The sequence below is a fragment of the Hemiscyllium ocellatum genome, chromosome 2, assembly GCF_020745735.1.
Source record: "Hemiscyllium ocellatum isolate sHemOce1 chromosome 2, sHemOce1.pat.X.cur, whole genome shotgun sequence".
NCBI lineage: Eukaryota > Metazoa > Chordata > Chondrichthyes > Orectolobiformes > Hemiscylliidae > Hemiscyllium > Hemiscyllium ocellatum.
The window spans coordinates 31,400,909-31,472,997 of record NC_083402.1 but is presented as its reverse complement, the minus strand read 5'-3'; the positions used below and the strand labels follow the sequence as shown (position 1 = coordinate 31,472,997).

The 72,089-nt window shown below is 43.2% G+C and overlaps 1 protein-coding gene across 2 annotated transcripts; it reads right to left on the bottom strand.

Moving 5' to 3' along the window:
• Positions 1–21,833: 21,833 nt before the first annotated feature.
• Positions 21,834–58,227, bottom strand: tlr3 (toll-like receptor 3). 2 transcript variants are annotated; one of them, XM_060835432.1, is made up of 5 exons: positions 58,075–58,227; positions 49,678–50,146; positions 35,561–35,752; positions 30,582–32,422; positions 21,834–26,369 (listed from the first exon to the last, which is right to left on the bottom strand). In XM_060835432.1, the coding sequence occupies exons 2-5, from the start codon at positions 50,116–50,118 to the stop codon at positions 26,141–26,143; spliced, it is 2,703 nt and encodes a 900-aa protein (XP_060691415.1). In that variant the 5' UTR covers positions 50,119–50,146; positions 58,075–58,227; the 3' UTR covers positions 21,834–26,140. The 2 variants fall into 2 exon arrangements, with proteins under 2 accessions (XP_060691415.1, XP_060691426.1); XM_060835443.1 differs by lacking the exon at positions 58,075–58,227 and adding an exon at positions 58,000–58,030.
• Between the last annotated feature and the right edge of the window lie 13,862 nt (positions 58,228–72,089).

Genomic DNA, 72,089 nt, shown 5'->3' with positions numbered 1-72,089 from the left:
AGCTGGTCATGTCGTTTTGTGGCTAGTTAGTGTTCATGGATGCGGGTTGTTAGCTGTCTTCCTGTTTGTCCTATGTAGTGTTTTGTGCATTCCATGAATGGGATTTTGTACACTACATTGGTTTTGCTCATGCTGGGTATCGGGTCCTTCGTCCTGGTGAGTTGTTGTCTGAGATTGGCTGTTGGTTTGTGTGCTGTTATGAGTCCTAGTGGTCGCAGTGGTCTGGCTGTCAGTTCAGAAATGTTTTTGATGTATGGTAGTGTGGCTAGTCCTTCACTATAAATGCCAGAGGAAACATCACAGAAGCATTTCACAGGAGATTCCCAAGCACTGAGGATGTCACCTAGACAGTGGGCGAAACGTCTGCAACACAAATTCCCAGCTCGGCGAACAGAACCACAACAACGAGCACCCGTGCTACAAATCTTCTCCCAAACTATCTTTCTGTTCTGTCCCCATCCCCAACATCATGGCAGATGTTGAGATCCAAATTCAGTTTAAAAAATCTGGAATTAGAAGGTAGGCAAATTGTGACTGTGCATCCATTGTCATAAAACCCCATCTAGGTTCACTAATCTTGTTGTGTAGGGGAAACACAAAACAGATCTGACCGCATGTACAGAGCGAAACAGTTAATATTTCAAGCCCGGTGGTCTTCATCAGAACTGAAAATAACTGGGAAAAGGTATTACTTCCGATCACAAAGCAGGGGGAGTGAATATAGAATATAGAAAGGCTGCAGAGCGAGAGAAGAAAGGGATAGGCAAGTGAAAAGATTGCTGTTGGTATGCCAAGACAGCAATAAAAAAAGCTGCTGCTAATGCAAAGAATAAATGATTGAAAATTGGTTGGCTGTACTGGAAGTAACCCAATACAAAACAGGACCCTGGCATTGGGGGTGGAGGCGGAGTAACAAACATGAATAAGGTTGTGAAATCATGACATTCAATATTCAGCCTTGAAGGCTGTAAAGTACTCAAGTGAAAGGTAAAGTTTTTTCTGCTGCATGCTAACTTATGGAGTAGTGGCAACAGTTAATGTTGTAATCGAAAGTGTAGTTCCACCAGCGAGTGAGGACCTTCGTGGACCAAGGACTTGGCAGGGAGCTGCTACAAATCACTACCTTCCATTATTTTGAACAACCTTTACAGGCCAGTTGGGATGAAGCACTTAATTTGTTAATTGGCAGTGGGTGCAATTGTGAAGCTGGGACTCTCTGTTCAGAGCTTAATTTAGAAAAAGTTTAGAAGGTGGTAAAGTTCTGTTCTGCCAACATCCCATTTAATTAAATTCAATTCCTGCCTCTGGGCCCAGATAATTTGACCCTGCGGCTTTTTGAAATCTAACACCATCATCTCACAGTTCACAATACTTTAAAGTTTCATGTCATCTGCAAATATATGAAATGGATTCCTAACACAGACACCTGAGGAACGCACTCTAAGAGATTGAAAAAACAGCCATTCACTATTCCTCTCAGTTTCCTGTCACTCAGCCAATTTTGTATCCATGTCACCAACATGTATTTAGGTTGAGATTTATAAAATCATGAGGGGCATAGATGAGGTGTTGAGGGGTAGTTTTCCTAGTGTGGGGTAGTTCAAAACCAGGAGGCATATTTTTAAGGTGAGAGGAGAAAGATTCAAAAAGGACACGATGGATAACTTTTTTATGTAGCGATTGGATTGTGTGTGAATTGAACTACCAGATGAAGTGGTGGATGCTGGTACAGTTATAACATTTAAAAGACATTTGGATAAGTTCATGAATTAGGAAAGGTTTGGAGGAATATGGGTTATGCACAGACAGGTGAGACTAGTTTAGATTCTTTACAGTGTGGAAACAGGCTCTTCAGCCAAACAAGTCCACACCAACCCTCTGAAGAATAACCCACCCAGACCCATTTCCCTCTGACTCACGTACCCAACATTATGTGCAATTTAGCATAACCAACTCACCTGGTCTGAGGGAGGATACCAGAGCAAACCCATGCAGACATAGGGAAGATTATGCAAACTCCACACAGATAGTTGCCTGAGGCTGGAATTGAACCTGGAACCCTAGTGCTGTGAGGTAGCATTGCTAACCACTGAGCCACCCATTTAGTTTGGAATAAAGTTAGTGTGGGCTGCTATGTCAAATTGCTATATAGAGTACAGGGATGTGCAGGCTAGGTGGATTAACCATGGGAAATACAGGGTTATAGGGATAAGGTGGGTCTGGGTGGGATGCTGTTCAGAGGGTTGATGTGGATTCGAAGGGCTGAATAACCTGCTTCCTCACTGCAAGGACTCTATGATTCTGATCTGCAGACTGTCACATGCAAGGCAGGTGATGCTGAAAGGACTGGGGAAGAGGAGTTTTTTTGTACGCTCTCTTCAACACCTCAACATCATCTCCTCACATTCCCCCAAAACCTACCAAAGTGTTCAGTGTTTTCCTGAGTGAACCATTCCATTTCAATTAGTCACAAGCCAGGGACTCCCACAAGCTGGCAGAGATGTTTTAAATCTTCAGGGATTCTTTAAAGATTGGATTTGATGATTAGTGCTGAGTGTGGTAGTTTGGAAGAGGATGTTTCTGTTTGACCACCTTTCTTGTTACAGAATTTGGAGGATCTTGCGAAGATGCCACTGGTGATGTATTGAAATCTCCAATGTTTTGAGATGCCTGCTGTACGTGATTCAAATATTTGAAACATAAGTAGGAATGTGGGTATCACTGCCATTTGGTAACCGATGACCTTAGTGTTGGGTTTGAAACACGAGTGCTCAAATGCTCTCATCATCAAATCGTGAATTTGAGGTGGCATATTGAAGGCAAAGATGAATTTCATCATCGATACCTGCTTTCAATATGAAGCAGCTTCTAAATTTGGAGAACTCTGCATTTTCCAGGATCTCACCATAGATATTAACTGATGGGGAAGCTGGCTGTTTTTAGTGAAATGACCATTTTCTTATATACGTTTTGGGTAAATGCATATACAAGTGTTTCCTGCAAATGGAGCTCAATGATTGAAATTGCAGTAGTTTTGGTTTTATAATGAAGGTGGTGTAAGGTTGAGCAATTCTGAATGGAGTTAAAGTGTCATGGATGATTTTGAACATTTTATGAAGGGACTGTTAAACACATTTGTTTATTGGTGATGGATTTCCTGTAGCATTTATTGACACAGTTGAATATCTATTCACTTCAGAGTTGCATTCAAAGATTTAGGGTGGCATGGTGGCTCAGTGGTTAGCACAGCTGCCCTGTGCCAGGGACACGAGTTCGATTTCAACCTTAGGTGACTCTCTGTATGGTGTTTGCACATTCTCCCCGTGTCTGCATGGGATTCCTCTGGGTGCTCCGGTTTCCTCCCACAATCCAAAGATGTGCAGCTTAGGTGAATTGGCCATGCTAAATTCCCCATAGTGTTCAGCGATATGTAGGTTAGGTGCATTAGTCAGGGATAAATATCAGATAATAGAGTAGGGAAATGGGTCTGAGTGGATTATTCTTCGGATGGTTGGTGTGGACTTGTTGTGCCGAAGGGCCTGTTTCACACCGTAGGGATTCTACGATTTCCATTGTTTTTTTCAAAAAAAATTGGAAAGCTGTTGACAATTGGTATAGTAGCACAATGGTTAGCATTGCTATCTCAGCACCCAGGACTCAGGTTCGATTCTGCCCTTGGATGACTATCTGCATGGAGTTTATACCTACTTCCAGTGTCTGTGTGGGTTTCTGCCAGGTACTTCTGTTTCCTCCCACTGTCCAATGATGTGTGGGCTATGTGGATTGACCATGCTAAGTTGCCCTGCAGTGTCCAGGGATGTGCATACTGGATGCATTAGCCATGGTAAATGCAGGGTTACAAGGATAGGGTAGGATGCTCTTTGGAGAGTTGGTGCAGACTCAATGGGCCAATGGTTTTTATCTGCACTGTAAGGAGTGTTTGGTTCTATGTCCATTGTTAACATTCAAGTCATGATGTTTCAGCAGTAGTTTTTTTTCACCCCTTTTTTACTTGAAAAAAAAATGAGATTCAACAAATTTTCTCTGTGGGACATGAATAATTCCACTCCAGCTTCTTTCATCTCTTCAAACTCATTTTCTTTTTTTGAGGTGATGATCTCCCACTGATGCACGACAATGCAACTTTGCCCCATGAATCAGCAATAGTTTAGGTACATTGAGAGTAATACGGTACAACTATATTTTCTAATTATTGGTTTTCTCTAACCATCTGTTTCCTTGATAAGTTGTGAATTCTTTGGCAATATTAAACTGTCAACTTCATTGTTGCCCTGATCCATGAGGTACATAAACAAATTTGTGTTATATATTAGAAAGGGGAAGTGATAGCTTAGTGGCCTTATTGCTGGACTATTAACCCAGAGACCCTGTAGACTAAGGTTCAAATCCCACAATGGTATATTTTGGAATTTGAATTCAATGAAAATCTGGAATTAAGAGTTTAATGATAACCTGAAACCGTTGTCAATTGTTTGAAAAAAATCCATCTCATTAATTAATGTCTTTTAGGAAAGGGAACCTTACCTAGTCTGTTAAGCAACATGATTGACTCTTAACTGTCCTCTGAGATTGGCAATAAATGCTGGCCTAATCAGTGGAGGATTTGGGCTATAGGGAGAGGCTGACCAGGCTAGGGCTGTTTTCCCTGGAGCGTCGGAGGTTGAGGGGTGATCTTATAGAGGTTTACAAAATCATGAGGGACGTGGATAGGATAAATAGACAAAGTCTTTTCCTTGGGGTAGGGGAGTCCAGAACTATAGGGCATAGGTTTAGGGTGAGAGGGGAAAGATATAAAAGAGACCTAAGGGGCAACTTTTTCACGCAGAGGATGGTATGTGCATGGAATGAGCTGCCAGAGGAAGTGGTGGAGGCTGGTACAATTGCAACATTTAAAAGGCATTTGGATGGGTATACGAATAGGAAGGGTTTGGAGGGATATGGGCTGGGTGCTGGCAGGTGGGACTAGATTGGGTTGGGATATCTGGTCGGCATGGACAGGTTGGACTGAAGGATCTGTTTCCATGCTGTACATTTCTATGATTCTATGATATCCTCATCCTGTGAGTTAATTAAAACAAACTCTTTGATCTAATGAATAATTAAAGTCATTAATAACCACTGCTGAACATGGTAATAGGTACAATACCAGGGCTTTTGACTTTGCAGTCAATGATGAAGGGACAATTCCTGCCATTGTCTGGGAGAAAAACTTTGAATCACTTGCACTTCGTCTGATTACAATTTCATTCAGAATCAAGCCAGCTGAGCAGCCAATCAGAAGGGGATATCATAGAGTTTTACAACATGGAAAATCAGTCCCTTCAGCCCATCATGCCTGCACCAGTCATCAAGCACTAATCTATTCTCGTCCCGTTTTCCAGTACTTGACAAGAACCTTGCATGCCATGTGTTTCAAGTGATCATCTAGATACTTGTCAAATGTTGTGATGGTTCCCACCTCTACCACACTTTCAGGAGGTGAATTTCAGATTCTCATCACTCCGTGGATGAACAAAGTTTTTCTTAAATCCCTGAAACCATGTGCCCCTTATTTTAAAACGGTTCCCCCTGATTATTGACACTTGTACTAAGTGGAAAATGTTATTCCTATCTACTAATGCACCTCATAGTTTTTAAAAAGTTCAGTCAGGTCTTCCCTCAGCCTTTTCTGCTGAAAGAAAAACAACCCCACCATACCTATGGCTTTAGTCCAGGTAATATCCTGTGAATCTCCTTTGTACCCTCAACAGAGAAATCACATCATTCCTATAGTGCCATAACCAGACCTGCAAACCATACTCGAGCTGTGGCCTGATGTTATATACAGCTCCATCATAACACCTCTGGTCTTATATTCATTGCCTGTATGGTGGGAAATTGAGGAGATAGAAAGATGTTCAATTAGTCATGGGTTTAAGGGTTATAGAGAGCAGAAAACAAAGTGGAGTTGAGCCCAGGATGAGATCAGTCATTGATTATAGAACATATAACAGTACAGCACAGGATTAAGCTCTTCTGCCCACCCTGTCTGTGCCAACTATGATGCCATTCTAAACCAATCCCATCTACCTTCATTTGGTCCATATTGCTGTATTCCCTGCCTGTACATATGTCTAAATGCCTCTTAAACATTGCTATTGTATCTGCTTTTACCACCTCCCGTGTCAGCGCATTCCAGTCACCTTTCATCTGTGTGTGAATAACCTTGACTCGCACTTCTCTTTAAATATTCCCCCTCTCACCTTCAACCTATACCCCCATGTATTTGACATTTCCACCCTGGGAAAAAAAGATTCTGACTATACATTCTATCCATGCCTTTCATAATTTTATATAATTCTATCAGATCACCCCTTAGCCTCTGACAATCTAGTGAAAATTTGTCCAATCTCTCCTAATAGCTAAGATATTCCAATCGACTTTAATCCTGGTAAACCTCCTTTGCACCCTCTCCAAGGCTTAAACATCCTTCCTATAATGTGGTGAGTGGAACTGCACTCAGTATGCAAAATGTGGTCTTGCTAAAGTCTTGTATTGTTGCAACATGACACCTAACGTTTGTACTCAGGGTCCCAACTGTTGAAGGCAAGGATCGTTATCTCTCCTTTATCACTTTGTCCACTTGTATTGCCACTTTCTGGGAGCTATGCATCCCAAGATCTCTAGGTACATCAGTGCTCCTAAGGCTCCTCCCATTTACTGGATACTTTCCACTTGCATTTGTCCTTCTAAAATGCATCACCTCACTCATGATCATATTAAATGGGGGATCAGGCTCAGGGGCTGAATTGTCTACTCCTGCTCAGAGTTCTTATGTTCTTGATTAATAAACCAAAAATCCCATATGCTATATTAATCACTTTATCCATCTGTCCTGCTGCCTTCAAGGATCTGTGGATAGCCATGTCCCTCTGATCCTCTGTACTTCCTACCATTCACCATGAACTCCTTGTTAGGTCCCCCAAAATGCAACACATCACAACTTTTCTGACTAAATTCTGTTTGCTACTATTCAGCCTATCTGACCAGCCTATCTATGTTGTTCTGCAGTCTAAGGTTTTCCTCCCCGCTATTTACTACACCACCAATTTTCATGTCCTCTGTAAACTTGGTAATCATACCTTCATTCATGTCTAAGTTATTAATATACACAACAAACAGCATCCTGTGCAATGCCATTGGTCACAGGCTTCCAGTCAACAAAATACCTTTCATTTCCGCTCCTGTCAACTAAGCCAATTTGACCAATTTTTCAAATTGCCCTGGATACCTTGGGCTCTTAGCTTCTTAACCAGTCTGGCATGTGAAACTTTGTCAAAACATTTATTGAAATCTGTGTAGGTTATATCAACTGGACTAGCCTCATCTACATTAACCCCGCCCCCACGCTTAATCACACGTAACCCCACCTCCACGCTTAACCCCGCCCCCACACAGAGCTTCGTCACCACGTCTAACCCCGCCCCTACGTCGATCTCTGTCCCGCCCCCGCCCCAACCCTGCCCCCACTCCCAGCTCCAGTCCCACACCAGGTCCTAGCTCCCAGCCTTGCTGGATCTTCACCATCCCTCCAGACCTCCCCCTCTCTGAGGATGAAAGATCAGTCCTCAGCAGAGGCCTCACCTTCATTCCCCTACGCCCTCGGATTAATGAGTTCAACACGCGGCGAGATATTGAACAATTCTTCCGCCGCCTTCGCCTCCGTGCCTACTTTTACAACCAAGACTCCCGCCCACCCTCTGACGACCCCTTCTCCCACCTCCAACACACCCCATCCACCTGGACACCCCGTGCTGGCCTCTTACCCGCCCTCGATCTATTTATAGCCAACTGCCGCCGCGACATTAACCGACTCAACCTGTCCACCCCTCTCACCCACTCCAACCTCTCACCCTCAGAATGTGCAGCCCTCCACTCCCTCCGCTCCAACCCCAACCTCACCATCAAACTGGCAGACAAGGGAGGCGCGGTAGTAGTTTGGCGCACCGACCTTTATACCGCTGAGGCCAAACCCAGCTTGCAGACGCCTCCTCCTATTGCCCCCTTGACCATGACCCCACCTCCCACCACCAAACCATCATCTCCGAGACCATCCATAACCTCATCACCTCAGGGGATCTCCCATCCACCGCCTCCAACCTCATCGTCTCACAAACCCGCACCACCCGTTTCTACCTCCTGCCCAAAATTCACAAACCTGACTGCCCCGGCCGACCCATTGTCTCGGCCTGCTCCTGCCCCACCGAACTCATCTCCGCGTACCTCGACACGGTTCTGTCCCCCTGAGTCCAAGAACTCCCCACCTACGTTCGGGACACCACCCACGCCCTCCACCTCCTCCATGATTTTTGCTTCCCCGGTCCCCAACGCCTTATCTTCACGATGGATATCTAGTCCCTGTACACCTCCATCCCCCATCACGAAGGACTCAAAGCCCTCCGCTTCTTCCTTTCCCGCCGCACCAACCAGTACTCTTCCACTGACACCCTCCTTCGACTGACTGAACTGGTCCTCACCCTGAATAACTTCTCTTTCCAATCCTCCCACTTCCTCCAAACTAAAGGAGTTGCCATGGGCACCCGCATGGGCCCCAGCTATGCCTGTCTCTTTGTAGGATATGTGGAACAGTCCATCTTCCACAACTACACTGGCACCACCCCCCACCTTTTCCTCCGCTACATTGATGACGGTATTGGCGCTGCCTCGTGCTCCCACGAGGAGGTTGAACAGTTCATCAACTTTACCAACACCCTCCATCCCGACCTCAAATTCACCTGGACTGTCTCAGACTCCTCCCTCCCCTTCCTAGACCTTTCCATTTCTATCTCGGGCGACCGAATCAACACAGACATCTACTATAAACTGACTGACTCCCACAGCTACCTGGACTACACCTCCTCCCACCCTGCCCCCTGTAAAAACGCCATCCCATATTCACAATTCCTTCGTCTCCGCCGCATCTGCTCCCAGGAGGACCAGTTCCAATACCGTACAGCCCAGATGGCCTCCTTCTTCAAGGACCGCAGATTCCCCCCAGACGTGATCGACGATGCCCTCCACCGCATCTCCTCTACTTCCCGCTCCTCTGCCCTTGAGTCCCGCTCCTCCAACCGCCACCAGGACAGAACCCCACTGGTTCTCACCTACCACCCCACCAACCTCCGTATACAGCGTATCATCCGCCATCATTTCCACCACCTCCAAACGGACTCCACCACCAGGGATATATTTCCCTCCCTTCCCCTATCAGCGTTCCGCAAAGACCACTCCCTTCGTGACTCCCTCGTCAGGTCCACACCCCCCACCAACCCAACCTCCACTCCCGGCACCTTCCCCTGCAACCGCAGGAAATGCAAAACTTGTGCCCACACCTCCTCCCTTACTTCTCTCCAAGGCCCCAAGGGATCCTTCCATATCCGCCACAAATTCACCTGCACCTCCACACACATCATCTATTGCATCCGCTGCACCCGATGTGGCCTCCTCTATATTGGGGAGACGGGCCGCCTACTTGCGGAACGCTTCAGGGAACACCTCTGGGACGCCCGGACCAACCAACCCAACCACCCCGTGGCTCAACACTTTAACTCTCCCTCCCACTCCACTGAGGACATGCAGGTCCTTGGACTCCTCCACCGGCAGAACATAACAACACGACGGTTGGAGGAAGAGCGCCTCATCTTCCGCCTGTGAACCCTCCAACCACAAGGGATGAACTCAGATTTCTCCAGTTTCCTCATTTCCCCTCCCCCCACCTTGTCTCAGTCGATTCCCTCAAACTGAGCACCGCCCTCCTAACCTGCAGTTTTCTTCCTGACCTCTCCGCCCCCACCCCACTCCGGCCTATCACCCTCACCTTGACCTCCTTCCACCTATCACATCTCCATCGCCCCTCCCCCAAGTCCCTCCTCCCTACCTTTTATCTTAGCCTGCTGGACACACTTTTCTCATTCCTGATGAAGGGCTCTGGCCCGAAACGTCGAATTTCCTGTTCCTTGGATGCTGCCTGACTTGCTGTGCTTCAACCAGCAACACATTTTCAGCTCTAACCTCATCTACATACCTAGTCAAGCCCTCAGAAAATTCATCAGATTTGTTTGATATAATTTACTCTTTTTAAAATCATGCTGACCCTCCATTAATCCTTGACTTTCCATGTGGAGATTAATTCTATCCCTTAGAATTTTTAATAAGTTCCCTATTACAAATATTAGCCTACTGATCTGTGGTTTCCTGGTTTATCCCTACCCTTCTTGATTAACAGTTCCACATTAGTTATCCTTCAGTTCTCTGGCACCTCTTGTGTGGCCAGAGAGGATTTGAAAATTAATGTCAGAGTGCCTGCAGTATCCTCCTTTGCCTCCCACAGCAGTCTAGGAACATCTTGTCTGGGCTTGAGGATTTATCCATTTTCAAGCCTGCTAAAACTACTCATACCCTCTCAAAGCTAATTTGTTCAAGTATATTTGGTTGGACTTTCTATATGCTGGCTTACAAAGCTCTCCCAGATACATAAGAATTCTATTCTCTCCAAACCTTTCACCCACTGTCTATCCCAGTTAATATTGGGGAAGTTGAAATGCCCTACTAATATTGTCCTATTATTTTTACACTTTGCTGAAATTTGCCTACATATCTGCCCACCTATGCCTATGTGACTTCTATCGCTCCCTTCACTTTTAATCACTTTGGAGAAGGAACAATCAGGATTTTAATATGCGTATAAGATTAAGATAGGAGCTGAATGATCATAATTTGCACTATTTTAACAATCTGTGGATTATTCATGACATGAAGTGAAAGGCCCTCAAATCATAGATTCCCTACAGTACAGAAGGCGGCCATTCAGCCCATTGAGTCTGCAATGACTCTTCGAAGAGCACACCCTCTCCAGTCTCACCCATCTCTACCCTTACTCCACATGGGGTTTTTAACGATGGCTGACTAGTTAACCTGCACATCTCTGGGCATTAGTGGACAATTTTTAGCATGATCATTCCACCTAAACTGCATATCTTTGGACTGTGGGAGGAAAATGGAGCACCTGGAGGAAACCCACCCAGATGTGGAGAGATTGTGCAAACTCCACACAGTCATCCAAGACTGGAATGGAACCTAGTATCTTGATGCTGTGAGGCAACAGTGCTGCCAAAATATTAAACATTTGTTTATCAGAGCTGTTCAATAGCAATTATGAATAATGGCCCACTCATGGATCAGTTGTTAGCGCTATCATCTCTGAGTCTGCAGGTTTCAGATTCAATTTTCACATCAGAATTGGTGCCCAAAAATTAATGTGGATATTCCGGTGCAGCACTGAGGGCTGCAGAATATGAGGTTACAACTTTCTGATGAAATGTTAATCTAAGGCCCAATGCCACTTTGGCAGAAAAGAGTAGTGGAATTATCGTTGGTGTCCGAGCCAATATGATCCCACAGTCAACACTACAAAGACTTTTCAAGACAAATTAGATACAAAATAGATCATCTGGTCACTCTTGCAGTGTTTGTGTGGAAGCTGGCTATGTAAATTGACTGCAATGCTTCTGTCCTTAAAGCAGTAACTACACTATGAAAGAATACCTCACAGGCTGAAAAGCTCTTTGAGATGTCCTATGTTTTTGAAAGATGTCATGGAAATGCAAATCTTTCCTTTGGTGTACAGTTAGAATCTTAGTAACAATTCACTCAACAAGGTTGAACATTTTCCTGAAGAAGAGCTCATGCCTAAAACATCGATTCTCCTGCTCCTTGGATGCTGCCTGACCTGCTGCGCTTTTCCAGCAACACATTTTCAGCTCTGAACATTTTCAAAGATTTTCATGCTGAGAACAGTAATTCACTGATTCTACATTGTTTCTATCTGTGGAGACTGCACTATTGCATCCTGCAGAGGGACCAAGGCCATTTGGCCTATTGAGTTCACTCTGCCATTTAATCATGGCTGATGGATGGTTCAATTCCACTTACCCGCACTCTCTCCGAGAGGTAGGCTATCACTGTCTACAGAATCTCCATTTCACTGTGGGTCTGTAGAGCCAAATGTTGCAGCTTTACAATGTCACTGACTCTACAGCAGTCACACAACCACAAATTCCAGGCTAATTCTATACTGGAGTTTCCCAAATATTTTCCCACAGTGTATCCATTTAGAGGTTTGTAAATTCTGTGAGACTGGGAAGTGGGGAGACAGCTGTCAGTGGTCAGGGTTTGTGGGATGGGATAGGTGGTGGTGGTTGGACCGCTGTGAGACCAGGACATCTTTGGCTAGACAAGCATTTAATATCCACCCCTTACTCTCCAGAGTTAACCACATTATAGAATCATTACATAGAGAAGAGGCACTTTGGATCATTGAATCTAAAACTCCAAAAATACACAACCACCTACACTAGTCCCACTTTCCCACTCTCAGCCTATAGCCTTGAATGTTATGACATTTATAGTGCTCAACCAAGTATGTTTTAAACACTGGGAACTTTCCAACCTCAACTACTTTCCCAGGCAGTGCATTCTGGAACTCCACCGCCATCTAGGTGTAAAGGATTTTCCTTAAATCCCTTCCAAACTTCCTGCCTTTCACTTGACAATTTTGCCCCCTTGTAATTGACCTTCCAGCTAAGAGAAGCAGCTGCTTTTTACTCACCCTGTCCATCCCCCTCTATACACCTTACGCCCTCTTTTACACCTCTATCAGATTCCCCTCTCAACCTTCCCTGCTCTCTTTATGGCTAAAATGCTCCATCTGAGGCATCACCATGGTGAATCTCCTCTGAACACCCTCTACTACAATCATATTCTTCAGATTGTGTAGTGACCAGAACTGCACGCAGTATTCCAGCTGTTAAAGTTTTGTACATTTCTGAACAGCTCCAATATACGCTCCCTGCCATTATCACCTGTGCCATGACTGATAACAATATTCCTGTATGGCTTCTTTGCCATCCTGTTAACCTGTACTGCCACCTACAGGAATCTATGGAAAAGCACCCCAAGATTCTTCTGTTCCTCTGAGCTTCCTCGTGTCAAGCCATTCAATGAGTACTCCCTATTCTTGTTCCTTCTTCAAAAATTGCATCACTTCACATTTATCAGGGTTAAATTTCATCTGCCATTGAACTGCACATCTGACAAAACTGTTTATCTCCTCCTGATGAAGGGCTTATGCTCGAAACGTCGAATTCCCTATTCCTGAGATGCTGCCTGACCTGCTGTGCTTTAACCAGCAACACATTTTCAGTTATCTCCTCCTGTAAGCTAACTCCTCACTATCAAGCACCTGGCCAATCTTTGTATCATCTCCAAACTTACTTACTATCATCTACATCATTTATGAAGACCACAAACAGTAAGGGACTCAGCACTGATCCCTGTGGTACTTTATTGCACACTGAATTCCAGTCACATAAATAATCTTCTACCAGTACCCTCTATCTTCTCCCAGTAAGTTTACTTTACATCCAACTTGCCAAGTTACCCTGGATCCCATGAGCTTTTACACCTTATTTATTACTTTCCCATGTGGGTCCTTTTCAAAGATCTTGCTTAAATCCATCACCTGCCCTACTCTAATTGAAATACTCAGTCACCTCCTTGAAACATTCCATCAGATTTGTTAGGCATTACCTCCCTCTCACAAAGCCATCCCAATCAAACCTTGCCTCTCTAAATGGAGATTAATTTTTTCCTTTACTATTTTAACCAATAGCTTTCCTAGCACTGATGTTAAACTCACTGGTATGTAGTTCCCTGGTCTATATCTACCACCCTTTTTGTTGTGAACCTGACCAGGCAAGGACGGCAGCTGTTGTTTTTGAAAGAACATTAGTGAACCATACAGTCATCGAGTCATAGAGATGTACAGCATGGAAACAGACCCTTCGGTCCAACTTGTCCATGCCGACCAGATATCCCAACCCAATCTGGCCCCACTTGCCAGCACCCGACCAATATCCCTCTAAACACTTCCTATTCATATACCCATTCAGATGCCTTTTAAATATTGCAATTGTACCAGCCTCCACCACTTCCTCTGGCAGCTCATTCCATACACATACCATTGTCTGCATGAAAACGTTGAGATGCTGCCTGGCCTGCTGTGCTTTGACCAGCAACACATTTGCAGCTGTGATCTCCAGCATCTGCAGACCTCATTTTTTACATGAAAACGTTGCCCCCTAGGTCTCTTTGATATCTTTCCCTTCTCACCCTAAACCTATGCCCTCTAGTTCTGGACTCACCCACTCCAGGGAAAAGACTTTGTCTGTTTATCCCATCCACGTCCCACATGATTTTGTAAACCTCTACAAGTCACCCCTCAGCCTCTAATGCTCCAGAGAAAACAGCCCCAGTGTATTAAATCTCTCCCTATAGCTCAAATCCTCCATTCATGGCAACATCTTTGTAAATCTTTTCTGAACCCTTTCAAGTTTCACAACATCCTTCCAATAGGAAAGAGACCAGAATTGCACACAATATTTCAACAGTGGCCTAACCAATGTCCTGTACAGCTGCAACAACTCCTGTACTCAATACCCTGACCAATAAAGGAAGGCATAGCAAACGCCTTCTTCACTATCCTATCTACCTGCGACTCCACTTTCAAGGAGCTATGAACTTTCACTCCATGGTCTCTTTGTTCAGCAACACTCCCTAGGGCCTTACTATTAAGAGAATAAGTCCTGCTCTGATTTGCTTTCCCAAAATGCAGCATCTCGCATTTATCTAAATTAAACTCCATCTGCCACTCCTCAGTCCATTGGCCCATCTGATCAAGATCCTGTTGTGAATGGAGGTAACCTTCTTCACTGTCCACTTTACCTCTTATGCTCATTTCCAATTCATTTATATAAATGACAAAAGTAGTGGACCCAGCACCGATCCTTGTGGCAAACCAATGGTCACAAGCCTCCAGTCTGAAAAACAACCCTCCACCACCACCCTCTGTCTTCTACCTTTGAACCAGTTCTTTATCCAAATGGCTAATTCTCCATGAATTCCGAGATCTAACCTTTCTAAACAGTCTCCCATGGGGAACCTTGTCGAATGCCTCACTGAAATCCATATAGATCACACCTACCATCCTGCCCTCATCAATTCCCTTTGTTACTTTTTCAAAAAGCTCAGTTTTGTGAAACATGATTTCCCACGCACAAAGCCATGCTGACTATCCCTAATCAGTCCTTGCCTTTCCAAATACATGTACATCCTGTCCCTCAGGATTCCCTCCAATAACATGCCCACCATCAATGTCAGGCTCATCGGTCTGTAGTTCCCTGGCTTGTCCTTACCACCTTTCGTAAATAGTGGCACCACGTTAGCCAATCTCCAGTCTTCTGGACCTTCACCTGTGACTTTCCAGTACATAAATATCTCAGCAAGAGGCCCAACAATGATTTCCCTAGCTTCCCACAGAATTCTCAGGTACACCTGATCAGGTCCTGAGGATTTATCCACTCTTCTGTGTTTCAAGACATCCAGTACTTTCTCCTCTGTAACATGGACGTTTTGCAAGATGTCAGCATCTATTTCTCTGCATTCTACATCTTCCATGTTCTTCTCCACAGTAAACACTGATGCAAAATAGTCATTTAGTATCTCCCCCATCTCCTGCAGCTCCACACAAAGGCCGCCTTGCTGATCTTTGCGGTGCCCTATTCTCTCCCTAGTCACCCTTTTGAACTTAATGTATTTGTGAAAGCCGTTTGGATTCTCCTTAACTCTATTTGCCAAAGCTAACTCACGTCCCCTTTTTGTTCTCCTGATTTCCTTCTTAAGTATACTCCTACTGCCTTTATATTCTTCTAAGGATTCAATTGATCAATCCCGTCTATACTTGGCATGTACTTCCTTCTTTTTCTTAACCAAACCAACAATTTCTCTAGTCATCCAGCATTCCCTATACCTACCAGCCTTCCCTTTCACCCAACAGGAATATACTGTCTCTGGATTCGGTTATTTCATTTCTGAAGGCTTCCCATTTTTCAGCCGTCCTTTTACCTGCGAACATCTGCCTCCCAATCAGCTTTTGAAAGTTCTTAACTAATACCGTCAAAATTGGCCTTTCTCCAATTTAGAATTTCAACTTTTAGATCTGGTCTATCCTTTTCCATTACTACTTTAAAACTAATAGAATTATGGTCGCTGGCCCCCAAAGTGCTCCCCCACTGACACCTCAGTCACCTGCCCTGCCTTATTTCCCAAGAGTAGGTCAAGTTTTGCACCTTCTCTAGTAGGTACATCCACATACTGAATCAGAAAATTGTCTTGTACATGCTTAACAAATTCCTCTCCATCTAAACCCTTAACACTATGGCAGTCCCAGTCTACGTTTGGAAAGTTAAAATCCCCTACCATAACTACCCTATTATTCTTACAGGTAACTGAGATCTCCTTTCTAATTTGTTTCTCAATTTTCCTTTGATTATTAGGGGGTGTATAATACAATCCCATTAAGGTGATCGTCCCTTTCTTATTTCTCAGTTCCACCCAAATAACTTCCCTGCGTGTATTTCAGGGAATATCCTTCCTTAGTACAAATGTAATGTTATCCCTTATCAAAAACGCCACTCTCCCTCCTGTCTTGCCTCCCTGTAGTATTTGTATCCTGGAACATTAAGCTGCCAGTCCTGTCCATCCCTGAGCCACGTTTGTGTAATTGCTATGATATCCCAGTCCCATGTTCCTAATCATGCCCTGAGTTCATCTGCCTTCCCTGTTATGCCTCTTGCATTGAAATAAATGCAGATTAATTTATCAGTCCTACCTTATTCTCTGCTTTGACCCTGCCTGTCCTGACTGGTTGACTCACTTCTTTTCTCAACTGTACCAGTCTCAGATTGATCTCTTTCCTCACTGTCTCTCTGAGGTCCACCCCCCCACACACCCCCCATCCCCTTCCCCCCACCTAACTCAACCTTACTAGTTTACATCCTCCTGAGCAGCTCTAGCAAATCTCCCTGCCAGTATATTAGTCCCCTACCAATTCAGGTGCGATCCATCCTTCTTGTACAGGTCACTTCTACCCCAAAACAGCTTCCAATGATCCAAAAATGTGAATCCTTCTCCATACACTAGCTCTTCAGACATGCATTCACCTGCTCTATCCTCCTATTCCTGCCCTCACTTGCTCGTAGCACTGGGAATAATCCAGATATTACTACGCTCATGGACGTCCTTTTTAAATTCCTGCCTAACTCTCTCTATTCTCCCTTCAGAATCTCATTCTTTTCCCTTCCTATGTTGTTGGTTACAATGTGTACAATGACCTCCTGCTGGTCCCTCTCCCCTTTAAGAACATTCTGCACCCTCTCTGAGACATCCTTGATCCTGGCACCAGGGAGGCAACACACCATTCTGATTTTTGGCTGCTGGCCACAGAAACGTCTGTCTGTGCCTCGGACTAGAGAGTCCCCAAACACAATAGATTTCTTGGAACTCGACATATCCCCCATTGCATTAGAGCCAGTCTCGATACCAGAAACCTGGCTGTTCATGTTACATTACTCTGAGAATCCATCACATCCTACATTTTCCAAAACAGCATACTTGTTTGAAATGGGGATAGTCACTTAAGACTCCTGCACGAAGGGCTCTGGCCCGAAACGTCGAATTTCCTGTTCCTTGGATGCTGCCTGACCTGCTGTGCTTTAACCAGCAACACATTTTCAGCTCTGATCTCCAGCATCTGCAGACCTCACTTTTTACTCCTGCACTACCTGCCTACCTCTCTTATCTTTACTGGAGTTAACCTATCTACCTGACTATATCTTCAGCATTTCTCCCTTCCTATAACTCCCATCCATCACAGCCCCTTTGTTCTCATCCATTTGATCTGATAGGATTTGCATCCAATGGCAATTATTGCAGATATAATCCTCAGTAACACGTAGGTTCTCCCTAAACTCCTACGTCCGACAAGAAGAGCATATCACTTTATTATGGGCCAATTTGCTTCTTCCGATCTACAGACCCAGAAAATAGGACTCTTATTCCTTTACAAAACACTGCTTAGAATAACTTAATATTTATGGCTTATATTTTTAAGTTTAATCAGGAGACATATCTCAATAAAACAAATAATCAAGAAAGGACCACTCTACTCACTAATGTAGATATACAGCAAGGCTATACTTAAAACTATTCACTTATCTATTTCTGTACTACGACCTCTCCCAAACGGGTTTCTCCAAGATCAGTTGTGAATTTCACTGTTTGTTCATTTTCCTAGACGCATACCAATGTCCAGCGATATAGAATTCAACAGCAAAGGCAGTAACTGCGTAGGTTCACTGCTGTGTTAGTTAGCAGTGTAAGTTTCCTTCTCTTTCTCTCTCTCCTGCATTGACCTGACCATATGCTGCCTTTGTTTGTCCCTCTCCCTTTTAAAAGTGCTGTTGTTTTGACTTTTTCTCTCTCCAAACTTCCAGAACATTGCAACAGCATATAAAATAGTAATTGCTGCTCCTGGAATTCATGGAAATGACCTCCCACACCTAAAATACCTCAAAAAATGAGCAGCCTGTTAAAGCCGGAAAGTTTTCCTGTCCTCCATCTTGGATTACCCGAATCTGGCAACCTAGGTTTTTACAACATTTGGTAGTGGTTACATTTTTGCCATTGGGCCTGTTTATTTTTATTTCTAGCTTTTTCTTCCCCTTGGTAAATTCAAATTTCACCATCTGCCAGGAGCAGCTGCTTTCTATTCACCCTGTGTTTTGCATTACTAATCCAATGACCTTGCCACTATGCTACTAACTCCCCTTGAACTGCACTTCCTTAGTATGCAGCTGTGCTCTTAGACACCTTTGTTGGGGCTTTGTCCAATAGGAGGTCACTTACCAGTGCTGAAACTTCTTGCATGCCCACTTCTGGCATCATATTTATTGCCCAGCTGCACATCACTTCAGATGTGACAAGCCCGGAATTGGTCCTTACACTGAGCTAATTGACCATTAGCATAATAGAGCAGAGCAAAAGAAAGCTTAGGTGGGTAGGGGCGGACTGCCTTAGAGTGGTCGAAAGGTGGGAGGGGTGGGGGCTTGCTGGGTCTGTATTGTCTGCACTTCTGTATGTAACCGTATTGTTTAATGTACAAATGTCATTGTCACTGTCTTGTTAAATGTGGAACTGGGATTTGAGGTTTGTCCTCATCTCCCTGTAAAATGGTCAAACGGTAGGGTTTGGGGCCTAGCTTTGCTGCTCCTCTCCCTTGTAAAATTGCTGTCTCTTGTACAGCTGTAAATGTTTATTGTAAACTGTTTTGCAATTTGTTTAATAAAATAAAAAAAAAGAAAGCTTACTCCCTGCGCTTTCACATATAGGGATCCAGAGGTGTTAGAGGATGGGCGATAGAGGAGAGAGCGGTTTGTTTTACAGGACTGCTACAGGAAGACATGCCAGCAGAGGGGTACAGATTGCAGCCTGCTCACTGCAGAGTCTTGGGTGAAATGGGATGGCCATCAGTGCAGGAAGAGCCAATATTCTTCTGCACTCCGCAAGACTGACTTCCACCATTCCCTTTCCATTACCTCATGCTCACAAGACCACTGCTCACTCTAACTCTGCTACTGTACTCGCCCCTCATCAAAACTCACGGACTATAACACTTAAGGCTTCATGTCCAGTAAATGGTTCTCACTCACGTCATTCACACAAACTATCTACCCTCCCTGCCCGTTATGCTTCCTGCAGACTGACTGCAGGAAAATTCATCAGCTTTCCTGATCTTGCATCACCACTAATTATAATCTGTGATTGGTTCTACATGACCTGCAGGACAGGCCCAATTACCAACTGCAAAGACATGGATCCCCAAACACTATAGGACCAAAAACCTGACTGACCATGGGAACCTCCTGGACTGGAATTGGACGAATCACTTGACTGAATGATAGTACTCCATGAAGGACTCTCGACACTTTTATCTCATTAAGGAGTGTTCTGTTTTGACTTTCGTAGCCATTTGCTTGAGCGTTTCAAGCTTGCAACATTGTTGCTATGTGGACTTATGGCACATGCTGCAGATGTGATGTTGACATGGCAGAGTGTCATACAGCAGCAGTTGGTACCCCCTGCACTAAAAGCAATACTATCTACAGAACCTGGCAACCTATCAATAAATAGGAAGGACCATGTGGTTAAAATAGCAAACCACATTCTGTGTAGATGCATGAGATAGGTGCATAGTCACCTGTCAGAAGCTTGCAAATCATCGCTCCAAGTAGCTCCAAACTAAAGTGTTGAAGGGCTTCCATCGTGTTCGCATTGGTTGGACAGCAGCCATCATCAGATGGTGGGACTGATGTTTTGCACAAAGGGTAGACGAAGGGTCAAGGAAGATGATGATCATGCAGTGTGATGAGATATTGTTTTGAGGAAGCAGTTCTGGGACAAGCATTCTGTTAACTACAGTCGCTAGTTACCCATTCTAACACATATATCAAGAATTTGGGCCATTTAGTTTCCCAGGGAAGGAGACACAAATTGGAAGAGGTGTATAAATCAGGTGAGAAAGGAATAAGGTAGTCACCACTCAATAAAGTTGCCATTTAAGACTTAAGTGGAAAATTGCAAAAAATTCTCTCAACATAAAGATTCTGATTTTTTTTTCATTCTTGGTAATGTCCCACCTTCCTCACTACTCCTGATGCCACTATGGAGATGGGAAATTTCCACTCAATGTCTATTTTTGGTTGCATATGTGCGCTCGCCAGAAGCATAAATTAGGGCTTTGTGGACATTAGCTTCAGGCGATATTTGCAATTTTCCTTTCATAAAAGGGAGCATTCAAATCAGACGGAATAATTTCACTTCTAAGTTGAGTAACTGTACAATGTGGAGTATTGTTATTGTAATTAGAAATGACTGCCCCATCATAATATATATTTCTGAAGAAAAAGATTTTCAGATGAAATTGGTTGTTAAGCTTGCAAAATTGATTGGATTTTTTTTGCCTTCTGTTTACATTTATATTAATTGACTAAGAAAATCAACACAGCTATAAATTTACAAATTCAATTGTCTTTTGCTGGAGCTTTACAGAAAAGTCTTTAAAAGTTTCTTTGCTCTAAGATGATGGACTGCATGATTAGTTTTGGAGCTTTGTATACAGAGCCACGTATACAAGCATTTTCTTTCAATGACTTTCTGCATATTCACCAGACATAATTCTCTCCATCTCTCTGTAAGCTGTACTGACATGTTTCTGACCTGCTAAAATCAAATGTTACCTTTGAAGAACTAAAACCAAAAATCCTTTTAATACTACTTTGGAACTCAAGTTCTCAATCAATAATAAAACTCAAATTTAGAAGCAAGTCAAATTTATTACATCAAAAGCTTTTGGGAGGGTCAGCGTGATTCTGACCATAATCACAGGACTTGACCACACCGTCTCTCCTTGAACAACATATACAGCAGTGTTTATATCTGGGTGACATGTGCAACAAAAGCCCGTGAAAGATGGTTTCTTGTGTTCTGCACAATCGCGCAGAGATTACTAGTTGTGTTCTGTGCATGCAGAGATCACTGTTTCTGGGAACGGCATACCATGACATTGTGTTCTGAAAGTATTTCTTCTTTCGTTAGTTTCTGTTTTCACCATACAATAAACTAAATTGCACCATCCCCTCACCTTTCCTCCAAGGCTTTAATAGTCAAATCTAATTTTTAAAAAACCTTAACTATCAAAAATGTATTTTTCCTTTGTTGCAAAAAAAGGATAGCTTTGTTCAAAAGGTTTATTTAACAATAAATTATTTGCATATTTTCTCCATTGAACAAATCCAACAAATAAGCAAAAGGCACAGATGGAACGTTTCAAATGTGTTTTAATTTTAGTAATGTGGATACATTTTTTCAAATTCAAAGTTTGTGACAAAAACTTAAAAGTACAGTTTTAACATGTTTCCACTTATGTTTAAATGGCCAAAACTCTTCTTTACTTTTACACCCGGATACTTATAGAAACTAGGGGGACAGTTTATTTTTCACTCACATACCATGAAAAAATAAATAGACCAAAGAATACATTTTTAAAAACCTGCCTTATTCCCATTTTACAATAATTTTCTTTTATCCATCTAAACTGAAATAAAGGACAGCACTTTCCCTCGAAGTGGTGGGGAAAATGGCAGATGCAGGTGAAGAGAGAGATACCTGGCTTCTCAGCAATTGTGTGGGTGGAAAGGTCCTTCCCAACCTGCCTCCACATAGCGGCCATTGAGCTCATCAATGACCACATAAGATTCTTCGCTGACCATCGGCCCAATCACCTGTCTTCCCAACAATAGGAAGAAGGGGCTACTTTCCTGACAAGATGGTCTGCCTTTCAGTGGTGGGATAGGGAAGACAAGAAAATGGCCGAAGACAGCCACACTCTTTCCCTGAACTCCGAATATCCTCTTCTTCTACTCCAAGGAAGTTACGCAATCCTCAAAATAGAAACCTTCTTACTCCTCCTGGTTTTCATAGGTAAGCAGCCTGCACCCTCTGACATTCCTCTGCAGTGGTCTCTGATTGACAGGGCTGTGTGTGGGCAGCGAAAGCCTGCCAATCAGCTGGTGCTTGATCTGGCAAGCTTTCTTGCTGGAAAAGGGAGTTAATCATGCTTAAAGACCCCTGCCTCCCCTGTGAAAGCAAAAGGAAATAATTTGTGGCCATTCATGTAGTTTTTGTTTTATTTATTCATGTGAAGTGGGTGTCACTGGCTGGCCTCATCACTAATATCCCTTGTGAATGCAGTACTGAGATAACTCCTCAAACAGCCACAGTTCATGTGGATAGAGTCACAGTTCTGATTGGAAGGATTTTGACCTAGTGACAGTGAAAGAATGGCAGTAAATTCCAAGTTAAGATGACACAGGTCGGGAAGGACCTTTTGACCCACACAATGGCTTGGAGGGGAATATACATATAATGGTGCTCCCATGCATCTGTTATTCAAGTGTGCGTAGGTAGTAGAGATTGTAGGTTTAGAAGATGCAGTTGGAGGAGCCTTGGTGAATTTCTGTAGTGCATCTTGAAGAAGCTACACACCATTGTGACTATGCATTGGTAATGGAGGGAATGTGTGTTTGAAATGGTGGATGAGATGCCTGTCAAATAAGCTATTTTATCCAAAATGATATCAAGATTCTTGAGTCCACATATCTACCCTGTACTGTGAAATTTTAAATATTTGTACCTGATCAGTTTATAAGTATGCTGTTTTAACAGAAAATGGGCATTTTTATATCCTTCTTCATATCTTTTGATTGACATGTAGTAACTAACATTATCTACTAGTTTGCCAACAAATAGATTTTAAGAAGTCAGAAATCTTAAGATATTCCCCTTAGGACTCTGGCTTAAATGTATATGTTCACTTGACCCGAAACATTAACTCTGATTTTTCTCACAGATGCTGCCAGACCTGCTCAGCTTTTCCAGCAATTTCTGTTTTTGTTTCTGATCTGCAATTCTTTCGGTTTTTATTTTACCTGTTGGTTTGTTTTAACTGATGCTTGGCTGAGTAGCCAGTAGGACAATATTTCTTTTACATTTTCTTGGTCTGATCTGATTTTGTGTAAATGTCTATTGTTCCCATTTTTGAATTTTCCTGGCTAAAAATACTGCTGAGTTTAGCACATAGTATTGGATTTTGATGCTTGACGAAGAGCATGTTAAACTGAAGCTAAATCATTACAACTACTTGATTAATTACTATTTCTTCAATTACAACTTAATTAAGGCATGCTGTTTGGTCAATCATCTGTTTCTGACTGGTTGCTTAATTAGGTAATAACCCCCAATGCATATGTGATTATACAATGCAGAGTATGAAATGGCTTCTTCATATAAGTATTATTTCAAATTAACTTGGCCTTGTTAGTTTTCAACAGTGGACACAAAAGAAACTCATCTGAAAATGATCACACTACTCTAAAGCCTACTGTGCTACTTACACACTTATGTCCTTCATCTTCAAGAAATACTACACCATTCTTTCTACGACATTACCAGTGCTGAGCCTTCCACCAATCAATTTCCTGTTGTATTGTTTAAAAGCATTAAAGTCAAAAATACTGCAACCGGGTACCTTATAAATTTGCTCAAACTTATAAAATATTGTACTGGAGATATATTAGATAGATCAAAGAATATCGCATAAGTTTATACATCTGGAGAATAAAAGGACCATTTTAGATACAAGAAACAATCATAAAGTTAAAAATAAAATCATTCATGAGCTATGGGCATTGATGGCCTAGCCAGACTTTATTGCCCATCCCCACTTGCACTTGAAAAGGCGGTGGTGAGCTACCTTCTTGAACAGCGGTATTTCGATTGCTGCAGGTAGACCCACAATATCCTAAGGGAGGGAATTCCAGGATTTTCACTCAGTGACACCGAAGGAATGACAAGAAGCGTGACACCATCCAGGACAAAGCAGTCCACTTAAATGACGCCACCTTGACAATGTAGCCGCAGTGTGTATCATCTAATGAAACTGCAGTAACTTACCACAGCTTCTCAGACAGCACCTTCCAAACTCACAATTTCTACCAACTAGAAAGAAAAACGTGAAGATTCATGGGAACACCACCACTTACAAGTTCCCCTCCAAACCATTCACATCCTGACATGGAAAAAAAAAATCACTATTCCTTTCGTGTTGCCAGATCAAAATCCTGGAATTGCCTTCCTCAGGGCATTGTGGGGTCTCCTGGCAGCACATGAACTATAGCAGTTCGAGAAGGCAGCTCACCACCATCTTTTCTAGGTTTCACTATCAGTTTCATTGCTGCCTTGTCAAATACAAGACAACAGTAATTCAAGTTTGAATAGAGAATTTGTTAAGGCTTTGTATCTTACCTTTGTCCAATTGAGTTCTCAGCTACCAACAATTCTAATTCCACTTTTTAAGCTCTTGGTCTGCAGGCTACAATACTTCAAGTGCACATCTCGTAACATATTGTAATGCTGAGTGGTTCCCATCTCCATCATTTTTTCAGCAGTTGTGTTTCAGTCCCAACCAACCTCAACATGAAAAAAGAATCCCCCTCAATCCCCTCTAAAGCTCTTAGTCTAAATTATTACTGCTCTGTTGTTTTTGCAGAGATCTGCCTGACGTAAGATTGTTTTGGAGTCTATAGCACACTCCGAGCATCGCTGTAAAACATTTTTTCCTCAGTCTTTGGTTTAACTCATATAGCCGCAATTGATAATCATTCCACATTTCTTTCCCCTCAGTTTCTCAAAAATAATTCCCTAATGTTTTTGGCATTTGATGTGAAGGCATGAGAGAGAGTGCCAAAAAGATTCACAAGAGTTGTTCCAGCAGGGCTGAGGAACTTCAGTTGTAAATTAGATTCCATTCCCTACAATGTGGAATCAGGCCCTTCGGCCAAACAAGTCCACGCTGACCCTCTGAAGAGTAACCCACTCAGATCCATTTCCCTCTGCCTAACACTATGGGCAATTTAGCATGGCCAATTCACCTGACCTGCACATCTTTGTGACTGTGGGAGGAAGCCACAATACCCAGGGAAACCCCACACAGACACGGGGAGAATGTGCAAACTCCACACAGACAGTCGCCCAATGCTGGAATCGAACCCAGGTCCCTGGTACTATGAGGTAGCGTACTAACCACTGAGCCACCATGCCGTCCAATTATGTGGATTTATTGGAGAACCTGAGGCTTTTGTCCTTGAAGAAAGGTAACACGTAATTTCGCAAACATGCTCAAGGTCGCGAGAGGGATTGAGACAACGGAGGTCAGAAGAAACTGTTTCCAGTGGTGAAAGGACCAAGAATTAGAAGGCACCGATTTAAGGTGACTGGCAAAAGAGACAACAGTAACACGAGGGAAAATGTTTCTCCGCTACAGAGAGTTAGGCTGCTGAAAGCCTGAAAGTCTGGTGGACATAGTTTCAATTGTGGCTTTCAAAGGAGAACAAGATCATTATCTGAAGAGAAAAGATTTGCAGGGTTTCAGGGAAAATGTGAAGGAGTGACACGAGGTATGGGTAGAGCACAATTTGTTGCTGATTTTTGCCTCAAAATTTCCCTTTTTATATTTTAACCTTGTATTAGACTGAGGAGTACTAAGTGCAGACAGTGAGTAGATGTAAGCCTATTGGACTCGATTAGTTGAACCAAGTGCGACCTTAAGTTTCTGGTGAAAGGCAGGAATTCGCTCACTCTGAGCAGGCCAGGTTAGAATACAGTGCGATTTGAACATTCCCCTTCGGAGGCAGAGCATTTGGTGTAATTTATAATCAGGGATATCCTGTAAAAATATCAAAATGATGGAATCTCGGCTTTGCTGAATGACTTGCTGCATTGCCTGATGTACCTTGAATCTGAAATCAGAAAAGTGGTTGAATTAGGCAGAAGGCGATATAGGACATAGGGCATAAATATTTTTCCTGTTAACTCTTGTCCCCAAATCATGAAAATGACATTTAATGCAGCCAATGTTAGTGAGTGGGAGGCAGTACAAATGGACCACAAGATACCAGCAAGAACGTGTTGGGTTAAATAGCCTTGCGCCATTATATAGACTTTATTCAACATGGAAACAGACTCTTCAGTCCATTGTAGAATCACAAAGTTCAGAGGACGCCCTTTGGTCCATCGAGTTTAAACTTACAAAAGTGACTTTAAATCTGCACTAATTTCATTTTCCACTATTTAAACTTCAACTTAATCCTACTTGCTAACTTTTCTAATTACTTAACCCTAAAGATACACACTTTACCCTAATTTTAGTCTCTTATTCTGACTTTTATTTATCTCTGGTGCTTAGAGTCATAGAGTCCTAGAGCACGGAGACAGGCAGTTTCGTCCAAACTGGTTCATGCTAACTAGAATCTCCATCCATGCTAACCTTACATTTCCCTGCATTTGGCCCATATCCTTCTAATCCTTTCCTATTCATGTGTTTGTCCAAATGCCTTTTGTCCAAATGTTGTTAATGTGCCTGCTTTAACCATTCCAACTGGCAGCTTATTCCAAATGCGTACCACTTTCTGTGTAAAAACGTTGCCCCTTTTATTCATTCCCCCCTAACCTTAAACTGATGCTCTCTTGTCCTTGATCGCCCAACCCTGGGAAATAGACTGAGGTGCTTTCACCTTATCCATGTCTCTCATGATCTTATACACCTCTATCAGATTCCCCCTCAGTCTTCTACACTCTAAAGACAAATGTCCTCGCTTGTCCAACCTCTCTCCATAACTCAGACTGTTGAGTCCAGGCAACATCCTTGTAAATTTCTTCTGCACTCTTTCCAGTTTAATGACATCCTTCCTATAACAACGTGACCAAAACTGAATACAATACTCCAAGTGTGGCCTCACCAATGTCCTGTACAACTGCAACATAACTTCCTGATTTCTATACTCAATATCTAAACTAATGAAGGCCATTGTGCCAAAAGCCTGTCCTGTCTACCTGTGACTCCACTTTCAGAGAACTGTGAACCTGAACTCCAAGATCCCCCTCTTCCATTACACTCCTTAAGCCTCTACATTCACCATGAAACTGCTACCTTGATTTGACTTTCCAAAATGTAAGACCTCACACCAATCTATATTAAACTCCATTTGCCATTTCTCGGCCCACTTCCCCAGCTGATCGAGGTCCTGCTGCAATTTCTGACAACCTTCCACACTGTCCATGATGCCGTCTATTTTAGTGACATCAGCAAATTTACTCATCATGCCTTGTACATTCTCATCCAAATTATTAATCCAACAAACTGTAATGGGCCCAGCACTGATCACCGAGGCACTCCACTAGTCTCAGACCTCTGGTCTGACAAGTATCCTTCCATTATTAGCCTCTGCTTCCTACTATCAAGCAAATTTTGCATCCAACTTGCCAGCTCACCCTGGATTCCAAGCGATCTTACTTTCCAAAGCAGCTTACCATGTGGAGCTTTATCAAAGACATTACTGAAGTCCATACATCTATGAATACATCTACCATCCTGCCTTTCTCAAACTTTCTGGTCACTTCATCAAAGAATTCTAACAAACTTGAGAGATATGATCTCCTACTCAAAATGCCAAGCTGATGACTCCTAATCAAACCCTGTCTTTCCAAATGCATGTAAATCTTGTTTCTCAAGTAACTTAGCCACCACAAATGTTAAACTTACTAGTTTATAGTTCCCAGGCTTTTCTTTGCAGCCCTTCTTGAATAATGGCACAACATTCGGTACCCTCCAGTCTTCGAGACCTCACCTGTGTCTAACGCTGATCCCAAGGCCCCACAATTTCTTTTCTGGCCTCTTGCAGTGTTCTTAGATATATCTGGTCAGGACCAGGAGGTTTATCCACCTTCATACATTCTAATACATCCAACACCTGCTCTACTGTGAAATGGACTGTCCCTAAGATATCACCACTAATTTCTGCAAGTTCCCAAGCCTTCATGTCTTTCTCCATGGTTAAACATAGAGAAGAAATATTCATTGAGTACCTCGCCCATCTCCTGCAGTTCTCCACATATATGTCCACTTTGGTCCTTGAGGGGCCCTATTCTCTTTTGTTTCAGTGAATCTCTTAATGCCTCCCAGCACTTGGGCCTTTATCTGCTCCTGCCCTCGCTGATCTGTGAATGTAGTTTGTTAAATAAGACTGCAGTAAAAAAGAAAAACCTCCATCCCCTACTTCACCTAACTCATAGACACCTCTTATTTTATATTCTACCTCAGCTGTTTCAGGAACTGGTTCAAACCAGATTAATTGATAACTCCAGATGACCTTCCAAACTACAGCAGCATCACTCAGTAGGATTGCTTTCGCTCTCTACAGTTCCAAAAGAGACTTAACTGTCTCCCTTTTAGAATTAAAGCTTACTAATCAGTTGATGTTATCAAAGAACTAGGAGTTAGATTCTAAAGCAAGAGATTAATTCTGAAATTCCCAAACTTATCAAACTGCTACACTCTGCAGGTTACACTCTTAGTAACCATCATGTCCATGTTGATCATTAAACATCTGCATATTCTAATCACATTTTACAGAACCTGGCCCACAACCTTGAATGATATGATGTTTCAAGTGATCACCCAAATTGTTCTTAAATGTCTTAGAGGTCCTGGCTGTATTACCATTTTATATAGTGAGTTCCACCTCTCGGTGAAAAATTGTTTCTTCAAATCTTCTCTAAACCTCTTGCTCTTTATCTTAAAACCCCTCTACTAAGTGAAAACATTTTCCCCTGCCTACCCTGTCAATGCCCCTCAGAACTTAAACACTTCAATCAGATACCCCCCCATCAGCATTCTGTACACGAAGGAAAACAAACCTAGCCTATCAGTCTCTTTTAATTACTGAATTTTTCTGGCCCAAGTAACATCCTGATGAATCTCTTCTGCTCCCATTCTAACGCACATTCTGTCTGTAGTGTGGTAACCAAAACTGCATACAGTCCTCCAGCTCTACACTAACTCATGTTACCTACAGCTCCATCATAGCCTCCTTGTTCTTCTATTCAATGCTTTGACTAATAACAGTAAGTATCCATATGCATTCTTAAACACCCTTTCTCCCTTATCTGAGTTGCTGTTTTCAAGGATCTATGGACATGTACACCAAGGTCCCTTTAAACTTCTGTACTTCCTAGGGTCTGACCATTCTTTTGTCTTGTTAATCCTCCTAAAATGAAACACCACACATTTTTCAGTATTAAATTCCTTTTGCCACTGTTTAGCCCAGCAGATCAGTCAGTCCATATCATCCAATATTCTAATGCTTTCCTCTTTGCTATTTACCATATCATCAAGTTTTGTGTCATCTACAAGCTCACTGATCATGCCTCCTACATTCTTGTCTAGACTTCCTATACTATTGTACACAACAAACAGCAAAAGAGCCAGCACTGAACCCTGTGGTGTTCCAGCGAATAGAGCACCCTTCAACCATCACCCTCGGCACCCTGCAGCCGAGCCAATTTTAGATCCAATTTGCCAATTGCCCTGGATCCAATGGGCTTCTAGCCTCTTAACCAGCCTGCCATGCAAGGTGTTGTCAAAAGTCTTACTGGTATCCACGTAGATTTCAACAACTGCACTACCTTCACACTAGTCAGCCCCTCGGAAAATTCCATCAAATCTACTGGAGATGATCTCCCCTTTACGAAGCCAACTGACAACAGCTGATTAATCCTTGCCTCTCCAAATGTCCGTCAGAAGTTTTTCCAATAGAGTCTCTACCACCGATGCTGAACTCACTGTCCTGCAGTTTCCTGGCTTATTCTTTTCACTATTCTTGAATAATGGTATCATATTAACTGTCTTCCAGAGAGAAGTTTAAAATGAATGTCAGAGGCTCTGCAAACTCCCCCCTTGCCTCCCATTGGATACATCTCCTCCTGGCCTGGAGATTTATATATTATTAAGTCTGCTAAAACTTCCTTTCGGTCAATGCTCATTCATTCAAGCATATCAAAGTCATCCTCCTTGATTTCAATGCCTACATGGTCCTTTTCTAAAGTGAACATAGTTTTGACTTCATTTTTAGTTTCGAAAATAGTTTGTGAGTATGTAATTAAAGTGAGCGTACCTTCTGCACCAGGGATCCTTTAAAAGCTCTTGGGTCATAACAAAGATGATTTTTCTGCTCTGGCTTATATTGTTCACAATGGATTCCAGCTCAGAAATTCCAACTTCAGAGTCCCTTTCTTCCAAGCAAAACTGGAACATAGTTTTTTGATCCTGTTGCTCCAAAGGCAACAAATATTTGTTGACCCAGTTAATGTCATTTTTGGCATGAATGATATAAGCATCATACTGAAACTGAGCTTCCTGATGGTCTATTTCCTTAAATCCAAATATTCGGTTGACAGAAATGTTCCAATAGAATTCTAGCCACCATCCGTGAAAGTGAATCAGAAACACAGCAAAAATGAAAAGAAGTATAATGCTGCTACTAATGACAAATGCATCCTCAAAAGGAGCAACATCTTTGCAGGGAGATATGTCAAAAGCTACAACAGAATGGTTGTGGTAACTTGGTGGAGTGTTGCAGATGTATTGAGTGTTCAAGCCAGGGATGCTGCTATTGGTCTTATTCAACCAGATAACAAACCAGAAAATACTTTCACAAGTACAATCAAAAGGATTAAATCCCATATAGAGGACTGTTAGGTTACTAAATAACTGGCTAAAAACATCTTTTTCAACCGATGTAATCAGATTTTTCTGTATATGAAGCGATTTGAGAGATTTCAAGTCATTAAATACAACATCGGGAAGAAAGTTTAAATTGTTCATGCTTAAATCCAAATTACTTAGTTTATACAATCCTTGAAAAGCTTTCTCTGGGAGCTCATCTAACCCATTGGATTGCAAATCCAGAATCTGAAGCTCTTTCAAACCACTGAGGTAAAGAACTGGACCTCCAGGATTGACACTCTTCCAGAGCCGTGCCAAGTTATTGTGTTGTAACTTTAAAACTTGAAGCTGCCGAAGCTCACGGAAAACATCCTTATCCAAATTGGCTAAATTATTGTTGCTGAGGTCAAGGACAGTGAGATTCTTAATGCAATCAAATGGCGAAGGTTGAATATTCAACGAGGCAATTGCTGATTTGCTGAGCATCAAGATTTTCAGAGAAGGGACATGCATAAAGGAAGATGAAGACAAAATCAACTTCATGTTATATGACAGGTATATCACCTCTATCTCACTTAGACCTCGAAACTCCTCTCCTGTTAGCATCTGAGAGATGGAATTGAGACCTATATCCAGCTTTTTCAGCTTCTTGAACCAGGAAAAAGCTCCAGGCTGCAGTTTTGAAATTTTTGTTTTTGTAAGATTTAAATTGACAAGGGGAGACTCTGCAAGTGACACGAAAGTTTTGTTACTGATAGTTTTTAGATCAACGATAGATGACTTATACAGGCTAAGATATTTCAGACTTCTCAAGCCTGAGAAAGTATGTGCCCTTATACTTGCAATATTGTTGTCTTCTAGATTGAGTACCTCTAGATTTCCCAACTCCTGAAATGAGTAATCATCAATGAGAGATCCTACTTGGCTGAGGCCTTTCTTCAAGTTCAAATACTTCAAATTTTCCAGCCCAGCAAATGTTTTTGGGGTGACATGTTGAATGCTGTTGTTTTCAAGTTGAAGATATTCCAATCTGTGCAGCCACTGAAATGAATTAGTTTGCACTGTAGTCAACTTGTTGTTTGACAGATCAAGAGCTGTCAAGTTTGTTTCGCTTAATTCAGCGAAAGTAGAGTTTTGTATTTTCAGGTGGGTGTTCCTCAGAAAGAGCTCAGCAATGTCAGTCTGTGACAATGCTGCACAGAGCTGCTTGGCAAGAGTGGAATGGAGGACTACGTTGTCCAAAAGCAGCCTGTGTAAACTTTCAATTTTGTGGAAACAACCAAGTTCAAACTGGAAAAGAGCAAAAGAGAAACACATCGTTCATTTCTATTTGCATGTTTTTGAGCCACACAAATGCAAATATCAAGGGGCGCGGGGGGAGATGCTGGCTTAGTAATGGCTAATAATTCAAAGGCTCAGTGAGCTGATAGATTTACTAGGATCATTACAGGGAAAAGGTGGTGGAGTGACAGTGTCTAATGGATTTTGGGGGAATCCTAAGCTAGCCTGGATTTATGGGTTCAAACGCCACCACAAAAATTTGCAGTGTTTAAACTGAATAATACTGGACTGTAAAGCTAGTCTCAAAACAGTTGAGGGTGGCACAGCACCAGGGACCCAAGGTTCAATTCCAGCTTCGCGCAACTGTCTGTGTAGAGTTTGCACCTTGTCTGCGTGGGTTTCCTCCGGGTCTCCGGTTTCCTCCCACATGCCAAAGATGTACAGGTCAAGTGAATTGGCCATGCTAAATTGCCCATAGTGTTAAGTGCATTAGTCAGAGGGGGGTGGGTTGTTCTTCGGAGGGTCGGTATGGACCTCTTGGGCTGAAGGGCCTGTTTCCACGCTGTAGGGAATCTAAACTAATCATATCATTACTAAAAAAATTACAAATTTTAATAAAATGGGTGGAAACGGTGGCACAGTGGTTAGCACTGCTGCCTCACAGCGCCAGAGACCCGGGTTTAATTCCTGCCTCAGGCAACTGTCTGTGTGGAGTTTGCACATTCTCCCTGTGTCTGTGTGGTTTTTCTCTGGGTGCTCCGGTTTCCTCCCACAGTCCAAAAATGTGCAGGTTAGGTGAATTGGCCATGTTAAATTGCCCGTAGTGTTAGGTGAAAGGGTAAATGTAGAGGAATGGGTCTGGGTGGGTTGCTCTTCGGAGGGTCGGTGGGGACTTGTTGAGCCGAAGGGCCTGTTTCCACACTGTAAGTAATCTAATCTAATCTTAATAAATGGAACATGAATTATCCCTTACTAACAACACTCTGTGTGCCCCTACACCCCAAAGCAGTGCTTCAAGACGGTACAAAAACAGAAATTGCTGGAAAAGCTCAGCAGGTCTGGCAGCATATATGGTGAGAGATCAAAGTTAACGTTTTGGGTCCAGTGACCCTTGCTCAGACCTGCCGAGCTTCTCCAGCAACTTCTGTTTTTGTTTTTGATTTCCAGCACACGCAGTTCTTTCAGCTTCAAGAAGGTAGCTCTCTAACACCTACTCAAAAGCAATTAGGGACGGTTAATAATTGCTGGCCTAGCCTGTGAGACCCACAGATCATGAATGAATTTTTAAAAATTCAATTCATATAAATAAATATTTAAGTCACTACTTGGATTTAAAACTTCATATTATGAAGAGAAACACAGATTAAGAATGAACAGAGGGGGAAGACAATACATATTAAACTTTTAAGACAATTGGTGACAATGAGTTAACTATCGTCTTTTTTCCTGGAGCTAACTTTTCTGTTCTATCAGACTTAAGATGGCGGCTTCCAAAGGTAGCTTGTAAACACAGCATCTGGAGTGTGAACCAGCTAAAGCAATACTTTGAGCCAGGAAATGTGGGGAAGAGGAAAAAAATAATACCTTGAGAGGAGGTGAAAATATGCTGAAACTGTGTCCTGTAATATATATTTACAGGTCATCAGCAATATGTTATTTTAACGAAAAAAAAACAAAGTTTCATTGTCACTGGTAATGAGATTTTTTTTGTTTCCTTTCAGACATTACTTACTGTGTAAATTGCCATTAGTTTTTCCCAAAACCCTGCTATGGTTTATTGTTTCAACATGCTTCTTGGACTGCCCAAATTATGCATCCTAATTCACAGCTATCAGCTTGTAAAGACCAGGCAATCCATTCCTACTGACACGTACATTCTCACTTCCTTTATATCTCATTTATGTTTTATGACTATCAGACTTTGAGAAAGGCTGTTAGTGTTTCACTGGCAAATTCAAAATGAGAAGTCCAAGATTTGATGATACTGTATAAATGGCAGTATGAATTTAAATTTAAATTTTCCATGTGATTCTATGATATGAACAATTGAGGGTCACAAGCCAAAAAAATGGATTAGTTCACAAATGTTATGTCTTCTCTGGTGTTTGAGAATTTATCTCTTCCCATCCCTCATATACCACAGACCAGAGTCATTCTTGACTTAACAAGTTCTTAATAAACAAAAGTCTTGTTTAAAAAAAAAGCTTTTCATAGATTGCTACCATGCATTCTTTTTAAGAAGCAAAACTCAGAGTATCCTTGTATTCAGAGATACCCACAATCTATAACACAGGAACAAGCCATTCAGCCCAATCTGTCTGTGCTATTTGTCAGTCTTTCCTCCCCACTTTGTTATTAACCTATCGTTGTTTTTAAAGCCGCTGGACTGCACTCTATTTTGGCAGCTTCCATGGGGTCTGTGTGAATGGATTCTTCCATGGAGTCTTTAAGGTCATTGGTTCAGCCAGAATGTATTGCCCATCCATTATAGCTGTTGAGAAGAGGTGATCAGACATCTGTTTTCAGTTCAGTTTTGCCTCATCCTTGCCTCTGCTATTCATTGCATTTCCTGCCTCTTGAACTACCTTGTCTTTCTTTTCTATCAAGATTCTAGGTCATTTTCTTTTATTCCCTCCATCACCTCTTTGCTATGATACAAATGCTTGGTTGGTCAGATGAGTTTAAGTAGTCCAAACATATTTAGCTATTTGCTCCCCTAGCCTTTTAACCTCCTTCCCTTCAGCTGCCTATCTAATCCATTCTTGTGCTTTCTGCTTCAACTACTAATCCGACAAGTGAATTCCCCAGCCTGTCTATACAAAGGAGGCCCTTCTGCTTTCTACTCTACATCTCTCATATTTACCCCAGTATCTTAATTCTCATTCCTGATCCCTCAATTATTAGTGACAGCTCACACCCATCCATTTTCAGAATGCTGAATAATTCTTTCGCACTGAACCATGAGAAGACCCAGTTTTTGCAAATCTTTGTTTCTGTTTTGCCTTACAGTAGCCAGCATCCGCTGGCACTGAAATATGGCGATTTTAATTGGTCTTGCTTCACAGTTTACTCATGACTTGCCTTATTCCTCAAAGCAATCTGGTGTGAAACAACCATACACCAACTGCCAGCACAAAACACAATTACCTCAGTGATGCTGTTGGACGACAAGTCCAGCTGGTACAGCATGCTGCTGTTGAGGAAATCAAAATCGTCATTCTTTAACTGTATGATTTTGTTTGCAGACAGCACCAATCTTTGCAGCTTTTGCAATTGCAGCGCAGTTCCCAGTTTGGCGGAAACCAATTTATTGTGAGACACATCCAGGACCGTCAATTCCTGAAGAAGAGAAACATACGATCATTCAGTTAGAGCAGGATCAATTCTAAACATCGCTTATTCCTTTCACAGTTCGATTAGCAATCAAATCTGCTTCATGAGAACATGACCTTTACCTAAAGAGAATGCAAAGCTCAGGAGAAAAGTCAGAATTATGAAAGCCTTGGGTTGTTTGAGCCTGGCTCAGACATGTCCAGCTTTCCTGCTGATTAGACCGCACTTGGAAGGGGTATTTGTAGCCTGCCATCTCATTTCTTTATATCATATCTAGCTAAGTACCTCCAACTGCATTCCTTGGGAAAGATATCTTAGACTCCACTTTCCTTTCCATTTTTCTATCTGTCATTATCCGCCTATTTGTTTTTACATTTTCTGAAGTGTTGGATGGCACTCCACTTTGGCAAGATTCCCCTGTTCTTGTTCCAGTTTTACCCCTCCTTGTCTCTACTGCACATCCTTTTTCATTCCTCTTCTCTGTTTCAAGATTTTCGAAGCAACTTAAACCGGTTTGTCTTCATCACAAATGCTGACCCATCTGCAAAGAATTTTCAACAGTTTTCTCTTTATTTCAGACATTCAATCTTCTTTTAATACCCATTGCTGCTTTATATTTCCTATCAAATTAATATCAAAACCCAAGGGAATTGGTTTTCCTGAATATAAAACACCTTTAATTAATTATATTAGATCTGGAATGAATAAGGAATTATATAGCTCCATCAAGTGGCTACAATTGGAAACTGTGACACCTCAGTGTTGCAGTTCCCACTTTCTGCCAGTAGATGGGAATATAATACATACTGCCTACTATAATTAAGTCCCATGGATTTGTACACACTTACGATCTCTTGAAGGAGTGAGACCTAACAATGAATCCTGCTCAGAATTTCTTTTTCTTTATTCATTCACGGGATGAGGGTGTCACTGGAGAGGCCAGCATTTATTGCCCATCCCTAGTTGCCCAGAGGGCAGTTAAGAGCCAATCACATTGCTGTGGGTCTGGAGCCGTATGTCAGGCCAGGCCAGGTAAGGATGACAGTTTCCTTCCCGAAAGGGCATTAGTGAACCAGATAGGTTTTTCCTGACAATCAGCAATGGATTCATGGTTGTCATTAGACTTTTAATTCCAGATTTTTTTTAAAACTCAAATTCCACCATCTGCCATGGTGGGATTTGAATCTGTGCCCCAGAATATTATCGGGGTATTTGGATCAAAAGTCCAGCGATACCACCACTAGGCCATCACCTCCCCTTAATGATATCTGTTCTATCAGTGTAAGCTGTAATTGGCTGCTAACATGCAATAAATTTTATTGTTATCTGTAAGACACTCTTCTGTAAGACCAGGAAGCAGTTTTCCACAGCCACACTAGACCAAGCAGGCTCTGTTGTTTCCAACACTGAAACAGTATGGTGATGCAAACCTTCACCATGAGCATCAACTCTCACAATGTTATGAGGTAGCACGCTCATACAACACATTCTTTTCCCAACATGATCCCAATTTGAGACTTGAATATTGTCATGACACCTCTGTGTGAATTGCAGTGGTCAAAGAAGTGGTGGTGGTGGGGGTGGGGAATAGCCCAGAAGAATGGATGGGAATGGGGCACTCTCTGTTAGACCCAGATCACAGCTCCATCAAAGCCCCCTGTGGTCAGTGATGCACTGGAGCTTGCCACAACACTTGGTGCTCCAAGTACCTCCATTTTGAAATGTTCCGCTCTACATAACAATTACAGCTACATTTTAAGTTAATTCAAAGTGTGAAAAATATTTTGGGGTGTTGATGAGAAATGTGATGGGGTGCTAGAAGTCTTTCTTTCTTCTTGGACAAAGACATCAACAACCAGCATACCGATGGATCATCAAATGATGTGCATGAATTGTAATGGGCGCAGCAGCGATTTACAACAATGGCTCCAGGGATGAGAAACGAAGGTTATGAGGATAGACTGAAGGAGTTGGGACTGTTCTTCTCAGAGAGATGAAGGCTGAGAGGAGATTTGAGAAGAGATTTTCAAAATCGTGAAGCGAGCTGGATAGAGTAAATAGGGAAGAAACTCTTCTGTCTTGTCCAAGAAAAAATGACAAGAGGGATAAATTTAAAGGGATGTGCAAATGAAGCTAGGGTGTTCTGAGAAAGAACGCTTTCACACAGTGAATAATGAGAGTCTGGAATGCATTGCTTGGAAATATGCTGGAGACAGGTTTAATTGAGCCATTCAAGAGGGTATTGGATGATTATTTGAATCGAAATGATGCACAGTCATATGGAGAAAAGATGGGGGATTGGCACGAGGTAATAGAACAGTGCAGGCATGATGGACTAAACTGTCACAGCAGGGAACTGGAGAAGACAAAAAAATGCTCTTACTTAACAATTAGGTTATTTAAGAGCCTGCATGTGAGTATGTTAAAAATTGCACAACACCAGGCGATAGTCCAACAGGTTTTTTTTGGAAGTACTATCTTTCACAGCACTTTATCAGGCAGTTGTGGAGCAGGATCATAAGACACAGAATTCATAGCCAAAGGTCACAGTGTTATGCAACTGAAACGATACATTGAACAACCCTAGAATAATGAACCCGAAAAGATGAAAGACTTAACAGTAATTTAGGTTTGTTCAATATATCATATCAGTTACATGACACTGTGATCTTTTGCTATAAATGCTGTCTTTTGATCTGCTCCACAGCTACCTAATGAAGGAGTAGCGATCCAAAAGTAATACTTCCAAACAAACCTGTAGGACTAGAACCTGGTGTTATGTGATTTTTAACTTTGTCCACCACAGTCCAACACTGGCACCTCCACAGTGTGAGTATGTTGTACATTTAACCAGTAGCATTTGCTTTGTACAGGGTGATCCAACTTTGGATCATCTTCACAGAGGCCAAAGCTAAGATGCCGTATTAAAAAGGATAGACCTGGGTTTGATGGGCTTATGTATAATGTAGGTAAAAACAAGGACTGCAGATGCTGGAAACCAGAGTCTGGATTAGAGTGGTGCTGGAAAAGCACAGCAGGTCAGGCAGTATCCGAGGAGCAGGAAAATCGACATTTCGGGCGAAAGCCCTTCATCAGGAATAGAGGCAGGGTGCCTGCAGAGTGGAGAGATAAATGAGGGGGGTGGGGGTGGGGAGAAAGTGGCATAGAGTACAATAGGTGAATGGGAGTGGGGATGGAGGTGATAGGTCAGCGAGGAGGGTGGGGGAAGGTAGCAAAGAGTACAATGGGTGAATGGGGGTGGGGATGGAGGTGATAGGTCAGAGAGGAGGGTGGAGTGGATAGGTGGAAAGGAAGATAGGTAGGTAGGACAGGTCATGAGGGTGGTGCTGAGCTGGAAGGTTGGATCTGGGGTGAGGTGGGGGAAGGGGAAATGAGGAAACTGGTGAAATCCACATTGATACCATAGGGTTGAAGTGTTCTGAGGCGGAAGATGAGGCGTTCTTCTTCCAGGCATCGGGTGGTGAGGGAGCGGCGATGGAGGAGGCCCAGGACCTGCATGTCCTCGGCAGAGTGGGAGGGGGAGTTAAAATGTTGGGCCACAGGGCGGTGGGGTTGATTGGTACGGGTGTTCCGGAGATGTTTCCTAAAGTGCTCTGCTAGGAGGCGTCTAGTATCCCCAACGTAGTGGAGACTGCCTCGGGAGCAACGGATACAATAAATGATATTAGTGGATGTGCAGGTAAAACTCTGATGGATGTGGAAGGCTCCTTTGGGGCCTTGGATGGAGGTGAGGGAGGAGGTGTGGGCACAGGTTTTACAGTTCCTGCGGTGGTAGGGGAGGGTGCCAGGAAGGGAGGGTGGGTTGTTGGGGGGCGTGGACCTGACCAGGTAGTCACGGAGGGAACGGTCTTTGTAGAAAGCGGAAATGGATGGGGAGGGAAATATATCCCGGGTAGTGAGGTCCGTTTGGAGGTGGCGGAAATGTCATCAGATGATGTGGTTTATGCGAAGGTTGGTAGGGTGGAAGGTGAGCACCAAGGGGGTTCTGTCCTTGTTACGGTTGGAGGGGTAGGGTTTGAGGGCAGAGGGGTGGAATGTGGACAAGATGCATTGGAGGGTATCTTTAACCACTTGGGAAGGGAAATTGCAGATCTGAAGAAGGAGGCCATCTGGTGTGTTCTCTGCTGGAACTGGTCCTCCTGGGAGCAGATATGTTGGAGGCAGAGGAATTGGGAATACGGGATAGCATTTTTGCAAGAGGTACGGTGGGAGTCGGTGGGTTCGTAAAAAATGTTGGTGTCAAGTCGGTCATCATTAATGGAGGTGGAGTGGTCCAGGAAGGGGAGGGTGAATTTAAGGTCGGGGTGGAATGTGTTGGTGAAGTTGATGAATTGCTCAACCTCCTCGCGGGAGCACGAGGTGGCGCCAATGCAGTCATCAATGTAGCGGAGGAAGAAATGGGGAGTGGTGCCAGTGTAACTAGGGAAGATGGACTGTTCTACGTAGCCAACAAAGAGACAGGCATAGCTGGGGCCCATATGGGTGCCCATGGCTACCCCTTTGGCCTAGAGGAAGTGGGAGGATTCAAAGGAGAAATTGTTAAGGGTGAGGACCAGTTCAGCCAAACGAATGAGAGTGTCGGTGGAAGGGTACTGTTGGGGACGTCGGGAGAGAAAGAAATGGAGGGCTTGGAGGCCCTGGTCATAGCGGATGGAGGTGTAGAGGGATTGGATATCAATGGTGAAGATGAGGCGTTGGGGGCCGGGGAAATGGAAGTCTTGGAGGAGGTGGAGGGCGTGGGTGGTGTCTTGAACATATGTGGGGAGTTCCTAGACAAGGGGGGAGATAGGACAGTGTCAAGGAAGGTAGAGATGAGTTTGGTGGGGCAGGAGCATGCTGAGACAATGGGTCGGCCAGGGTGGTCAGGCTTCTGGATCTTGGGAAGGAGGTAGAATCTGGCAGTGCGGGGTTCCCGGACTATGAAGGTGGAAGCTGTGGGTGGGAGATCTCCTGAGGTGATGAGGTTCTGTATGGTCTGGGAGATGTCGGTTGGTGATGGGGGTTGGGTCATGGTCAAGAGGGCGGTAGGAGGTGGTGTCTTCGAGTTGGTGTCTGGTTTCAGCGGTGTAGAGGTCAGTGTGCCAGACTACCACTGCACCCCCTTTATCTGCTGGCTTGATGGTGAGGTTGGGATTGGAGCAGCGGGAGTAGAGGGCTGCATGTTGTGAGGGTGAGAGGTTGGAGTGGGGGAGGGGAGTAGACAGGTTGAGGCGGTTAATGTCCCGGCGGCAGCTGGAAATGAAGAAATAGAGGGCAGGTGATAGGCTAACAAGGACAGACCCCCCTGGTGCTCAGCTTCCACCCTACCAACCTTTGCATAAACCACATCATCTGACAACATTTCTGCCACCTCTCAACGGACACAACCACCAAGGACAAATTTCCCTCCCCACCCCTTTCCGCCTTCCGCAAAGACCCTCCGTGACTACCTGGTCAGGTCCACGTCCCCCAACAACCCACCCCCCCCTTCCTGGCACCCTCTCCTGCCACCACAGGAATTGCAAAACCTGCGCCCACACCTCCTCCCTGACCTCTATCCAAGGCCCCAAAGGAGCCTTCCACATCCATCAGAATTTTACCTGCACATCCACCAATATCATTTATTGTATCCGTTGCTCCCGATTGGCCTCCTCTACATTGGGGAGACTGGACGCCTCCTAGCAGAGCGCTTTAGGGAACATCGAGGACACCCGCACCAATCAACCCCACCGCCCTGTGGCCCAACATTTCAACTTCCCCTCCCACTCTGCTGAGGACATGCAGGTCCTGGGCCTCCTCCACCACCGTTCCCTCACCACCCGACGCCTGGAGGAAGAATGCCTCATCTTCCGCCTCTGAAAACTTTGATCCAGGGCATCAACGTGGATTTCACCAGTTTCCTCATTCCCCCTTCCCCTACCTCACCCCAGCTCCAACCTTCCAGATCAGCACCACCCTCATGACCTGTCCTACCTGCCTATCTTCCTTTCCACCTATCCACTCCACATCACCTTCATCCCCACCCCTATTCACCTAGTGTACTCTCTGCTACCTTCCCCCACCCTCCTCTCTGACCTATCACCTCCATCCCCACCCCCATTCACCTATTGTACTCTATGCCACTTTCTCCCCATCCCCACCCCCTTCTCATTTATCTCTCCGCTCTGCAGGCACCCTGCCTCTATTCCTGATGAAGGGCTTTTGACCTAAATGTCGATTTTCCTGCTCCTCGGATGCTGCCTGACCTGCTGTGCTTTTCCAGCACCACTCTAATCTAGACACTTATGTATAATGTAACTGAGTAATATGAGCAGGACAGCCACAATGTGTCTTATCCACCATGTCCTATGATATTTGTAATATAAAAAGAAGGTCTGTGATAAGGTGAAAGGCAGGAGAGACTGAATTACAAAAGGTTTCATGGTGATAATGGATAAAGGGAGAGGCTGTGACACATGAAAAAAGACAAAACATTAAGGAGGTGTGAATATCAGAATCCTTTCTCGGGAAGGAGCAGAACCTGACCTTCTCTTTGCAGGGCAAGTGACTGAGGTGTCAGTGGGAGAGCACTTTGGGGATTTTGATCATAATTCTTTTAGTTTTAAAATACTTATGGAGAAGGTTAGACCTGATACATAAGTTAATATTCTGAATTGGAGTAAGGCTAATTTTGATGGTATTTGGCCAGAACTTTCAAAAGTTGACTGGGAGAGGTTGTTTGTAGGGAAAGAGATAGCTGGAAAGTGGGAGGCCTTCAAAAATGAGTTAACAAGAGTCCAGAGGTAATACATTCCTGTCAGGGTGAAGGGCAAGGCTAGTAGGTGTAGCGAATGCTGGATGACTAGAGATACTGAGGCTCTGGTAAAGAAAAAGGAGGCATATGGCAGGTATAGACAACTGGGATTGAGTGAACCCCAAGAGGAGTATAAAGGTGGTAGGAGTATACTCTAGAGGGAATTCAGGAGGGCAAAAAAGGGGACATGACTTGCCAAAAAGGCTTTGGCAAATAGGATTAAGGAGAATCCAAAGAGATTCTACAAATACATTAAGGACAAAAGAGTAACTAGGGAGAGAATAGGACCCCGTAAAGATCAATAAAGCCACCTATGTGTGGGACCGCAGGAGGTGGGTGAGATCTAAATGAGTATTTTGCATCCGCATTTAGTGTAGAAAAGGACATGGAAGGTTGAGATCTTGGAGAAATAAATATTGATATTTTGAAAAGTGTCCATATTACAGAGGAGGTGGTACTGGACATCTTAAAATGCATAAAGGTGTATAAGTCCCCAGGACCTGATCAGGTGAAACCCAAAACTTTTTGGGAAGCTAGGGTCACCATTGCTGGGCCCCTTGCTGAGATATCTGTATCATCGACAGCCATGGGTGAGGTCCAGGAGACTGGAAGGTAGCTAATGTGGTGCTGTATGGAAAGGCTGTAAGGAAAAGTCAGGGAACTATAGAGTGGTGAGCCTGACATCAGTGGTGAGTAAGTTCTTGGAGGGGATTCTGAGAGACAGGAGTTACAAGTGCTTGTAAAGGCAAAGACTGATTCAGGTTAGTTAACAGAGATTTGTGTGTGTGAAATCATGTCTTATTAACTTGACTGAGTTTTCTGAAGAGCTGACAAAGAAGATTTAATGAGGGCAAAGAAGTTACATTGTCTATAAATACGTCAGCAACATGTTTGACAAGGTTCCACTTCATGGACTGGTTAGCAATGGAATCAGGGAGATCCAACAATTTGGAGACAACATTGGCTTGAAGGTAGCTGGCAGAGGGTGGTAGTGGAATGTTGTTTTTTTGGACTGGAGGCCTGTGACCAGTGGTGTGACCATGAGGATTGGTGCTGGGTCCATGCTTTTTGTCGTGCATTTAAATGATGTGGCTGTGAATGTAGGAATTACAGTCAATAAGTTTGCAGATGAAACCAAAATTGGTAGTGTAGTGGACAGTGAAGGAAGTTATCTCAGAATACAATGGGACTTTAATCAAATGGGCCAATGGGCTGAGGAGTGGCAAATGGACTTTAGATGAATGTGAGATGTTTTGGTAAGATGAATCAAAAAGGATTTATGAACCGAATGGTAAGGTCCTGGGGTGTGTTGCCGAACAAAGAGATCTTGGAATGCAGGTTCACAGTTCCTTGAAAGCGGAACCTCAGGTTGACAGGGTAGTGAAAAAGGCATTTGGAACTCTTGACTTTATTGGTCAGTGCTTTGAGTGTATGAGTTAGGAGGTCATGTTGCAGCTGTACAGTATATTGGTCAGGCCATTTTTGGAATACTAATCTCCCTGCTATGGGAAATGTGTTGTTGAACATGAAAGCATTCAAAAAAGATTTACAAGGATGTTACCGGGGTTGGAGTTTTTGAGCTTTAGGGAGAGGCCGAAAAGGCTAGGGCTATTTTCCCTGGAGCTTCAGAGGTTGAGGGGTGACCCTATATAGAGGTTTATAAAATCATGAGAGGCATGGATAGGGTGAACAGTCAAGGTCTTTTTCCCAGGGTAGGGGGAGTTCAAAACTAGAGGGCATAGGATTTAGGTGAGACAGGAAAAATTTAAAAGGGACAACCTTTCATGCAGATGGTGGTTTGTGAATGGAACGAGCTGCCAGAGGAAGTAGTGGAGGCGGGTAGAATTACAACATTTAAAAGACCTCTGGAAGGGTACATGAATAGGAAGGATTTAGAGGGATGTGGACCAAATGCTGGCAAATGGGACTAGATTAATTTAGGATATGTGGTAGGCATGGACGAATTGAACTGAAGGGTCCGTTTCCGTGCTGTGCGTCTCTATGACTCTACTGTTGGAAAATAAAGAGAAGGTAATCAGGCAGAGATAAGATGAAAAAGAAATGAACCAGCAAAGAAAATCAAAATAGGGTTGGTGATTCTGATCTAAAATTCCATTACTGAAGGTGACATACTATGCTTTAGGAGTCACAATTACTAAACACGCAAAGAAATGCTGAATCAGTTCAACACAACAGGATTGCACATTTTTCTTTAACCATGCCCTTAACTGATGCCTAGCTATTTCCTAGTTATTTATTTTTCAGTTGGTATTCAGACATTACCACTTAGGTTTTGTATCCACAAGGTTCCTATGGTTTCATAACCCATGTTGCATGACATAATTCATCCTAACTAGTTAAGATCTAAATTTTCAACACAGTAGCTTATCGTTCAGCAGTGTGCTTCCACTTGAGGTGTAGAGAAGATTAGCACATCCAACTGCAAAGTCATTGTCAACAGTAACACAAGTGGATTTTCTATAACTGCTCTGGAAGGTTAGATCGCATGAAATTCAAGAGGAGCTGGCAAAATGGATACACAATTGGCTTGTTAGTAGGAAGCAGAGGGTAACAATGGAATGATGCTTGTCAGACTAGTGGTGTGCCACAGGAGTCAGTGCTAGGTCCATTGCTGTTTGTTGTCTATGTCAGTGATTTGGATGAGAATGTTCAAGGCATGATTAGTAAGTTTGCAGAAGACACTAAACCAGGCGGTATCGTGAACAGTGAGGAAGGTTCTCCGACCTTGATCAGCTGGGGAAGTGGGCTGTGAAATGGCAAATGGAGTTTAATATAGATAAGTGGGAGATCTTGCATTTTGGAAAGTCAAATCAAGATTGCAGTTTCATGGTGAATGGTAGACCCTTAAGGAATGCAGTGGAACAGAGCGATCTTGCAGTTCAAGTGCATGGTTCTTTGAAAGTAGAGTCACAGCTAGACAGGGCAGTGAAGAAGGCTTTTGGCACACTAGCCTTCATCAGTCAGGGTACTGAGTATAGAAGTTGGGAAGTTATGTTGCAGTTGTGCAGGACATTGGTGAGGCTGAACTTGGAGGATTGAGTTCAGTTTTGGTCACCTTATTATGGAAAGGATGTTATTAAACTCAAAAAAGTGCAGAAAAAATTTACAAGAATGTTGCCAGGACTCAACAGTGTGAGTTATAGGGAGAGGCTGGACAAGCTAGGAGCTTTTTCTTCAACTAACTTTAAATGTGCAAGGTCATAGTGGACAACTGCACTAAAAATAGAACATTTGAAAAATAACAAACAATATTAAGAAAGTGGTTTTGGGAGAGGTGCTGCAATATAAATATGATATCATAGTGTCATAGAGATATACAACAGGGAAACAGACCCTTTGGTCCAACATGTCCATGCTGCCCAGATATTCTAACCTAATCTAGTCCCATTTGCCAGCACTTGGCCCATATCCCTCTAAACCTTTTCTATTCATATACCCATCCAGATGCCATTTAAATGTTGTCATTGTATCAGCCTCCACCACTTCTGGCTGTTCATTCCATACACACACCACCATCTGCCTGAAAAAAAATTGCCCCTTAGGTCTCTTTTATATCTTTCTCCCTCACCCTAAACCTATGCCCTCGAGTTCAGGACTCCCCCACCTATTTATCTATTTACCCCATCCTTGCCCCTCAAGATTTTATAAACCTCTATCAGGCCACCCCTCATTCTCCAACGCTCCAGGGAAAACACCCCAATCCATTCAACCTTCCCTATAGGTCAAATCCTCCAACCCTGACAACATCCTCATAAATCTTTCTGAACCCTTTCAAGTTTCACAATGTATTTCCAATAGGAAGGAGACCGGAATCGCATGCAATATTCCAAGAGTGGTCTAACCAACGTCCTGTACAGCCGCAACATGACCTCCCAACTCCTATATTCAATACTGTACTCTGACCGATAAACAAAAGCATACCAAATGCCTTCTTCACTATCCTATCGATCTGTGACTCTACTTTCAAGGAACTATTAACTTGTACTCAAAGATCTCCTTGGTCAGCAATACTCTGTAGGATTTAACTATGAAGTGTGTAAGTCCTGCTCTGATTTGCTTTTCCAAACTGCAGCACCTCACATTTATTTAAATTAAACTCCTTCTGTCACTCCTCAGCCCATTGGCCTATCTGATCGAGATCCTGTTGTAATCCGAGGTAACTTTCTTCGCTGTCCACTACACCTTTAATTTTGGTGTCGTCTGCAAACTTACTAACTATGCCTTTTATGTTCATATCCAAATCATTTATATAAATGATGAAAAGTAGTGGACCCAGCACTGATCCTTGTGGTACGCCACTGGTCACAGTCCTCCAGTCTGAAAAGCAATCCTCCACTACCACCCTCTGTCTTCTACCTTCAGTTCTGTATCCAAATGGCTAGTTCTCCCTGTATTCCATGTGATCTAACCTTGCCAACCAGTCTTCCGTGAGGAACTTTGTCACACGCCTTACTGAAGTCCATATACATGACGTCCACTGCTCTTCCCTCATCAATGCTCTTCGTTACTTCTTCAAAAAACTCAATCAAGTTTGTAAAAACATGACCTCCCACTCACAAAACCATGCTGACTATCCCTAATCAGTCCTTGCCTTTATAAATACACGTAAATCCTGTCCCTCAGGATTCCCTTCAATAACTTCCCTACCACTGATGTCAGGCTCACTGGTCTATCATTCCCTGGCTTTTCCATACCACCTTTCTTAAACAGTGGCACCATGTTAGCCAACCTTGGCACCTCACCAGTGACTCTCGATGATACACATATCTCAACAAGGAGCCTGGCAATCACTTCCCTAGCTTCCCACATATTTCTAGGGTACACCAGATCAGGTCCTGGGGACTTATCCACTTATATGCCATTATCCAAGATGTCACCATCTATTTCCCCACATTCTATATCTTCCATGTCCTTCTCCACACTAAACACTGATGCAGAATACTCGTTAAGTATCTCCCCATCTCCTGCAGCTCCACACATAGGTTGCCTTGCTGCTCTTTTAGGAGCCCTGTTCTCTCCCTCGTTACCCTTTTGCTCTTAATGTATTTACAAAAACCCTTTGGGTTCCCTTTAACCCTATTTGCCAAAGCTATTTCATGTTTCCTTTTTGTCCTCCTGATTTCCCTCTTAAGTATACTCCTATTGCCTTTATAGTCTAAGGATTCACTCAATCTCTCCTATCTCTACTTGTTATATGCTTCCTTCTTTTTCTTAACCGAAACCTCAAATTCTCTTATCAACACAATAAATACAGCACACAATCAAGCTCTTCAGCCCATCAAGCCTGCACTGATTCCGAATCCTTATTTAGACCTGCTAATTATTGCCCATGCACAATTACTTTCCCTCTGTTTGCAGCACGCACATGCGGCTATCAAGATACACCTTAAACATTGCTAACGTGTATGTTTCCACCACCTCCATTGGCAGCACATTCCAGGTGCCCATGAAATGTGAGAAACATTTTCCCCACACTTCTGCCTTAAACGTTCCCCCTTTCATCTTGAACCTGACCTTTCCACCTTGGGAAAAAGCCTCTGACTATCCACCCTATCTATGCCTCTCATAATTTTGTAGAATTCTATCAGTTTGTCCCTCAGCCTCCATCTCTCCAGTGAAAACAATCCAAGGTTATCCAACCTCTCCTGATAACAAAAACCGTACACATTAGGCAACATCCTGGGAAACATTCTCTGCATCTGCTCTAAAGCATCCACGAACCTTCTGTTAATGTGGTGACCAGAATGGTACATAATATTCCAAATGTGGCCGAACTAAAATTTTGTAAAGGTAACATAACTTGTCAACTTTTATATTCAATGCCCCGCCGATGAAGTGTGCTGTATGTCTGTGACCACCTTGTCCACCTGTGTTGCCACTCTCATGGATCTATGGACCTGTACACCAGATCCTTCTGTACACCAACGCTCCTAACAGTTCTACCATTTATTGTATAATTATCATCCAAATTTGACCTTCCAAAATGCATTTGTCTGGATTAAACTCCACTTGCCATTTCTCTGTCAAAATCTGCAAACTATCAATATTCCGCAGGTATCCTTTGACAATCCTCCTCAGTATCTGCAATCCGCCACCTTTAGTGTTATCTGCAAAATTACTAATCAGACTAGTTACATCTTCCTCCAGATCATTTATATGTATTACAAGCAACAAAGGTCCCAGCAATGATTCCTGAAGAACACCACTAATCACTGATCTCCATTCTGTATAGCATTCTTCCACCGCTAGTCTCTGTCCTCTATGACCAAACCAGTCTCGTATCCATCTCGCCAGCTCACCTGGAATCCCATGAAAAGCTACCTTATGTACCAGCCTGGCATGAAGTACCTTATCAAATGCTTTATTTAAGTCCATGTAGACAATATCCGGCACTTTTTCCTCATCAATAATTCTTGTCACTTCCTTAAAAAACTCAATCAAGTTGGGTGAGACATGACCTTTCCCACACAAACCCATGCTGCCTATCACTACCAAGTCCATTTGCTTGCCAGTGTGAAAAAATCGTGACTCTCAGTATCTTCTTCAGCAGATTCCCCACCACTGATGTTAGGCTCACCACCCTATAATTACCTGGATTATTTCTGTTGCCCTTCTTAAACAAAGGAACAACATTGGCCATTCATCAGTCCCCTAGAACCTCATCGGAGGCCAAAGATGAAGTAAAGTTATCTGTTAAGGCCCTTGCCTCTCACACTATCCTGGGATAGATCCCGTCTGGCCCTGGGGACTTGTCTACCTTAATGTATTTCAAGACACCCAACACTTCCTCCTTCATTATGTTTACCAACCCACGAGTATTCACACAGCTTTCCTTAACCTTAGCATCCCTCTCTTTGGTGAATACTGATACAAAGTACTCATTAAGGATCTCACCCATAACTTCCCTTCTTTAGCCTACGCTTTCCCTAGCTACCCTCTTGCTCCTAATTTCTGTATAAAATGCCTTAGGATTCTTCTTCACTGTGCTGGCCAAGGACACTTCATAGCCCCGTTTAGTCTTCCTGACTCCCTGTTTGACTCCTTCCTACTTTCTCTACATTCTTAAAGAGTATTGTTGCATTTTTTGAAAGCCAGTTGTCGACAAACTAATTCTTACCTGAAGGTTTGTGAAAGGATTGCCTGTGATCTCCTTGATTCGATTGAATTGTATGTACAGCTCAGTCAGGTTGCTGCAGTACGAGAAGTAATGTATGGACAAATGAGAGAACTGATTGTGTTCAAGCCCCAGCATTTGCAGGAACGGAAGAACTTTGCATAGGTTTTCTTCGATTTTAGTGATGACATTATAGCCAGCGTCCAAAACTTGAAGCTGATTGTACTGAGACAGTGTAGAAGCTGACAAGTGCTTCAGCTGGTTATGGGAGAGATTTAGCACTGTGATGTTGACTGGAAGGTCTGAAGGGATGCTGGAGAGCTTTAAGTGTCTACAGTCCGCAACCAGACCCTGTATTTTACATCGAGTTCCAGAGGCTGTAGCACCGTTATATAATATTGCAAGTTTCAAGTACAAGATGATAGTCTGGAAATACATTTTCATTCTTCAAATGTGGAATCAAACTTTTATTCTACATACAAAAAAAAGAAAAGACACATATATTAACACTACAGTCTCTTACTTCAAATTGTGTTTAAATTGTGCCTGTGGCACTTAATAAAGATTGATTACTATTGCACAAACTTTTAGGAAAGAAAATATCACAGACCAAAATAAAACTTCATAAATAATGACACCACACATTTATAATAGTGGATTCAAATGAGAAAATGTACTGCCTTATTTTGTCCTGTTAAAGCTTCACTTAAGTGGTTCACATTTCAGAAGTAAAACAACAAAGTAATTAATGCCCTGATAACCAAATTATCCTGATACGCAAATCCCCACTCTGCTTTCTGTTAGACGAAGTTTCTATTAATGCTAACACTTTGCCTCTAATACCATGGGCCCTTATCTTATTTGGCAACCTCCTGTGCGGCACCTTGTTAAAGGCTTTCTTGAAATCCAGACAGATAACATCGATTGGCTGTCGTTGGTCTAACCTGCTTGTTACTTCCTCAAAGAATTCTAGCAGATCTGTCAGGCATGACCTCCCCTTAATGAAACCATGCTGAATTTGCCCTATTTACCATACACTTCCAAATATTCAGAAATCTCAACCTGCACAATGGATTCTGGGGTCTTACCCATGACTGAGGTTAGGCTAATTGGTCTGGAATTTTCCATTTTTTTGCCTTACTCCCTTTTTAAACAGAGTGTCACGTTAGCCATTTCCCAGTCCACTGGGACCCTCCCCGACTGTAGCATTTCCTGAAAGATCACCAGTAATGCATCCACTATCTTTTCACTATCTCTCTTAGAACTCTGGGTGTAGTTCATCTGGTGCGGTGATTTATCCACTTTCAGGCTATTCAGTTTCTAGCACCTTCTCCTTGGTGATCGCCACCATACTCAGCTCTGCTCCCTCACGCTCTTGAGTTTTTGGGATAATACTTATGCCTTCCACAAGTGAAGACTGATACAAAGTATTTATTCAGTTCCTCAGTCATTTCCTTGTTCCCCACTACTATTTTTCCAACATCATTTTCCAGAGGTCCAATGTCCACTTTTGCCCCTCTGTTGCCCTTTATATATCTAAAGAAACTCTTACAAGCCTTCCTTTATATTGCTGGCTGGCTCATATTTAATCTTCTCCCTCCTTATTTCTTTTTTGTTACCATCTGTTGGTCTTTGTAAACTTCCCAATCCTCAGGTTCCCACTCCCCAACGCCACATCATTAGATTAGATTAGATTGTTTACAGTGTGGAAACAGGCTCTTCAGCCCAACAAGTCCACACCGACCCTCCAAAGAGCAACCTACCCAGACCCGTTCCCCTACATTTACCCCTTCACCTAACACTATGGGCAATTTAACATGGCCAATTCACCTAACCTGCACATCTTTGGACTGTGGGAGGAAACTGGAGCACCCAGAGGAAAACACACACAAACATGGGGAGAATGTGCAAACTCCACACAGACAGTTTCCTGAGGCAGGAATTGAACCTGGGTCTCTGGCGCTGTGAGGCACTGTGCCACCGTGCCGCCCATTATACGCTTTCTCTTTTATGCTATCCGTGGCTTCCCTAGTCCTGTACCATGCTTTGTTTTCCTCAGGATGAATTTTTGTTGTGTCTCTTGAATTACTCCCAGAAACACCTGCCATTGCTGTTTCACTGTCTTTCCTGCTAGGCGACCCTCCCAGTCAATTCTACCCAACTCCTCCCTCATGTCTCTGTAGTTGCCCTTATTCAGCTATAGTACCGTTACCTTTGATTCTATCTTCTCCCTCTCAAATTACAGAGTAAATTCAATCATTTTATGATCACTGCCTCCTAAGGGTCCCTTTACCTCAAGCTCCTTTATCTCGTCTGCTTCATTGCACAATACTAAATCCCGTATTGCTTGTCCCTAGTGGGCTCCACAAATCCCTTTGCTTGTGAACCACTACCAAGCTGATTTTCCCAGTTCACCTGCATTTTGAAATCCCCCATGATCACTGTAACTTTGCCTTTCCTACACATCTTTACTATTCCCTGGTATATCTTGCCCCCAGATCCTGTCTACTGTTTGGAGGCCTGTATATGACTCCTACTACTGGTTTTTTCATCTTTGCAGTTCCTCAATTCTACCCACACAGATTCTACACCACTGACCCTATTAATTTCTTAGTATTGATTTAATTTCATTTCTTACTATTAGGTCAACCTCACCCCCCTGCCCATCTTTTCGATACGTTGCATATCCTTGAATATTCTGCTCCCAATCCTGATCCCCTTACAGCCAACATCTCAGTGATGCCCACCACATCTGCATCACAAGCATTCAGATATAACACCTTCAGTCCTTTATCAGCCATCCCTCTTCTGCTTCTGAAATCTTCTGAATAAAAGGTCAAAGGATCACTGAAACTGGCTGCAGCTTCATATAATCAAACTAGAAAAAAGAAGCCAGTGACAACAAGGCTAAACAAGATAACAACACGTTATAAAGACACTATGCTAGGTTCTGCACTAAAAATTAAAAACGAGTTGATTCTCTTTGGCATGTGGAAATCCCTGAGTGGGGCTACGACTTAACTCCTTTACCCAACCTGCACTAGATATTAATTTCTTAACTGAGTTCTTAGCAGACATTAATCTTTCACCCACTCCCATTTATATATCTTCAAGGCAGATGTCTGAGAGGTTTAAATTAATTCCATTGTGCAACATTTTCCCATTCTGTTATTTTAACATGCTCTTTCAAAATTATTTACTGTGTCTTCTTCAGTTGGTGGTCACTCACTCCAGGCATGTATCTGATCATTAATGTATAGTGAATAGAAGTGGTCCCAGAACAGAACCCTCTTCCAACAACTCTAAAATAACCTTAATTCCCTCTCTTTGATGGAATCCTGGCCTGCTTAACCACGAGATGAACTGTTGCATGTAAGTTCTCAGAATACGACAGGTCGGTTGAAATACCCAATGTCAAGCATCAGGAAGCACGTTTGCATGTATTTGCATCTCATGAATGCTCATTAGAAAGCCAGTGTACCAGAATTAAGTTCCTCTTCCCGAGTAAGTTCTCCTCAACAGGGTAATGCATGCTTCAGGTTCGTGTCTCCTTATCAGGCAAGGTACTCAGTCACCTTTTTCAACTTTAGAGTGAGCAGCCACTACTCTGTCTCCTTTGCGGAGCATTTGTCTATATCAGGTGATGATTGAACCCATGCGGTAGTTGTCTAAGTTACATGGGACACAGACGCTGACCATGGGAGAGACAGGCTGGAGTGCAACGGATCAAGGAGATTGACAAAGGGTAAAAGTCTATCTGGAAAAGGGAAGCAGAGAAAGTGGAAGTTTGATTATAGAACAAAGAACTAAGAAAATTTACAGCCCAGGAACAGCCCCTTCGGCCCTCCAAGCCTGAGCCAATCCAAATGTACTGTCTAAACCTGTCGGTCAATTCCTAAGCATTTGTATCCCTATGAAGGGTGAAAGAGCCAGAATGGTTTTTAAAATATATTCATTCACTGGCATTACTGGCTGCACCAGCATTTATTGCCCATTTCTAGTTGCCCTTGAGAAGGAGGTAGTAAGCTGCCTTCTTGAACCATTGTAGCTCTTGTACAGTAGCTAAACCCACAATGCCCTTAGGGAGGGAGTTCTACTGCTAGTGAAGGAACAGCCATGCATTTCCAATTCATGATGGTGAGGGGCTTGGAGGGAAACTTGTCGGGACTATTGTTCCCATGTATCCGCTGCCCCTGTCCTTCGAGGTGAAGTGGTCCTGTGTTTGGACAGTGCTGTCTAAGGATCTTTGGTAAATTTCTGCAGTGCATCTTGTAGATTGTAGACACTGCTGCTATTGAGTATTGGTGGTGGAGGGAGTAGATATTTTTGAATTTGATGCCAATCAGGCAAGGTGCTTTGGATGGTGTCAAGCTTTGTGAGTGTTGATGTAGCTGCACCCAGGCACACAAGTGGTGAGTATTCCATCACATTCCTGACTTGTGCCGTATGGATGTTGTATAGGCTTTGAGGAGTCAGGTGAGTCACTCGCTGCAGTATTCCTAGCCTCTGACCTGCTGTTGTAGCCATGTACTTATAAGGTCATTCCAGTTAGGTTTCTGGTGGATAGTAACCCCAAAGATGTTGATAATTGGGGATTCAGTGATGGCAATACCATTGAATGTCAAATGGGCAGTGATTAGGTTGTCTTTTATTGGAAATGAAACGGTGTTGCTGGAAAAGCGCAGCAGGTCAGGCAGTATCCAAGGAGCAGGAGAATCAACGTTTCGGGCATGAGCCTTTCTTCAGGAATGCCCTTAGGAATGCCCATTCCTAAAGAAGGGCTCATGCCCGAAACGTCGATTCTCCTGCTCCTTGGATGCTGCCTGACCTGCTGCGCTTTTCCAGTAACAAATTTTCAGCTCTAATCTCCAGCATCTGCAGTCCTCACTTTCTCCTCGGAGATTTTATTGGAGATGGTCATAACTTGGCATTTGTGTGGTAAGTGCTACTTTAGCTGCGGGTGCCTACTGCAAAAGCCTGAGTGATGCTGCTGGCTTTCAGTGAATGAAGGCCTTGCTTTAAAGATGACATTTAACTATACCACCATGATTTTCAATCACATAAGCAAAGGTGTCAACTTCCTGCTAACTCCCATTGCACAAACCAAGGAGCTACTTACAAATGTATACATAATAAGCTGGAAATATATAATCATGCGGAAAAAAGTTTTTTGACTGGATGTTCACTTCCATGCCCAATGCCAAATTTAACTTGCACAACAGGAGATTCCGCCCTCTGATTCCTTTCTCCTTTCCTTTTGCTTTAATTCCAATTTCACACCTTTCCCCTAATTTAACCCCTTACCTAGCCAAGACGAGTTAATTTGTCTTCACCCAATTTGTCTTTTTCAGAGTGCGACGAGTAAACTCGTTCAAAACATATAATTTCAAAAACAGCCACAGACGAGTTTATATGTCAATTCTCGGCATTTTTGGGGCCTTCTCAACTAGAAATGAGTATATTCGGTGACTCATACGTCTGGTAGCTATGTCTCTTCCGCCTCAGGCATTGCAAGAAGTGTCGACGCACCACTTTTGGGCACACACTGTCATTCGGGTTTTTCTGTGTTTTCTTTACAAATTACGCCCAGATGTCGAGCTCAGAAGATGACAATGAGTATGAACCTTCTATTAGAAGCTTGGATACATCAGATGAGAGTGCAAGCATTAAAAATACTATTAAAAAAAGCAATTAAAAAATTTGTCTGAAAATGAAAAGTTTTCTCCAAAAAAAGTCGTCGGGGAAAGGGTTAATGCCAACTAGTCTGTTCTGGTAATTTACTGTTGTTAATGTTTTCTGGAGGTTCATGTACATGTGTCCCTGTCTAACACACCTACCATCTCAATACAGTACTTGGTCATGACTGTTTCACAACCTTCCTTTCTGAAATCGGTTCAAATCAGCATGCAGGAGAAGATGAGGGTACAGATGTTGGAGATCAGCACCACACTTTTCGACTCAAATTGGCATGTGTTTGGGTTGATATTTATCCTCAAAAAACCCCAAGACTAATCACCTCAGCTGTCAGATCATTACTGTTTGCAGGACCTTTCTCTGTGAAAGTTAACTGTTCATGGTGATATATAAATGCAACAGCTGCCTACAGAACAACATTGACTATACTTCAAAAGTATTTTAATGTTGGTGGTGTTTTGGGACAATCTGAAAACATGAAAGGTACTGTAAAAAAGGCCAGGTCTTTCTCTCAACCTCAGATTGAATTTTAAAGACATTTATAGCAATGTAACATTAAATCACTTTGTTTTAGCACTCCTGTTATACCTGTAAATGTTTTGTAATGCTTTGTATCTCAACTGGACATGTACATATACAAGGGTAAAAAATGAGGTCTGCAGATGCTGGAGATCACAGTTGAAAATGTGTTGCTGGTTAAAGCACAGCAGGTCAGGCAGCATCCAAGGAATAGGAAATTCGACGTTTCGGGCATAAGCCCTTCATCAAGAATGAGGAGAGGGTGCCAGGCAGGTTAAGATAAAAGGTAGGGAGGAGGGACTTGGGGGAGGGGCGATGGAGATGTGATAGGTGGAAGGAGGTCAAGGTGAGGGTGATAGGCCGGAGTGGGGTGGGGGCGGAGAGGTTAGGAAGAAGATTGCAGGTTAGGAGGGCGGTGCTGAGTTGAGGGAACTGACTGAGACAAGGTGGGGGGAGGGGAAATGAATATACAAACCTCCTATCATTCACAAAGGACCATATTGGCTTTTACAATTCTATAAAGTAGAAATGTGAGTCAGCTACTTGCAAATGAAAGAATAAGTTAAAACGCAGTTGTACAGGAAAACAGTGCTCATGAGTGTAGAAACGATTAATGAGAATGCTTCAAGGGATGAGGAGATTCAGTTACGAAAGTAGATGGAAGAAGTTCGTTAGAAGTTCATTGAGGTCCAGGGCACAGAAAAAGGCTCTTTGGACCATCAAATCTGCACCGGTCAAATCAAGGACCTGATCTCCCAATCCCAGTTTCCAGCTAGGAGCAGCATGAGAGGAGATCTGAAAAAAAGTATTCAAAATCACACGGGGCCTGGACATAACAGACAGGGAGAAACTGGTACCACTTGCAACATGGGCAAGAACGAGAGGCCACAGATTTAAAATAATTGGTAAAGCATAATGAGGGTAAAAAGTGAGGTCTGCAGATGCTGGAGATCAGAGCTGAAAATGTGTTTTAGGTTAAAGCGCAGCAGGTCAGGCAGCATCCAAGTAGCAGGAGATTCAACATTTCGGGCAAAAGCCCTTTGCCCGAAACGTCGAATTTCCTGTTCCTTGGATGCTGCCTGACCTGCTGTGCTTTAACCAGCAACACATTTTCAGCGCAAAGCATAATGAGGGAAAGCTATTACAGGGTCAAGACCCAAATGCACTGCTGGAGAGGACAGCAGGGACAACTTCAACGGAGATATCCAAGGCAGAACTGAACTGTCACCTGAAAAGGAAGAATGTGCAGGGTTAGGGAAAAGAGGTAAGGGAATGGCACTAAATGGATTGTTGACTGGGTAAGGGAATCAAGGGTTACAACAGCGTAAGAAAGAGGAGCAAGAGTGAGCCTGCCCTGGCTGATCTTTTTGTGGATTTAGCTCCCCTTACATGCCTGCTCACCATAAACCTTAGTTTCATTACTGTTTAAAAATCTGTCTGGATGTTTTTAAGGCAAATACAATCAGGTAGCCTCAACTACTTCAACGGACAGGGAAGTCCACAGATTCACAACCCTTTGGATGATGAAGTTCCTCTTCCAGTCAGTCCTGAAATCTGCTCCCCCTCATTTTGTGGCAAAAGTGAGGACTGTAGTTGCTGCAGATTAGAGTCCAGAGTGTGGTGCTGGAAAAGCACAGCAGGTCAGGCAGCATCCCAGGATGCTCCCCTGTATTCTGGGGCCCTGCTCCCTAGTTCTAGTTTCACCTGCCAGTGGAAGCAATCTCCTTGCTTCTATCTTACCTATTCCTTTCAATAACTTTAAATGTGCTTGTAAAATCTACCCCCCTCCCCCGCCATTCTTCTAAATTCCAATGAGTATAGTTCTGGAGAAAAGGCAGAAAAGTAGCCAATGGATTATCAGACTTGCCATGGTCTGACTGAATGGCCAAACAGATGGGCCCTTCAGTACTGGTGCAACTTGAGCTGCAATTCTGTCAACGCAGATATACAGGTACATATATCTACATGTAACACAGATGGACATTTTAAAGTCAAATCTAAGCTTATACCGCAAACAAAAGGGTCGGCATGGTTGCAATGATACATTGAAACTGCCACGAAAGCGCCAGTGAATTCATCCAGGGTTAAGCGTGACCTGGAGCTGCTACTCACCGCTGCAGCTTCATCTCCGTTTCCCGCTCACCCTGCCATCAGGTCAGGCTTCACCCTCAATACTTTAATCCTCACCTTTAGGTTACTGGTCTCTCATTGCCCCGTGTCCGGACATTATGCAACCGCGTCAGTGCCTACAAGTCAAGGTGAATATTTGGTGCAGGCGTTGAGGGGAAGTTGGCTGATACCGGTTCTGCATTCGGAGTCTCGTTCCCTGTGTGATGGCAGTTTGTGGTCGCAGCTAATTTTAGGCACCTGGATCCTGGACAACTTCCCTTCTGTTCACTTTCACTTTCGAAGAGGCGGGGATTGTGGGACGGAGGAATTCTTTGGCTCTTGGGGAAACTCCCGCTGAGGCTCCACCGGCCAAATGCTGAGAGAATTGTGAAGCAATTCGAGGCAGGAGGGACACCCCGGAAATGTCTCAGCTCTAGCACTGCGAAACAATGATCCTTCATGTTCTGAAGAAGGACCCCAAAACGTTAATTCTGCTTTCTTTCCAGATACTGCCAGACCTGCTGAGTTTCTCCAGCAATGTTTATTTTTAACTCTTTCTCATTGGAGTGAGGAATAAGAGATTACAGGTTGGAGTTGAGCCAGGTCCAAGGGGACAGTTACAAATGCCACATTTGCTTGGATGTCAACTCATACCCCTAATTATTAAAATCTTGATGTCAAATTTCTGTCACTGGAACAGAAGAGGGGCAAAGAGATCTGAAAGCTTGTAACTGGGAGTGGGGTTAGTAAGTTAATTACAATTAGCACTAGTTAGTGTCTCTGTAACTGAAGGGTATCAATTAAAGCCACTGTCCAGGCTGGCTTGGTAAAAACAAATGGTGTGTGATTACCGCAGGCAAAGTTAATAATTGTTATCCACCCTAATCACTCCTGAGAAGGTGGCACCACCTTCTGATATGAATCCTCTACTAGAAACAAGGAGAGCAGCAGAATCTGTAAACAAAAACTTTTTTTTAAACAATTGCTTGGTAGTTAAGAAGTTGAATATTTCTGATAGAGAGACATATTGATGAAGCTTTTCATCTTGCATAAATCAGGGCAAATGTCCGAATGCCAAATTTCAGATGATCAACATAATTTTCATGGAATCCCTATGGTGTGAAAACAGGCAATTTGGCCCAATAAGACCACACTGACTCACTGAAGAGCATCACACCCAGACTCAGCCCCCTACCCTATCCCTGCATTTCCTATGGCTAAACCAACTTGCCTGCACACTATAGACAATTTAGCATGGCCAATTCAACTAATCTGCAAATCTTTGGACTGAGAGAGGAAAGTGGAGCACCCAGAAGGGACCAATGCAGATACAGGGAGAATGTGCAAACTCCACACAGACAGTTGCGTGAGGCTGGAATTGAATCCAGGTCCCTGTTAGGCAGCAGTGCTAACCATGGCACCCCACAGTATTTATACCACAGGAGAAAAATGTGCTGATTAGTTTCCATCATTCTGGTTGGCTGAGGTGTTGCTATGGAGAAAGTATGGCTCCTGAGCTTCCGGGAGCTTCAGTAAATGATTCTTTTTATTTGAAGCCCATGTTTATCTCTGAAAGTAAGTGCAAATGAGTCACATTACAAGGTCAGCTGATTGTCTACATTGATTGCTGGTGCAGCCAATAGTTTGACAATATTCAAAAGTGTTTAAAACAAATTTGAAGAACAAAGAAAAATAAAATAGTTTTATGTAGTACTTTTCATGAACCGTAGAAATCCCAGAATAAAGTGTTTTTGACATGTGACCACCGTTCCAATGTGGAAACGCTGCAGTCGGGTTGCATAGTCACCACAAGCTCCCACAAAAAGAAACTTAATCATACGAAGATTGTCTGTTTTCGTTGATATTGACTGAGGGATAAATAGTCACCAGACTATCAGGAACCAAACCCTTGAACTTCGTTGAAATATGGTGGAAATAAATTTCTTTGGAATATTTTGCATTCACTGAAACAGGCAGAACCATCTCAGTTTAGAATTGCAGCCAAGAGACAGCTCGCACATCCTTTTTACACAGGAGTGTCACTTTTGATTTTTCTGCTCAAATTCTGATAAGAATTTCTCGGAGGCTAGGAACACTGCAGCAAGTAACTCACCTCCTGACTCCTCAAAACCTGTCCACCATCTACAAGACACAAGTCAGGAATGTGATGGAATACTCCCCACTTGCCTGGATGAGTGCAGCCCCAACAACACTCAAGAAGCTTGACACCATCCAGGACAAAGCAGCCGCTTGATTGTCACTACATCCCTAAGCATCCACTCCCTCCAACACAAGCTCAGTAGCAACAGTGTGCACTATCTACAAGATGCACTGTAGAGATTTACCGACGATCTTTCCAGACCCACGACCACTTCCATCTAGAAGGACAAGGGCAGCAGATATATGGGAACACCATGACCTTCAAGCTCCCCTCCAAGCCTCTCACCATCCCAACTCAGAACCATCTGGTCATTCCTTCACCATTGCTGGATCAAAATCCTGGAATTCCCTCTCTAATATCATTGTGGGTCAACTCACAGCAGGTGGACTGCAGCAGTTCATGAAGACAGTTCATCACCTTCTCAAGGGCAACTAGAGATGGGCAATAAATGCTGGCCAACCAGTGATGTCCACATCCCACAAAATGAATAAATTTTAAAAATCTGAAAAGGGATCTAATCTAACCTCAAAGAACCTATGACTCCGCAATAAGCATGCTATCAATTGAACCATATCAGACAGTTCAAAGGTTATAGGGGAATAGGACTAAGTGAATAGTTTTTTTTACAGGAATGGTTAAGTAGCTAATGTGTTGAAGTAAACCTCTATGATTTGCTGAATCAGTGATCCTACTTCTGTTGGGAGGGAATCACATTTTCAGAATTCTTTTAATCTTGTTTGAGATATTTTACTTTTATCAGAGAATACTATACTTGATTCAAGATCACAGGAATTGGTATTCTGTCTGTGATTTAACATCTGCATTCTCGGATGGCAGAGCCTTGCAAACCTATAATGGCAAAGGAAAGACAGAATGAAAGGCACATCTACAGTTCATAACAAAATTTGCGAATGCTGAAAGGATTTCAGAACCAATGAAATACTTTTGCATTGTGTGAAACTGAACAGTCAATTTGGTTCCAGCAAACTCCCACAAGCAGAAATCTGACAAATGAATAGATAATATGTTAAACTGATGTCAGTTGAGTGATAAATCGTGACCCATGCTTGGGGGAAACACCCCATTCTTCCAAACTTTGCTGTGGGATCTCTTACATGGACTTGAGAGGGTACACAGACCATTGGTTTCACATCTTTGGAATGAAGGCCTCCAACAGTATAGCACTCTGACAGCTTGAGTATTTCAGCATTGCTAAATAAAACATGGCCCCAGTTATCAGGAATGTAGCAGGTCAGACAGAACCTGGTGTCAAGGTTGGTTAAACCTGAAACACTACATTGGTGTTTCCCACCCTCCCATCTCCTCTGACCAAACAAAAAGGCATGTGGAGGTGCCGGTGTTGGACTGGGGTGGACAAAGTTAAAAATCACACAACTTCATCAGTGCTCTGAAAGCTAGTGTTTCCAAATAAACCTGTTGTACTATAGCCTGGTCAAAACAAAAGGCTGTGTGAAGAGAAAGACTGGCAATGTAAAGGTCTACAAGGGAGCAGCCATTAAGGGAGTGGGCCAGTGTTAGAGTGGAAGAGCTGAGTCCTTTGCTGGAGAGGTTTTGGCATGAGGAGGCTGAGCAGAGGTACAGGTAAAAGCATAAGGGCTCTTTAACTCTGCTTTCTTTCTGTCACAGCAGAAGGCAGCAGTGGCATGCTCCTCTTGCAGAATGTGGGCTATCAGGGAAACTTCCAGTGTCCCTGGTAGCTACACCTATGCGAAATGCACCCACCTGCAGCTCCTGACAGACCATGTTAGGGATCATGTGGGGTGCAGAGAACATCTTTGATCAGAGCTGTAGTGAAGTGGTCACTCCTAAGGTGCAGGCTGCAAGTAACTGGGTGACCACCAGAAAAGATAAGGAGGGAGTGCAGTCAATGCAGAGTTCCCCTATGGCCATTCCACTCAATAACAGGTATACTGTTGGCAGGGGATGACCTTTCAGGGGTTAGCAGCAGCAGTCACGTCAGTGACCAGCTCTGAGACTCAGAGGTGAAGGGTGCAGTCAGACAGAGCGACACTGATAGGAGACTCAATTGTGAAGGGGAAAGACAGGAGATTCTGTGGCCATAGGAAAAAACACCAGGATGGTGTGCTGTCTCCCAGATGCCAGGGTCAAGGATGTCTTTGAGTAGTTGCAGAAAATTCTGAAGAGAGAAGGTGAATAGCCAGAAGTCATTGTGCACATCAATACAAATGGCATAGGTAGACAAAAGGATGGAGTCCTGTGAAATGAGTATAAGGTCCTAGGTAAGAAGTTAAAAAGCAGGACCTCGAGGGTCGTGATCTCTGGATTACTCTTAGCGCCACACGCCGGTGAGGATAGAAATAGAAATGCATGGCTGAAGAGCTGGTGTAGGGGGTAGAGTTTTCAGTTCTTGGGTCATTGGGTTCGCTTCTGGACTAGAGGTGACCTGTACAAGAGGGACGAGTTGCATTTGAACTGGAGGGGAACCAATATCCTTGCGGGGAGATTTGTTAGTGTTACATGGGAGGGTTTAAATTAGTTTGGCGGGTTTGGGGGTGGTGGGGGGGTTGGTGAGACTATGAATAAGAGAGAGACCATTGAGAATTCAGGAGAAAATACATTAGCCATCGAGAGCAAGTTCACTATTCAGGAGAGCCAGGCGCACAGTAAAGTGAGGGAAAAGACTTCTGGTTTAAAGTGCATTTATTTCAATGCATGGGACCTGACTGGTAAGGCAGGAGAGCTCAGAGCATGGATTGGCTCTGGAGATTGTGATATTATAGCAATGCTAGAAACATGGCTGAGAGAAGGGCAGGACTGGCAGCTCAGTGTTCCTGGATGCAGTAGCTACAGATGTGAAGACGTATAAGTAAGCGAGAAGAAAGAAGTTGCCCTTTTGATAAGGGAGGACATAACAACAGTGTTTGGAGAGAATATTCTTAAGGAGTCATCCAATGAGGCTATATGGTTAGAACTTAGAAACAAGGATGGGATAGTCACTGTCTTATAGATCCCCAAATAGCCAGCAGGCATGAGGGAAGCAGATGTGTCGAGAGATTGCAGACACCTGGAGGAATAATAGAGTAGTATTTGTTGAGATTTTAATTTTGCCTGTATTAACTGGGCCACCCAGAGTGTACAAGGCTCAGATGGAGTGGAATTTGTCAAATGTGTCCAAGAAAGTTTCCTAAATCAATACGTAGAAGCTCAACTCGTGAGGGTGCAATACTGGACCTCTTCTTGGGATTTGAGATCGGGTAAGTGACTGAAGTGTCAGTCAGAGAGCCCTTTGGATCCAGTGAACATACTGTCTTAGTTTTAATGTAGTTATGGAAAAAGATTGGTGAAGTCCACAGGTTAAGGTGCTTTCCTAAAGCAGGGCTGATTTGGGGTCCATTAGGCAGGGTCTAGCAGAGGTTGATTGGGTGAATCTGTTTGAATGAAAAGGAGTGACTGGCAAATGGGAAACTTTTGAAACTGTGACGTCAAGAATCCAGGGACAGTATGAGGTGGATTTCGCAAATAAGCAATATTAAGTGTAAAGGGTGGCTAGGGAGAGAATAGGCCCCCCTAAAGACTGGCATGGCTGTTTGTGTGGAACCACAGAAGACGGGGGAGATTTTTAATGAATATTTCTCCCCACTGCATACATAGTATCAGAGAGGGGTTTTTGCAGACTTAAAGCACATTAAGATGATAAATTCCCTGGGCCTGATCAAGCCCATCCTCGGATGTTGTGGGAGGCTAGGGAAAAAATTTCAGAGGCCCTTGCAGAGATTTTTGCTTCATCATAAGCCACTGGTGAGGTTCTGGAACACTGGAGGGTGGCTAATATTCCATTGTTTAGGAAAGGTAACAAAGACAAGCTAGGGAACTACAGGCCAGTGAGCCTGACATCAGTGGTAGGCAAGTTGTTGGACAGGATACTAAGGGACAGGACCAACCAACATTTGAATAGTCAAGGTCTGATTAGGGGTAGTCAGCATGGATTTGTGCATGGGAAGTTTTTCGAAGAAGTAAACGAGAGAATAGATGAGAGTAGGGCAATGGATGTTGTTGATATGGACTTTAGTAAGGCCTTTGACAAGGCCCTGCGCAACAGGCTAATCATGAAGGTTAGGTCGCATGGGATCCAGGGAGAGATAGCTAATTGGATTCAAAATTGGCTCAATGGTGGAAACAGAAGGTGATAGTTGAAGGTTGTTTCTCGGACTGGAGGCCTGTGACTAGTGGTGTGCCACAGGAATCAGTGCTGAGAGCTTTATTATTTAACATAACTAATCTGGTTGTGAATGATGAGTGAGTTTGCAGGTGATACAAAATTAGAAGGTATCATTGATAGCAAGGAAGGTTATCAAACATTACAGAGGGATCTCGATCAGATGGGGAAGTGGGCTGAGGATTGGCAAGTGCAATTCAATACAGCTAAGTGTGAAGTGTTGCACTTAGGAAAGTCAAACCAAGGTAGGGTTCTTATACAGTAAATGGTAAGGTCCTGAGGAGTGCTGTGGAACAGAGGGACCTAGGAGTACAAATACATAGTTTGTTGAAAGCATCCTCACAGGTAGACAAGGTGGTGAAGAAGGGATTTAGCATGCTGGCCTTCATTGATCGAGGCATTATGATTTGGGACGTTACGTTACAGTTGTCAAAGTCGTTGGTGAGGCCGCACTTGGTGTATTGTGTACAGGTTTGGTCACCCTGTTATAGTAAAGACATAGTTAAAATGGAAAGAGTGCAAAGGAGAATTACAAGGATGTTACCTGGACTAGAAGGCCTGAGTTATAGGGAGAGGTTGGCCAAAATAGGACTTTATTCCTTGGAATGTAGGACAGTGAGGGATGACGTTATTGAGGTGTATAAATCATGAGGGACATAGATAGGATGATGCATATAGTTTTTTTTCCAGGGTTGGGGAATTGAAAACTATTGGGCATAGGTTTTAAGTGAGAGGGGAAAGATTTAGGAAGAACCTGAGGGGAAACTTCTTCATGCAGAGAATGGTGCGTATATGGAGGGCATCTTTAACCACGTGGGAAGGGAGATTGCAATCTCTAAAGAAGGAGGCCATCTGGTGTGTTCCATGGTGGAACTGGTCCTCCTGAGAGCAAAATGCCATCCCGTATTCCCTATTCCTCCGCCTCTGCCGTATCTGCTCTCAGGAGGACCCTCCAACGCATCTCATCCACATCCCGCATCTTCTCCCTTAGACCCCACCCCTCCAACCGTAACAAGAACAGAACGTCCCTGGTGCTCACCTTCCACTCCACCAACCTTCGCATTAATTTCTGAAGAAGGGCTTATGCCCGAAACGTTGAATTTCCTGTTCCTTGGATGCTGCCTGACCTGCTGTGCTTTAACCAGCAACACAATTTCAGCAGAGAATATGGTTGTGGCAGGTACAATAGCAACATTTAAAAAACATTTGGATAGGTATATGGATGGGAAAGATTTGGAGGCATATGGACTAAATATGGGCAATTAGAACAAACTGAGTGGGCATTGAGGTCAGCATGGACCAGTTTGGGCTGAAGGGCCTGTTTCCATGTTGTATTACTCTATGACTGTAAAAGAAAAGCTAGCAGTTGAGCCGAATGGTCTGTTTCTGTGTAATTATGTAATTCAATACAAAAAAATTGGTTGTGGCAGCTTCTCTCTCTCTCTCTCTCTCTTTCATGATTGTTGCTCTTTTTCCTTTTTCCTTGTCAAGAAATGGGCATTGTGCAATTGGGTTTCGAGTGCAACATTTAAAATTATTGCAAAGTTTGAATGTAGTCAAAATAGTGTATTTTTTAAAGTATGAAACAAGTTTTTTTGTAATTACTTTCCTGAAATATACAATTAATGAGAGTCAGGCAATTCATCAAAAGTACAATGAGATCAACTTTCATTTATTACCTAATTGTGAAACCGACATCACGAGTTTAACACAGATTTGAAGCAGACTTCAGAGGTTTCACATCTCTTGTCTCATCTCCCTTTTCCCACTTCCCTAAGTTTTCTTATTTCCTATTTAGTGCATTTTCTTAGTTTCTAATTTTATTTGCGTTTTTATTATTTAATGAATCCTCTCTGTTTTTTCTTGAGTTCTCTGTCTTGAAGGCTAGCACCATGATTTTCCCGATATGTTTGGTAAGGGACCTGACTGGTCCCAAATCCAGGCCGGCTCAATCAACGATTTGAACACCATGCTGTTGGCCCCAACCTGAATTACACCAGCTGCCCAGCCAACTCCATCCAACGTAGGAATCTGAGTTGCTCCAGCAATGTATAATACATAAGGGTAAGCAGACAGAAAGGGAATGGGCGACTGCTCTTCATCTGCAAGCTGGTAATGCAGGAGGTCCCACTCAGTAACTGTCTTTCCATTTGGCACTGTGGCTGAGCGGTTAGCACTGCTGCCTCACAGCGCCAGGGACCCGGGTTCAATTCTAGACTTGTGTAGAGTTTGCACATTCTCCCCATGTTTGCGTGGGTTTCCTCTGGGTGCTTCGGTTCCCTCCCACAATTCAAAAGATGTGCAGGTTCGGTAAAGTGGCCAAGCTAAATTGCTCATAGTGTTCGGGGATGTGTAGATAAGATGCATTAGTCAGGGGTAAATATAGAGTTATAGGGTAGGGAATGGGTCTGGATGGGTTACTCTTTGGAGGGTTGGTGTGGACTTGTTCGGCCAAATGGTCTGTTTCCACTCTGTATGAATTTTGTGATCCATTCTGGATACTGATGCATTGAGAAAGTGCTGCAAAAGCCAAGCCTGTGACACCACAGCGGGCCAGCCATACAGGAGCAAAGGAAGAGAAGTAATGCCAGGCGATTTCTTCGTTAGGGGAGCAGACAGGCATTTCTGTGGCCATTGGTGTGACTTCATGATGTCACGTTACTTCCCTGGTGCGGTGTTTATGGATGTCACAAAATGGCAGTTGGACACCATTGTTGGGGAGGGTGAACAAGTAAATGTCATCATCCATATTGGAACCAACAACTTAGATATGAAGAGGATGTTGCTCTGCAATCAGAATTTAGGAAAGTGTGTAGAAAATTAGCAAGCAGACTTCCAAACTAGTAACTTCTGGATTTCTCCCAGTGCCACATGCAAGTGAAAACAGAAATGTGATGATAAGATGGATGAATGTGTCATTGGAAAGATAGTGTAGCAGGGAGGTTTAGGATGACAGTGGAAAATTACATTGATTGATCTACAGCAGGAATAATCAACTGGCAGAGAACCAATTTCAACAGGGAAAAAACAGAGCTGAGCAAGGTGGGCTGGAACCAAAGGTTGATGGGAAAAACTGAGTAATATGCCACCATTAAAGAGAAGATGGCTCATGGTATTTATCTTCAAAAGGTAAATACAACAAACATACAGTTTGTATTCTTGGCTGTTTGCTGCAAACTGGATGTGGATTTTACCACAATGACACTGCTTCCCCGAATTGCCCTGCCATCTCCTGTACTCTAAAAGCAGGGCAGACCAACCAGACCACTCACCACTCTTTCAGCTAAGGGTTAATGACAGTGCTATCAGGCGCACTTGCAAAGGAATAATCTGGCCAGTCTGGGTTTCGCCAGGGCTTTTAGGCTCCTGGCATAAAGTACAGCCTTCGTCCAAATGTGGACAAAAGAGCTGATCCCCAGAGGTGATCTGAGAGTAACTGTCCTTGACAGCATCTGTGGAGTCCTCACACCCTAAGGACTTGCAGTGTTTAAGAAAGCAGTTCACCCCACTTTTCCAGTGCAGTTACAGATAGCTAACAAATGCTGGCGAAGCAAGATATGCTCACATTCCATGAACAAATAAAAAAGATCAGACTAGTCATAATCATAAAGATGTACAGCATGGAAACAAATCCTTCGGTCCAACCTGTCCATGCAGCCCAGATATCCCAACCCAATCTAGTCCCACCTACCAGCACCAGGCCCATATCCCTCCAAACCCTTCCTATTCATATTCATATTCCCATCCAAATGCCTCTTAAATGTTGCAATTGTACCAGCCTCCACCACTTCCTCCGGCAGCTCATTCCATGCATGTACCACCTTCTGCGTGAAAAAGTTGCCCCATAGGTCTCTTTTATATCTTTTTCCTCTCACCTTAGACCTATGCCCTCTTGTTCTGGGCTCCCCGACACCAGGGAAAAGACTTTGCCTATTTATCCTATCCATGCCCCTCAATATGTGATATAAGTATCTTAGGGATTTACCATTGAACACAAACTGAACAGAGCTAGCCATATAAATACTGTAACAACAAGACAAGGTTAGAGGCCAGGAATCTTGCAGTGAGTAACTCACCCCCTGACTCCTTAAAAGCTGTCAATCTTCCACAAGGCACAAGTCAGGAATGTAATGGAATAATCCCCATTTGAGTATAAGAGTATGGTATTGAGTATAAGAGCTGGCAGGTCATGTTAAAATTGTAGAAGACATTAGTTCAGCCGCATTTAGAATACTGTGTATTCTGGGCGCCATATTACCAAAAGGATGTGGATGCTTTGGTGAGGGTGCAGAGAAGGTTTACAAGGATGTTGCCTGGTATGGAAGGTGCTAACTGTGAAGAGAGGTTGAGTAGGTTAGGTTTATTTTCTCTTGAAAACAGGAGATTGAGGGAGGACTTGATTGAGGTTTACAAAATCATGAAGGATATAGACAGTCTAGATAGAGATCAGCTTTTTCCCAGGGTGGAGGATTCAATAACGAGAGGTCATGCTTTCAAGATAAGAGATAAAATGTTTAAGGGGCAAGTACTTTGCACAGAGGGTGGTGGGTGTCTGGGACGCGTTGCCAGCAGAGGTGGGAGAGGCAGGTTCATTTAAGATGCGTCTGGACAGATGCATGAGTAGTTGGGGAGCAGATGCTTAGGAATTGGGCGGCAGGTTTAGACGGTAGATTTGAATTGGCTTAGGCTTGGAGGGCCAAAGGGCCTGTTCCTGGGCTGTAAATTTTCTTTGTTCGTTGTTCTATTTGGCTGGATGAGTACAGCTCCAACAACTCTTAAGAAGCTTGACACCACCCAGGACAAAGCAATTTGTTTGACTGGTACTACATCCACAAACATTCATTCCCTGCTTTATTGCTCATCAGTAGCAGCCGTGTGCACTATCTACAAGATGCACTGTAGAAATCCACCAAAGATCTTTAGACAGCACCTTACACATTGAAACCCACTTTCACCTAGAAGGACAAGGGTAGCAGATACATGGTTCATCACACCTCCAAGCCACTCACCATCCTGACTCAGAAATAGGTTGTTGTTCCATCAGCATCACGCTGTCAACATCCGAAACTCTCTTCCTAAAAGCATTATGGGTTTACCAACCTAACTGCATCGCTTTAGAAAGGCACTTCACCTTCTCAAGGACAATTGAAATGGGCAGGAAATGTTGGCCTGGCCACCAAAGCCAATATTCCCTGAATGAATGAATAGAAGTGGTTTAAAAATATGATTCAAGGAAATTAACTGATGCGTCATTTTGAGGTGACAAAATGAATTGAAGCAGATAATACTGCAAAGGCACAAGTCATGCTGGCTTAATAAATAACCACGATCAATTCAGCGCTGGTTAATAGTAGTTTATTATTTTCTAAGATTGCAGAATTGGAGTGGTGTTCACAGACACACAACTCTAGGCTGAAATTTGTGAAGCTCAGTCATGCAGTACAATACAATTGACAGCAACTTCTGTCTCTTTCATGTCTTCTGTAAACAGTGTTTTCCAGTTTTCCACATCATTAAATTCATATATTGTGAGGTAAAATTATTCCATTAAAATGGGATCTTCATTAGAAGCTTGTTGATAATTTTTGGTTTGATTCATAAATCGTGTGAAGAGCAAAGAAACATAGTAGATTCTTTGACTCAGCAACAATATCCAGTGAAATTAATCTGAAAAGTTGTCACTCACAACATGTTAACAGAGATGAAATTTATGCTGTTCATAAATAAAGATCTAGTAAACTATGTGATGTCTCCCCAATACAGACATTTTTGAATAATTAGTATGTTTGAATAACATTTTGATGAAATACACGTTGTGGGATTTTTGTCAGACTAATAGCAAAGCAATGCCGCAAGAACCTGTGATTTTTTTCACTGTGCAGCTGCCCCTTTCCTGAAGTTGCTGTCCATTGGTGCAGAAATAACATCCTTCATCAGGCTTTTGCCCGAAACGTCGATTTTCCTGCTCCCCGGATGCTGCCTGACCTGCTGTGCTTTTCCAGCACCACTCTGATCTAAACACTGGTTTCCAGCATCTACAGTCCTCACTTTTGCCTAAGTTATTCTATTTTCTGTTCTCTTTTGTTCGTGTGTAAATAAATTCTGTTTTCTTTAAAACTGAGCGGTTTGACCAGCTGCATCACTCCTGGGATATCCATTTTACACTTGCTTAAAGCAACCAGAAAATGTCATGGTTGTGGGTATATTTGCTGAGCTAGGAAGTTGATTTGCAGGCATTTCATCCCCTATCTAAATGACATCTTCAGTGCATTGAAGCCTCTTGTGAAGCGCTGCTGTACTGTTTCTTCTGGAATTTATTTGGTTCCATTCCTGCTGCATCCGGTTGCCGGTTCTGGTTGTCCATTGTAGTGGCTGGTAAATTGGATACAGGTCAATGTGCTTGTTGATGGAAGTCCCATGGCTGAGTGCCATGCTTGCAGAAATTCCCCAGCTATCCTATGTTTACACAAATCTTAAACAACTAGAAAAGTTAGGGTCTGGGCTGCCTTCTTGAAATGTTTTGAGGGAGTCTGGCCGGGTCCATAACCGACTTGCGAGATTTGTTCTATTGTTCCAATTTGGGATCAGGGTTGTTGGACTCAAAGGCAGTGAGTGGGAGGTGTTAGTATCATTAGCGTTCCGGGTGTTGAATTCTGTTGGTTTAAACAGTGCTTGGTGTAGTAATGGCTCTCTCAATCACTAAGAGTTTGCTGGGGGTGGACAAAGTGACTTTTGGGGCTTTAAAAAAGGTGAACAAGGAAAAGCTGTTGGAATTGGCAGTCAGGCTGGAGTTGGAGCTGCCTCTTTCTGTGAGGAAAGGAGAGATAATTACAGCAATAGATCAGCATTTAGTTTTGCTGGAAATGCCATCAGAGCCTTTGGAGATGGCTAAGAAGCTGTTGAAAATGAAGCAGCTTGAGTTAGAGGCAAAAGACAAGGAATTATGATTAAAAGCAGAGGAAAGAGAAAAAGAGACAGGGAAAAGAGAGAAAAGAAAAGAGAGGAACGGGAAAAAGAGGAGTTCAACTTCGAAATTGGCACTTAGCAGTTCAAAAATTCACTTTCTGAAGAAGTGAGAACTCGTGGAAGAACAGAGAGTTAAAAATGGCAAGATTAGCAGCTGAAATGGATCGTCGAATTTCCTATTCCTTGGATGCTGCCTGGCCTGCTGTGCTTTAACCAGCAACACATTTTCAACTGTGATCTCCAGCATCTGTAGACCTCATTTTTTACCCGAAGATTTTAACCTACTGCGAATCCTCTTGCAAGGATGCCTTCCTTGAAGAAGCTCTCTTCCTCCCTCTACAAGGATTTCAGTGAGTCTCTCTCTCACTGCACCCCCCAGGTCATCTCCTCTGCACAGAAACTCTTCAGCCACGTTCTCAAACAGACTCGACCTCCTTCTACCTATCACATCTCCATCGCCCCTCCCCCAAGTCCCTCCTCCCTACCTTTTATCTTAGCCTGCCTGGCACCCTCTCCTCATTCCTGATGAAGGGCTTATGCCCGAAACGTCGAATTTCCTATTCCTTGGATGCTGCCTGACCTGCTGTGCTTTAACCAGCAACACATTTTCAACGATGATTATAAGTTGGTCCATAAATCGAACTTTGGCTTCCAAAGTTAATTTCAATCCGTGAGGGATAAAAACTGGGGAAAAGAGAAATTCATGCATGGAAAGGGAAAGGTAGATCATGGTGAAGATCATAAGGATAACTTACCACAGAGCTGAAA

Bases quoted from the DNA above. Each gene is read 5' to 3' on its own strand.
- tlr3 (XM_060835432.1), bottom strand. From the start codon at position 50,118: ATGAAAATGTATTTCCAGACTATCATCTTGTACTTGAAACTTGCAATA. The intron at 35,753-49,677 runs GTAAGAATTAGT...TCTCTTCTTCAG, and splicing joins ATCCTTTCACAAACCTTCAG to GAATTGACGGTCCTGGATGT. The intron at 26,370-30,581 runs GTACGCTCACTT...TTCTGATTTCAG, and splicing joins AAGGATCCCTGGTGCAGAAG to ATTCAAGGTACATCAGGCAA.